The 72,089-nt window shown below is 45.8% G+C and overlaps 3 protein-coding genes across 3 annotated transcripts; 2 read left to right on the top strand and 1 right to left on the bottom strand.

Moving 5' to 3' along the window:
* The first annotated feature begins 14,601 nt into the window (after positions 1-14,601).
* Positions 14,602-39,629, top strand: LOC311135268 (uncharacterized protein). Its single transcript, XM_084169218.1, has 19 exons — positions 14,602-14,679; positions 17,135-17,306; positions 18,133-18,255; positions 18,389-18,561; positions 18,838-18,921; positions 19,217-19,350; positions 19,553-19,644; positions 19,775-19,950; positions 20,428-20,563; positions 20,641-20,765; positions 20,864-21,057; positions 21,213-21,338; positions 21,428-21,582; positions 21,815-23,582; positions 23,703-25,039; positions 25,265-25,326; positions 26,152-26,340; positions 33,698-33,826; positions 37,408-39,629. Exons 2-19 carry the CDS (start codon positions 17,219-17,221, stop codon positions 37,570-37,572), a joined length of 5,256 nt encoding a protein of 1,751 aa, XP_084025344.1. The 5' UTR covers positions 14,602-14,679; positions 17,135-17,218; the 3' UTR covers positions 37,573-39,629.
* Positions 39,630-45,437: 5,808 nt separating this feature from the next.
* LOC311134596 (interferon regulatory factor 7-like) lies at positions 45,438-51,316 on the bottom strand (the record flags this gene model as incomplete). Its single annotated transcript, XM_084168330.1, has 10 exons — positions 51,277-51,316; positions 50,759-50,915; positions 50,326-50,497; positions 50,076-50,179; positions 49,850-49,901; positions 49,543-49,698; positions 47,578-47,783; positions 46,206-46,407; positions 45,922-46,037; positions 45,438-45,608 (listed from the first exon to the last, which is right to left on the bottom strand). The coding sequence occupies exons 1-10, from the start codon at positions 51,312-51,314 to the stop codon at positions 45,438-45,440; spliced, it is 1,374 nt and encodes a 457-aa protein (XP_084024456.1). The 5' UTR covers positions 51,315-51,316.
* A 10,160-nt stretch (positions 51,317-61,476) lies between these two features.
* Positions 61,477-62,088, top strand: LOC311134454 (achaete-scute homolog 1b-like; the record flags this gene model as incomplete). Its single annotated transcript, XM_084168136.1, has 1 exon — positions 61,477-62,088. The coding sequence occupies one exon, from the start codon at positions 61,477-61,479 to the stop codon at positions 62,086-62,088; it is 612 nt and encodes a 203-aa protein (XP_084024262.1).
* Between the last annotated feature and the right edge of the window lie 10,001 nt (positions 62,089-72,089).

The following is a 72,089-nucleotide window of genomic DNA, read 5'->3' as shown; positions in this document are numbered from 1 at the left end:
CAACTCATCGATCCTTGTTACGGATGGGCTATTACAGCAGACAACTACACAGGGTTTGACTCCTATAAGCTAAAATCAAGAAGAAGGGGCTCCAGTGGGCACGCGATCACCAACACTGGACAATTGAGGAGTGGAAAAACATCACTTGGAACATGACAGCGAGTTCAGTTTAGTTGAGTGGCCTGCAGACCTCAACTGAATAGAGCATCTTTGGGCTGAGATGAAACGGGCTGTTTGCAGCATGAATGTACCGCCGACCAATCTGTAGCAACTGCGTGATGCCATTGCGTCAGCATGGACCAACATCCCTGTGGAACGTTTCCGACACCTTGTAGAATTCCCAGAATAATTCAGGCTGTTCTGGAAGCAAAGGGGGGTCCGACCCAGTACTACACTGAACAAAAATATAAATGTAATGTGAAGTGTTCGTCTCATGTTTCATGAGCTAAAATAAAAGATCCCAAAAATGTTCTATATGCAGAAAAAGCTTATTTCTCAAAAATGTTGTGCACAAATTTGTTTACATCCCATTTCTCCTTTGCCAAGATAATCCATCCACCTGACAGGTGTGGCATATCAAGAAGCTGATTAAACAACATGATCATTACACAGGTGCCCCTTGTGCTGGGGACAATAAAAAACACTCTAAAATGTGCAGTTTTGTCACACAACACAATGTCACAGATGTCTCAAGTTTTGAGGGAGCTTGCAATTGGCAAAGAATTGAATGTTAATTTCTCTACCATAAGCCACCTCCAACGTCGTTTTAGAGAATTTGGCAGTACATCCAACTGGCCTCACAACCGCAGACCACGTGTATGGCGTCGTGTGGGGGAGCGGTTTGCTGATGTCAACGTTGTGAACAGAGTGCCCCGTGGTGGTGGGGTTATGGTATGGGCAGGCATTAGCTACGGACAACGAACACAATTGCATTTTATTGATGGCAATTTGAATGCACAGAAATACCGTGACGAGATCCTGAGGCCCATTGTGAGGCCCATTTTTTTAAAGGTATCTGTGACCAACAGATGCATATCTGTTTTCCCAGTCATGTGAAATCCATAGATTAGGGCCTAATTTATTTATTTCAATTGACTGATTTCCTCATATGAACTGTAACTTCTTTGAAATTGTTGCATTTATATTTGTGTTCAGTATAGATGGGTGTACCTAATAAACTGTATAAGTGCATAAAAAAAAGTGAAAATTGACATTTAATTGAATACCTGTATTCCCACCTAAATCCATGAACTCCATTATTTGTCCGTGCCAGTAAAATGTTTTATGTGCTATAATTCAGTCAATATCTGATGAATTATAAAAATTCAAAGTTTGGAGTGTTTTCATCCATTGTCCAACTTGCATTTATTAGAATTGTTTTAAAAACATTTTAACAATTTGGATAACCGTTGCTAGTTTAATGAATTATACATTTTATAAAGGCTGCTATATGGAGCTGTTTTGAATGGTTACGGCAACACTTTCAATACACTGTGAGTGACAGAAAGCACATTAAATACATTATACACATGATGTGGCTCATACAATGTTACCAAAATGTCACCCTTCGTGCGGGAGGGAAGTAGAGAACACATGGAGGGTGATATAATACAGTACACATACAGTACATGTGACCTAGCACCAGGTGCTATGGAGTCTACTATGCTATGCTGACGTGTCCACTCACAAGATGGCTGAACATGCACATTTAATGCACACTAATTCTCTACTCAAGTGCTTCTTCATGCCATATACGCAACACTTCCCAGGCTCCAGTCCAGGCCTCTGCTCTTATCTCAAGCCACAGTGACTTGCCATGGTATTTGAACATAGAAAATAAAATGGGAACTTGTTCACAAAACAAACATGACAGAGTGCAGAACTAGGAACAATGACAGTACAATCTAGTTTTTTATTCATTTAGCAGACACTCTTATCCAGAGCGACTTAACAGGAGCAATTAGGGTTAAGTGCCTTGCTCAAGGGCACATCAACAGATTTCCACCTAGTCAGCTTGGAGATTCGAAGCAGCAACCTTTTGGTTACTGGCCCAACACTCTTAACCGCTAGGCTACCTACCGCCCTGATAGTGTATTTAACAGAGTAGATAGTGATGAAAAGTCAAATGTCTATATTCACAGTTTGCCTTTCTGTAATGCTTGTTAGTCATCTCACTACTACAGTAAGTGATATCATAAACAGTGAGCTGACCCCGACTCTGGACTCTATTCACATTACACAGTCCTCCTCTCTGAACCCATGTCAGATGACCCAGTCTCACCCTTCTCCCTCTCTCTGTGTATACCTGTGAGAATAAACATGGTGGCTGTCTGACGGAGTGTCCCATGAACTACCACTATGCTGAAACAAACTCTGCTTAGCTGCTCCACAGCTCTGTAAATATTTGTCCTTGCAACCACATAAAAAGATTCCTCTCCCCTTTACATACTGTCTCTGCACCTCTATATTTATAAAACATTTCCACCCTTCAATAGTTGTATAATGACTTTGCCTAAGTCAGCATTTCTCTACATTCCTGTTTTAACTCTTACCGCTGTGGGATGGGGGAGTAGCTGAGGTACATATGTTTGTCAGAGCTACTTGAAAGGACTAGACGGTTCTGATATTAAGATTAATTATGTGGAATTTGATTATGGTGATAAGATCAGGACACGTCTGCCTTGGCTGGAGATAGATAAGCCCCGGAATCCCTGCAGTTCCCATAGTCTGGAGAGAGCGAGGGAGACAGAGAGAGGGAGGGCTAGAGAAGTGGGGGAAAGAAAGTAGCGAGAGGGGGGGACAGTTCTCGGACCTGGTATGACATGGGAAGCTCTCTCACACACACACTGAGCTGTTGCAGGGTCACACTGATATGAGCATGCAGCAGAAGTGGAACACTAAATGCTAATGTTGTGTGATCAGTCTCATGGTAAGTTAAGAGAGAGATGTGGAAAACTACAATTTCTGAAACACAGACGGAGTAAAATATATGTTTTCCTATCAGGGATTATCACACTGGAAGGCCTTCCAGTTTAGGAGCAGTTTAATCACATCCAGTTAGTCTCTAATCTTTTGAAATGTCCCATTTGTGGCCTGTAACCACTCACAGACAAAACAGTCACACAGGCACTACCTCTCTTTCACACACACACACGCACACACACAACCTCACCCACTCAAAATCTAACCTTAAGGACAGCAATCTCACAAACAGGAGAAAACTAACAGATTCTGATGGGTTGGCAGGGCATCTACCCGTTTAGGGCATTATGTTTGCTCACAAATACCATACCACTCAAAATGGATCCTCTCTCACCGAATCTGTTTAGGCTGGTTCAGCAAGAGGTAAGGCTAACTTTTTCCTTTTGGATATGGAAACTTGATAAAATGACCTTAACCAGACAGAACAATATGTATATAAAATGTAACTAGACAGGATGTGGGTTGGAAGTCATGGCATTGAATAGCACCATGTTCTTATCACTAGAAAGTGAGGGAGCCCTGTCCAAAAACAACCCTAACCCCTAACCATTTGTGTAGGTAAGAAAGGATTGGATAGGTATAAGCAATATGGTGGCAGCTCCACTTTTGCCATATGCTTATACCTATCCAATAATTTCAGATGTACAGTACACGTGCCTGAATCTAAGAGGAAGGGGGCTAGAGGCTGTTTGTGGCCTGAATGCTGAATGCTCTGGATATAGCCCTGCTGCCTGCCTGTTGATGGGATAGTGCCGTGAGCATCTGCACGTTCACATCATGCTGACTAAGCCACAGAGTCTGACATACACCACTTACTTATCTATCTACTGGGTGTCACTCTGAGGAGTCATCCATGAGGCAATAAACTAAACACTGAAACCACACAATGGAAAGAAATATACTTGATGCCACATGATTTCAATAAAAAGTTTACTTCTTTTTTCTTAGGGACACTTTGTCAAGTCACATTGTCATTGGTTTGGAACAGAGTATATATACATTGATACAAGTTATGGACTATATCTGTGCTAATTAACGAAATACACACAAAAGTAAACTAAGGCAATGCCAGAGAAACACTCAACACCAGCAGCCTAGAGTCCCAGTAGATGGCATGCCAGGTCTATAGGATGGCAGCTCCACAGTAGGCCTAATGTAAAGGCCTCTGACTGTATAGCCTAGAGATAGTGTACTACATACAGTAGTACTCAGAAAGGCCACAGGGAGGGCAGTAATGCTGAAGCAAAAAATAATTCCCACATAACAGGCGTCAGATAGCACAAGATGTTGCCTTTGGAAAGTATGTCTGGACAGGGCCTTTCCCGCGGCGGCAGGAGTAGAGAAATCTCCCCAAAACCAGGTTAGCCGCTGTCACACGCACAGTGGAATTGGGATAGGCGCAATGTACGTTAGTCAGTGGCTAACCTGATTTCAGATTTATAAAATAAATCCTACCAAATTATAACACGCGGCGCTGAGGGAAAAACCAACATTTTATGTATTATACACTAACAACACAATAATAGCATAACAATAATAATCATCATCATCATTTTATTTGATATCAACATGGCATGCAACTATAGGCTTAACTTCATTGTGGCAATAGGAATTATTTTACAGAGCAAGTTGCCTAAATAGTGTGCATCCAAATACTGAAAATAACTTTTGGATTCGAAACTATGTGCAATCTCAGTTGGCTTGGCAGGCTCGTCCTTGACATATTCATCTGAATTCTCGATACATTTCGGTTGTCAAATATTTTGCATGGTTCTCATTTAATCTTATCAATCAAAATTACAATATGATCAACACCGGTGAAGTAATTCTACAATATAGGCCTAACACATCATCAAATTCAACGCTGCATCGAGCTATTTCAAAAACATTTGGAAAATATTCTCACGAAATGAATACAAAATGACACCAGATAAAGAGATACAGAAGTCTACTCACCAATCTCCCAAGTTTTCCTTTTGAACAGATCATTTGTAAGAGAAAACAACTCCAATAGCGCTGACGAGTGCCACACCTTCATGCATTCAAACACTGTAACTGTATTCTCAAAAATATGTACAATATTTCATTAAAGTTAGGTGCATTTAAAGAATAGCAGCGTAGGCTACACTAACGCAGAAGTTCAGTCCACTTGCGCTACCCCATCCCTGCCCATTCCCATGCATCTGCAACCTGACCTGCATATGCAAATCATACAGATATTGGCGTCTTGTAAAGCCTGTGGACACCATTCCTAATGTACAGCCCGCCCAATAAAGACAACCATCGAATTACAGCGTCCAATTGGTGTACTTAACACCACCAATGGGTTTGGTGGATTTCCTTGAGTTATAGTCGGGGTGCGGCGCGTTCATTTCTGCACGTCTCAGGCTATATTAGGAATGAACCATTTTCGTGTCATCAATTTCCTGCCATCGGCAATATTCATCAGAAAGGCGTTTATGACAATATTCCCCCAGTCTAAATCGGGCGAACTGTAATGAAACATTGGCCATTGGAGTCAAGGGACGTGCATTTAACCCGTTTTGAGAAAAAGCGCTCTACCCGTACTACTGAAAGTGGTTGAACTCTGTTCGCTTGTGTACACTGTTGCCATGAGGCGAGTGTGGTTGTGCACGTACCAAGAATGCTGCTTCATTACAGTAGTGGAGTCAGAGCGAGAGAGCGCGAATGGCACAGACTGTATGATCTGGACTAATGGGGTAGTGCAATCATACAGTATTCAAGGCGCATTACCGATCATCTTTAATTATTTAGATGTACTGCAAGATGCAAAGTGCAATGTTGGTTACAATTGCCTGACACGCAAGACCATTATTTTATACACGTTTAACAAATGTTAAACAAATACAAAAACATTTAGCTGAGAAATAATCTATAATTAAACTGCCTTCGAGTGCGAACGTTTTCCTATTCCTGTTGACAATTCTTCATAATCTCTCCAAATTTTTAGCTTGCATATTCCCACATTTCCTCTAACTACTGAAAGGTGATATGTTCAGGTTCAACAATATTACCAAGGAACCTTTTTCAACCGGAACAGAGCGATCAACAGTTTAGCAAAGCAATATAATTGTCTCTGGTCAGAAAATGCCAGACTATACCATTTATTTGATTGGATACAATCGGATACAGTGGGGACAAATTTACCAAGAAAGCAGAAAGTTCTTACGCTATATTATGTAACAGGCCCACCCAGGTACTGTATGTCATTTCGATATCAACCAGCAGAGAGCAAGAAAGCCACATAGTATGTAGGCCTATGCCTGTTATCAGTAGAATGATCAGGGCAGGATTACGAATGGGCACGCAGGGCAAGTGCATATGCACCATTTTCTCTCAGCTTCATGGCAAAATGTGTAGAATAGCAGAAAATGTGCTATAAAACAGCACATTTTCTCTCTGTCCCATGGCCAAATGTGTAGAATTGCAGGAAATTAGCTCACAGCCTCATGACAAAATAGCATTATAAAACTGCACATGTTTCTCTCTGTCCCATGGCAAAATGTGTAGAATTACAGGAAATTAACTTTACAACTGCAAAATTTGCTCTCATCCTCATGACAAAATGTGTGAAATAGCATTATAAAACTGCAAATGTTTCTCTCTGCCCCATGGCAAAATGTGTTGAAATGCAGGAAGATCGCAATTTACAGGAGGGAGGGGTGGTCCAAAAAAGGGGAGGGTTGTCAAACATTTTTTTTTGCTTTGGGGAGGGTTGTGTGTTTTTTTATTGGGCACAGGGGAGGGCAGTGCGTTTTTCCCCCTGGTTTACATTCGCTAGTTGCATGTTTTACTATATAATTTCTTCCATCCTATAGACCTGTGCATGCAATGCCCTGATGCATTTAGTGCTCAAATCTCTGACAGCTGAACCTTGAGGTGGACAATCCATTTTTTTTTAAATGGCTATAAAGTTTTGCATATGCTACACATCGAAACCCAATGAATAATGTTTTTGTAATTTGTTATAGGCTGTTTTTAAGGACAAGTAAATGTGTCTCATTTGGCTAATATCCCTCCTTTATTGATGGTGCTGGTTGCACCAAGTCGGATCTGAAGGCATACATTTCTCAAATGTCTGGTAAATTAAAATCTTCATAGTCTGGCGGCAAATTTTCCTAAAGAAACTCTGAAATGTGCATATTGTTTTTATGCAGATTTTTATCATATTCACATTAAAATCTGTCGCTAATTGAATTAAAACCTAGCTATAGCCACCCTAAAGACTCTGGCAAGTGTGCTACTCCAGTGACACTTTGATTATGCCTGCACATCATGGTTCACCAGCAGCCCCAAACATCTAAAGAATAAGCTACAGACCAGTCAAACAAGCTTGTAAGATTTGTACTTCAACTCCACCCTCATACTCATCTGCAGGTAGAGATTTTTTTTGTCTGTACAGTGCATTCGGAAAGTATTCAGACTCCTTGACTTTTTCACAATTGTGTTACGTGACAGCCTTATTCTAAAATAGATCATGACAAAGCAAAAACAGGTTTTTAGAAATTTTTGCACATTTATTAAAAATACAAAACTGAAATAGCACATTTACATAAGAATTCAGACCCTTTACTCAGTACTCTGTTGAAGCACCTTTGTCAGCGATTACAGCCTCAAGTCTTCTTGGGTATGACGCTACAAGCTTGGCACACGTGTTTGGGGAGTTTCTCCCATTCTTCTCTGCATATCCTCTCAAGCTCTGTCAGGTTGGATGGGGATCGTCGCTGCACAGCTATTTTCAGGTCCCTCTAGGGATGTTCGATCGGGTTCATGTCCGGGCTCTGGCTGGGCCACTCAAGTACATTCAGAGACTTGTCCCGAAGCCACTCCTGCATTGTCTTGGCTGTGTGCTTAGGGTCATTGTCCTGTTGGAAGGTGAACCTTCGCCCCAGTCTGAGGTCTAGAGTGCTCTGGAGCAGGTTTTCTTCAAGGATCTCTCTGTACTTTGCTCCGTTCATCTTTCCCTCGATCCTGACTAGTCTCCATGTCCCTGCCGCTCAAAAACATCCCCACAGCATGATGCTGCCACCACCATGCTTCACCGTAGGGATGGTGCCAGGTTTCCTCTAGACGTGATGCTTGGCATTCAGGCCAAAGACTTCAACCTTGGTTTCATCAGACCAGAAAATATTTTTTCTCATGGTCTGGAGTCCTTTAGGTGCCTTTTGGTAAACTCCAAGCAGGCTGTCATGTGCCTTTTACTGAGGAGTGGCTTCCATCTGGCCACTCTACCATAAAGGCCTGATTGGTGGAGTGCTGCAGAGATGGTTGTCCTTCTGGAAGGTTCCTCCATCTCCACAGAGGAACTCTGGAGGTCTGTCAGAGTGACCATCGGGTTCTTGGTCACCTCCCTGACCAAGGCCCTTGTCCCACGATTGCCAGCTCTAGGAAGAGTCTTGGTGGTTCGAAACGTATCACGACTCAGGATATGACCCAGATGCAGACACAGGAGGCGGATAGTTTGATTCTCAGAATATTTATTAAAACAAAGGGACAGGCAAAGGGCAGGTTGAGGGCAGGCAGAGGTTCGTAATCCAAGGCAGAGTCAATCAGGGACAGAACGGCTGGTGGGCTCAGGGTCAGGACAGGCAGAAAGGTCAAAACCGGGAAGACTAGAAAACAAAACTTGAGAACTCGAGAAACGGGAAACACGCTGGTAAGACCTGACAAAAGAAGACGAACTGGCAACAGACAAACAGAAGACGCAGGTATAAATACACAGGGGATGATGGGGAAAAATAGGAGACACCTGGTGGGGGGTGGAGACAAGCACAAGACAGGTTAAACAGATCAGGGTGTGACAAAACTTCTTCCATTTAAGAATGATGGAGGCCACTGTGTTCTTGGTGAACTTCAATGCTGCAGAAATTTTTTGGTACCCTTCCCCAGATCTGTGCTTCGACACAATCGTGTCTCGGAGCTTTACGGACAATTCCTTTGACCTCATGGCTTGATTTTTGCTCTGACATGCACTGTCAACTGTGGGACCTTATATAGACAGGTGTGTGCCTTTCTAAATAATGTCCAAGTAATTGAATTTACCACAGGTGGACTCAAATCAAGTTGTAGAAACATCTCAAGGATGATCAATGGAAACAGGATGCACCTGAGCTCAATTTCGAGTCTCATAGCAAAGGGTCTGAATACTTATGTAAATGTTATATTTCAGTTGTTGTTTTTTAAAATAAAAAAATCATTTTTTTTGTGTTGCATTATGGGGTATTGTGTGTAGATTGTTCCCTCAACCCTTGCTCTCTTTAAGTAACACTTATGCATTGCATGCACGTGACTAATAGGGCCTGACCTATAGCATATCATATCAATAAATTGATTACAACAAATACCAACACCGTAACACGTGACAGCATAATGGATGCGGAGGACACGAAAAATAAACCTGAAATGTTGGAATGTTTACTGGTTGCTCAGGAGGGAAAGGGGAAGTCCAATGTGTGGAAGACATTTGACTTAGGCTAGTTGTAGAAGCTTACAATATTTTAAAAAATCAGACCATTTAGAACAATGTAAACAACACTAAATAAATAATAAGTGTACCAGAGAGTCTGTTCTAACTAAAAATATTTTTAAAGCCTTTATTACTGCAAAGACTTAAAAGCCCAGTGCCAGAATAAGTTTCCCAGGCATTTGATTTCAATGGGCAGGACCGTTTATTTTTTTATTTTTTCAGGGAGGTGCCAACAGCCTTCTTTATTGAGATGTAAAACTAGAATTTCTACAATGGGTGAGGTTGGAATTTTGAGCCCCACGTGTTTAGCAAAAAATATATATACACTACCAGTCAAACATTTTAGAACACCTAGTCATTCAAGGGTTTTTCTATATTTTTACTATTTTCTACACTATAGAATAATAGTGAAGACATCAAAACTATGAAATAACACATATGGAATAATGTAGTAACCAAAAAAAGTGTTAAACAAATCAAAATATATTTTATATTTGAGATTCTTCAAATAGCCACCCTTTGCCTTGATGACAGCTTTGCACACTCTTGGCATTCTCTCAACCGGCTTCACCTGGAATGCTTTTCCAACAGTCTTGAAGGAGTTCCCACATATGCTGAGCACTTGTTGGCTGCTTTTCCTTCACTCTGCGGTTCAACTCATCCCAAACCATCTCAATTTGGTTGAGGTAGGGTGATTGTGGAGGCCAGGTAATCTGATGCAGCACTCCATCTATCACGACTACCTCCGAAGCTGCCTCCTCTCCTGGTTCGGGCAGGCTTCGGCGTTCATCGTCACCGGCCTTCTTGCCACTGCCGCTCCTCATCTCATCCTTCCATTTGTTTTGTCTTGTTTATTACACACACCTGGTTCATATCCCCTCATCAGTACAAGTATAAGTGTTCCTTCTGCCCCCTTGTCTTTGTGTGTGATTGTTTATTGTGAGGAGAGTGAAGCTCGGTTGAGCTCCTTGTATTTTGTATTGCTGGGTTATTTTCCCCGTGTGCCTTGTTGGTTCCAGTGCGCCTGTTTTGTGCACTGGACTGTTTTGACGCATTACCGCGTAACTCTGTATTCCGGAATAAATTATGTTATTTAGTGATTTACCCTCTTACGCCTGACTCCTTCAAATCACCCATCACAGAATCACACACCCGACATGGAGTCAGCAGGAGAGGAGCATATGCCTGGAGTCGTGGCACGGTTCTGGGAGCATTCGACGATGCTAGCCAGCTTGGGAGAAGCGATGGATCGGGTTCTCCAGGTCGTCGAACGCCTGGAGAGGAGAGGCCCCGATCTGTCGGGACCAGCTGGGCGACTGGATCCAGCCACCCACACCCCAGCACCCAGAGGGATCCATATATCCCGACCACGGGATTTCGACGGGACAGCTGCTCTCTGCCAGGGATTCCTCCTCCAACTGAAGCTATACTATTCAAGCATCAGCCCGGCCCTATCGGATCGGGAGAAGGTGTCCGCCCTCGTCTCCTGCCTCTCGGGGAATGCCCTGGAGTGGGCCAACGCGGTCTGGAATGAAGGAGGAGACGCGTTGGACAACTATGGGGAGTTCGCTCGCCTCTTTCGGGCTGTCTTTGATCACCCGCCCGAGGGTAGAGAGGCGGGCGAGTGGCTGGTCCACCTGAGGCAGGGGACGAGGACCGCGCAGGACTTCGCCCTGGAGTTCCGGACTCTAGCAGCTGGGTCCGGGTGGAACGAGCAGGCCCTCATTGACCACTTCCGATTCTATCTACGGGAGGACGTTCAAAGGGAGCTAGCCTGCCGGGACACCATGTTGTCCTTCACTCAACTGGTGGACATGGCCATCCGGTTGGACAACCTGCTGGCGGCCAGAGGACGTCCTGGAGGGGGCCTGCCCGTTCCAACTCCCCCCATCCCGGATCACGAGCTGATGGAGCTGGGTGGAGCGGCGATCCGGGAGAGCGGAGGACGACAGCGCCAGTGTAACTCTGGTGGCACGAGAGGACCTTTCACTGCACGATGTCGTAAGCGTTCTTTTGGGTCTGGAGGCGGCAGGCAGGGCACTCTCGCGTCACCCCAGGTATCGAACACCTACACTCGTTCAGAGCCCTCTGCTGCGCACTGTACCCTACCCATCCACTTTCCTGATTACATTGTAGTTCCCCAGTGTAAGGCGCTGGTCGATTCAGGCGCAGCTGGGAACTTTATGGACAGATAATTTTCACATAGTCTAGGCATTACATTGGTTCCCCTATCCATTTCACTCCCCATCAGAGCACTTGACAGTCGACCATTAGGGTCCGGGTTCGTTAGGGAGGTTACAGCACCAGTCACTATGGTTACACACAAGACTCAACAAAAGGAGGGTGGTTCGTCGGGGTGGATGGAAGTCATTTCTGGAATAGTGGAAGAATTCAACATTGCTCCACTGAAGAAGATTCATGGAGTGGTCAATGCACTTAGAATGAGTCGCATGGTAAATGGTAGGAAGAAGAAGTTTCTCTGTTCTTGACTTTTTTTAATGAGTTTCTCCCTATCCGAGTGCAGCTGGGATATGTGAACTACCCAGTTAGAGTGTTTATTCACAGACCTTTGCAATGTACCCACTGTGAAATGTTTGGACGTATCAAGTGTATGCAAACGGGAGAAGCCGAGATGTGGGATATTTGGGAAAGATCATTATGAAGGAGATTGTTTGGCAGAAGAGAATGGACAAGGAGCAACATTTTGTAGGTCTAACTGTGGTGTAGATCATGAAGCAAAATCCGTTGAATGCCCCAGGAGGGTGAAAGAGACCGAGGTTGCCAAAATCAGGGCAGTTGAGAGAGTCTCCTATGCGGAGGGTGTTAAAAGGGTAGAAAGATTGAGTATCTCTGAAGTTCCCATGCTGGTGGATAGGCCTACACCACAACCTGCGGAGAGTTCCTGTCGCAGGAGGTTGGTGGGCACCTTAATTGGGTAGAACGGGCTCGTGGTAACGGCTGGAGCGGAATTAGTGGAATGGTGTCAAATACATCAAATTACATTTGTATTTATTAGGGATCCCCATTAGCTGCTGCCAAGGCAGCAGCTACTCTTCCTGGGGTCCAAACACATTAAGGCACTTACATTACATATAAAACAAAATATAAAACAGTACATCATAACATTATTACACCACTACATTTTACATTTTAGTCATTTAGCAGACGCTCTTATCCAGAGCGACTTACAGTTAGTGAGTGCATACATATCTACAATACAAAATGTATAATACCACCATACAACAATATTACAATGTATGTGTGTGTAGAGTGCGTGTGCTAGCGCTTGTGTGTGTATGCATGTGTCTGTACCTTTGTGTGTGTCTCTTCACAGTCCCTGCTGTTCCATAAGGTGTATTTTTACCTGTTTTTTTTTAAATCTGATTCTACTGCTTGCATCAGTTACCTGATGTGGAATAGAGTTCCATGTAGTCATTGCTCTATGTAGAACTGTGCACCTCCCATAGTCTGTTCTGGACTTGGGGATTGTGAAGAGACCTCTGGTGGCATGTCTTGTGGGGTATGCATGGCTGTCCGAGCTCTGTGCTAGTAGTTTAAACAGACAGCTCGGAACATTCGGCTTGTCAATACTTCTTACAAAAACAAGTAGTGATTAAATCAATTTCTCTTCCACTTTGAGCCATGAGAGATTGACATGCATATCATTAATGTTAGCTCCCGGTGTACTTTTAAGGGCCAGCCGTGCTGCCCTGTTCTGAGCCAATTGTAATTTCCCTAAGTCCCTCTTTGTGCCACCTGACCACACTACTGAACAGTAGTCCAGGTGCAAAACTAGGGTCTGTAGGACCTGCCTAGTTGATAGTGTTGTTAAGAAGGCAGAGCAGCGCTTTATTATGGACAGATTCTCCCCATCTTAGCTACTGTTGTATCAATATGTTTTGACCATGACAGTTTACAATCCAGGGTTACTCCAAGCAGTTTCCACATTATTCATTACAAGATGTAGTTGAGGTTTATGGTTTAGTGAATGATTTGTCACAAATTCAATGCTTTTAGTTTTTGAAATAACTTATTTCTTGCCACCCATTCTGAGACTAACTGCAGCTCTTTGTTAAGTGTGTCAGTAATTTCAGTCGCTGTAGTAGCTGACATGTATGGTGTTGAGTCATCCGCATACATAGACACACTGGCTTTACTCAAAGTAAAAAGTAAGGGGCCTAAACAACTGCCCAGGGGAATTTCTGATTCTACCTGGATTATGTTGGAGAGACTTCCATTAAAGAACCGTCTGTGTTCTGTTAGACAGGTGACTCTTTATCCACAATATAGCAGGGGGTGTAAAGCCATAACAGATACTTTTTTTCCAGCAGCAGACTATGATTGATAATGTCAAAAGCAGTACTGAAGTCTAACAAAATAGCCAATCATCAGTCATTTGTGTAAGTGCTGTGCTTGTTGAATGTCCTTCCCTATAAGTATGCTGAAAGTCTATTGTCAATTTGTTTACTGTAAAATAGCATTGTATCTGGTCAAACACATTTTTTCCAAAAGTTTATTAAGGGTTGGTAACAGGCTGATTGGTCGGCTATTTGAGCCAGTAAAGGGGGCTTTACTATTCTTGGGTAGCATAATTACTTTTTTCCCTCCAGGCCTGAGGGCACACACTTTCTAGTAGGCTTAAATTGAAGATATGGCAATATCGTCCGCTATTATCGTCAGTAAATTTCCATCCAGGTTGTCAGACCCCGGTGGCTTCTCATTGTTGATTTGTTAATTTTTTCACCTGTTCCACACTCACTTTACGGAATTTCCATGTGTTTGATGCCATTCCATTTGCTCCGTTCCGACCATTATTATGAGCCATTCGCCCCTCAGCAGCCTCCTGTGGTTCCTATCACCAGCAGTTCTGCCTCGTGCGGCAAGCCCCAGAGCCTGTGTAGGGAGTTATGGAGTTTTTGAATGACTGAAGGAGTGGGATGTTTTTTATAACGTTATTTTTTTTGGTGTGTAATACGTGTGGATTCATGTTTTTTTTCCCCTTCTCTGTAATGGAATTGACCTTTTTTCGTATTTTTTCCCACCCCCGTTCAGTTGGCGGCGGCAATTCAACAATAGTTGTGGTACGTCATAAAATCACAGAGAAGAAGAAGAAGAGAATCGTACTTTCCGCCATTCTAGCCTGCGGTGTCACTCAACAAAAATCGTGGACTGAGAAATTTCTCCAAACATGCCATTCACAACCGCGTAGGGTAGGTGTAAACACTCTGGCTTTGCACGTTCGAAGGATACATTAACGTACTCCTGAATAATGCTAACTTTTAAACTGACAACATTATATGAATGTCACATGCACCGAACATAAGGAGCGTGCAAGTGAAGTTATATTTAGACTCAAGCTAATGCTAGCAGTAGCAGGCTAGCAGCAAGCAGACTATTCTTCATAACAATGCATTTACTGGTAGCTAGCTAGCTAAGAATATTCCAAAACTTGCACGTTTTCTTTGCAATAAGGTAGGTAATGAAAGCTTATTTACAACGGTTTACTTACCTAACTCTTTTAGCGAGCATGCCTTCACAGCGCAACACCAAAACCGCTCAATGTTTTTTGTTGTTGAGGAAACAGAAGGCAGTGAAGCAGCAGCAGTTGTTAGCTACCTAACAGTAGTTACTTAATAACTAGTTAAGCTGAACAGCTACTACTAGCTAGATACATTTGTCCTTCATTTGTCCGTCTGGATTGTGCTTGTAATTTATGCCTGGGAAACTATTTAGGCTTAGTTAGCTACAGTAGGTAACGTTTGCAGACTTGAACCTTTGTTTTAACTAGTTAACGTAGCTACGTCTCACAATGGACTAAATTAGCTAACAAGCTGTCCACTTGACTTGTGACATGCTAGCAAGTTTTCACATACAGTGAGGGAAAAAAAAGTATTTGATCCCCTGCTGATTTTGTACATTTGTCCACTGATAAAGAAATTATCAGTCTATAATAGGTTTATTTGAACAGTGAGAGACAGAATAACAACAACAAAATCCAGAAAAACGCATGTCAAAAATGTTACATTGATTTGCATTTTAATGAGGGAAATAAGTATTTGACCCCCTCTCAATCAGAAAGATTTCTGGCTCCCAGGTGTCTTTTATACAGGTAACGAGCTGAGATTAGGAGCACACTCTTAAAGGGAGTGCTCCTAATCTCAGCTTGTTACCTGTATAAAAGACACCTGTCCACAGAAGCAATCAATCAGATTCCAAACTCTCCACCATGGCCAAGACCAAAGAGCTCTCCAAGGATGTCAGGGACAAGATTGTAGACCTACACAAGGCTGGAATGGGCTACAAGACCATCGCCAAGCAGCTTGGTGAGAAGGTGACAACAGTTGGTGCGATTATTCGCAAATGGAAGAAACACAAAATAACTGTCAATCTCCCTCGGCCAGGGGCTCCATGCAAGATCTCACCTCGTGGAGTTGCAATGATCATGAGAACGGTGATGAATCAGCCCAGAACTACACAGGAGGATCTTGTCAATGATCTCAAGGCAGCTGGGACCATAGTCACCAAGAAAACAATTGGTAACACACTACGCTGTGAAGGACTGAAATCCTGCAGCGCCCGCAAGGTCCCCCTGCTCAAGAAAGCACATATACATGCCCGTCTGAAGTTTGCCAATGAACATCTGAATGATTCAGAGGAGAACTGGGTGAAAGTGTTGTGGTCAGATGAGGCCAAAAATCGAGCTGTTTGGCATCAACTCAACTCGCCGTGTTTGGAGGAGGAGGAATGCTGCCTATGACCCCAAGAACACCATCCCCACCGTCAAACATGGAGGTGGAAACATTATGCTTCTGGGGTGTTTTTCTGCTAAGGGGACAGGACAACTTCACCGCATCAAAGGGACGATGGACGGTGCCATCTACTGTCATCTTGGGTGAAAACCTCCTTCCCTCAGCCAGGACATTGAAAATGGGTCGTGGATGGGTATTCCAGCATGACAATGACCCAAAACACACGGCCAAGGCAACAAAGGAGTGGCTCAAGAAGAAGCACATTAAGGTCCTGGAATGGCCTAGCCAGTCTCCAGACCTTAATCCCATAGAAAATCTGTGGAGGGAGCTGAAGGTTCGAGTTGCCAAACGTCACGCTCAAAACCTTAATGACTTGGAGAAGATCTGCAAAGAGGAGTGGGACAAAATCCCTCCTGAGATGTGTGCAAATATGGTGGCCAACTACAAGAAACGTCTGACCTCTGTGATTGCCAACAAGGGTTTTGCCACCAAGTACTAAGTCATGTTTTGCAGAGGGGTCAAATACTTATTTCCCTCATTAAAATGCAAATCAATTTATAACATTTTTGACGTGCATTTTTCTGGATTTTTTTGTTATTCTGTCTCTCACTGTTCAAATAAACCTACCATTAAAATGATAGACTGATCATGTCTTTGTCATTGGGCAAACGTACAAAATCAGCAGGGGATCAAATATTTTTTTCCCCTCACTGTTCATAGCTCCCTCACATACCGCTATCTCATGCAGTAGCTAAATCGGTATTAACAGTGTGAAAATAAATAGTTACTTAATCTGGTGTTTTTAGAAAATGCTTTCTTGTTGCAGGTGTCAATACTGACTACATAGGAAAGCTTTGTTTGTGCATGGACCAGGTGAATAGTTGTGGCACTCATTTTAATTTCATGTCTTTTCCAGCTACTGACAATTCATGTCTCATTTGAAGCATAGCCTTTGAGATTTAGCTAGATATTGGTGCTGGGAGCTCTCTGATGTTCAACCATGGATGAAGAAGACAGCCAGGATGAGCTGATCAACCAGAATGCCTCCCACGGAAAAGAAAAAAGGCCTGCGGTGTGGGCAATCTCAGGTATGGAATCATATTCCTACATGAATACCCTAAGGAGTGAATCTTAGGAGGCTTTCACACCGAATTGGTTTGTAGCGGTTTTTCCGAACTCTGGTGCGTTTACCACCTTAGTTCGGTTGGACTGGTGTGAACACACTATCCGCACTTGGGAGCGCAGTAAACCACGAAACGTGGTTCGCTCAAAAATGGTTGTCTCGGTCAGATTGAATTCGTACTGTGGTGCGGTTCGCTGCAGGTTAGAACGCAGTCCGGACCAAACACAGGAAAATAACCGGAGTCGCGCAGTATTATTGGTTATTTGACTGCGAGCATTTGATGAAATGCATGCATCATCATAACTTTATCTTTTAAACATTCAGTGAGTATAGCAGCATCAGATGCAGATTAGGGGAGACTGGGGCTATACTGGGGATACAGGCTACTGTATAGCCCTTTCACGTCGCAGTTAGAGCGGCTATTGCGCTGTTTCCTCCCGCATGTTGTTTTGAGACCAAAGCTAAAGTAATATGAAGATTGTGACACAAGTGATGCTTCATGATAATCAAAGATAAATGCTCACGTTAAATCTTTCTCCAATAAACAAATTACTTGCATGGACACGTGGTTTTGTTTAGGAATTTTAGTTTTTTTGACATTTGACAATGTGGAACGAACCGGACCAAAACCAATTAAATAAACAATGTAACAAATAATCAAATTCTGATTCGAACTATAGCTCAAAACTATGTGTGAAAACTTCCTTAGTGATTGGCTCAAGCACCCCTCACTACTGGTATTGGAAATAATTGGATTACTTACTCATCTACTTTTCTTTGTCAACTTACAGATGAAGACAGTGATGAAGATGGGGAGGAAACTGAGGAGGGAACTTCTGACAGTGGTGAGGAGGAGGAAGACCACCTTGATGGAGAGGAAGACGAGGAGGAGGAAGAAGAGGATGACAGTGATGGTGAGAGACTATGGAGATGTAGTATTTTGTATTCATGGGAAAGAATCTGAAATGGTCCATGGTACACTTTTAGTAGCCAAGGTATAGACCTACCACTTGAGTTTCATAACTTCTGATCATACAACATTCTCAGATGGAGAAGAGGGCGCGGTGGGGGGAGCGTCTGCTGACTTGGCAGGTCTGAGCTCAGACGAGGACACAGAGAAATGCCCCATTTGCCTCAACTCCTTCCACAGCCAGCCCGTGGCCACGCCAGAGAGCTGCGAACACTACTTCTGCCTCGACTGCATCCTTGAGTGGTCCAAGGTGGGTGGGTGACATCAGAGGGGACAAGAAGAGAGGTCAAGGGGTCAAAGCTTTTTATTCACTTCAGTGTTAGTACAGACACAAAATTATGATATTTTCGGAAGAACTAGAAGACAGTCACCCGTCAAATTCATTAGCGTCACTGGAACCATGGTCCAAAGACACCGCAGCTTTCACTTTCAGTCCTATAAACTGAGGTTTTGTTAAGACGGACAGTAATGATATGTTAGTGTGTCCAAATGTTGTGCATCCAATCGTGTTTTGTTCTTCCCTCAGAATGCAAACTCCTGTCCTGTGGACAGAATAGTCTTCAATAACATCTACCTGAGAAAATGTTATGGCGGGAAAGTGCAGAAAATGGTGAGTTAAAAAATGTCTGACTTCCTCTTGGTGAATGTATTTTATTTGGTCTTGATTTAATGTTGTGCATGATGTTTCTGAATGTATTGTTGGGGGGGGTCTCTGAGAGGTAGAGAAGTAGCTACTACGTATGGCGTGTGTATTCCTCATGAAGGGTGTTTGAGTTATTTTGTGGCAAAGACCATTATGGTTTAAGCATTGTATATCCAAATATGGATCATGCATGGGAGCTGCAAACAGTCAGCAGACAATCACTTTCTTCTCATTGCTCTATGTGCATGATGGTTGAGTGCAGATCACAGTGCAGAAACCAGTGAAGGAGGGCCAGGAGGAGGTGATAGACCTGGAGCTGGAACAGACCAGCTGTGAGGTGTGTGGAGGGAGCGACCGTGAAGACCGCCTGCTGCTCTGTGACGGCTGTGATGCTGGGTGAGACAAGTGACACATGCCACCTATCTTTCTGGGATTGTTCCTGATTAATCATAAAATCCAGATTTTATGACATCAGGAATACATTTATCTTTATCTGATCATTCCAATGAACCCTTTTGGTTTTCCCTGGTTTTTATTTTCTGATCATATCCATGTTAATACCTCATTCCTACCCCTCCATTTCTGTGCTCCATGGAAGGTACCACATGGAGTGCCTGACCCCCCCGCTGGATGCTGTCCCTGTGGAGGAATGGTTCTGCCCAGAGTGTCAAGCCAACAACCGCCATTCAAGTAATCATACTCAGTACTGACTCATTACATCTTCATCTGAGGAATACTTTGACGATCCTCTTTGTAATAAGCAGTACAGGTAAGTCCTTTTACCAAGATCCCAGAGTTCATCAATGTTCCTGCTTCTCAGGGGGTTCAGTGGAAGTGCAGAGCGACACGGAGAGTCTGAGCAGCACCCGTCCCACAACCAGCCGCTCCCACCTCCCCACGGCGGGCCCCACCCGGGCCATCGCCCGCACCCAGCAGAGCGAGAGGGTTCGCGCCAGTGTCAACCGCCATCGCATCACCCAGGCACGCATTGCACAGGTTTGGCGTGAGGCGTGTTGCTTCCTACTGGCTTCTCTGTTCTCCCTCACTACCCTCCGCTCCTCGCCACTAGTGTCAACAGCCCTTACTCTGTATCACTGACTGAGTAGTATTGATATGAATGCTGTAATCAAAGATTATTTAGTGAGCAGCATGATAATGTACTTATGAAAAATGATGTTACCCATGTTTTCTCTCCTGGGTTGAAACGTGTATGATGAGTATGTCTATGTAGTATGGTATTACATAACATTTGGTTAATGATGACAATATGTTATTTTGTCTTGTTTGAATGCGCTCCTTGCACCAAGTAACATTTGACCTGCAGGTCTAGAATAGCGAGCCAGAGAGTGGTGGTTCTTTAGAGTGATGCTGCAGGCTGCCTCATCAGACGGCTGTGAAGGTCATGTCAAGTAAAGCATGTCCAAATAGACAGCAGAGAATCAGTAGAGTGATGCAGTGTTCCTCTGGTCTCAGATCTCCCCCAGCTTTCTGATGCCACAGTCCACCTGGCTGGATGAGACTATCAACGCAGTGGTGGCTGGACTCAACACAGCTGTGTACATACGGAACCTCACACCCCGCGTTCCATCCAGCCGACGACGCAGGACAGGTGACAACACACACACACACACACACACACAGCCTACTTGGATTTTTTAAAGAGATGCATTTGCTTTGTGCCCACAGTAAAGCGTAGGAAAGGCAAGAGTAAGAGGTCATCGTCTGCCACGGGTGGTAAGGGCAAAGCTGCAGGCACCGGGGTGAAGAGGAGGAAACGGAGAGTGAGGAGGACCAAGTCCAGAAGGAAACTGGTGAGAATTCAAATTTAACAAGTATAACATGAAAGTATAGTACCTATAACAAAATGACAGAATCAGTGCTCATTTTCAATCTGTGTGTGTGGTCCTAGGTGGTGAAAAAGGAACCTACGTCTCGTGGTCGTATAGCCCGTAGCCTGGGGATAGGGAAGCCCAAACGGGGCTCGTCCCTTCCCTCTGTGTACCGGCCTACAGAAACCACTCTGGGCAGTATGAGGGCTGACATAGGAGCTGCTTCGCTCTCTGTCTATGGAGACCCCTACGATCTGGACCCCTTCACTAGCAGGTCTGTCTCAGGCACAACTATAAGATAACATAGTACTTTATTTATCCAGAGAGTGGAAATCTCCAGTTAATGCTGACAACACTGAACATATAGACAACAATAATGGACCTCAATACGGTTCTGAATGTTGATTGGCTGTTTAAATCCCACCCCAGGGATGATGAGGAGGAGCAAGCCTTGGCCACGACATCACTGCTGGAGGCAAAGAGGCGTGGCTTATCTCGCTCCGCCCTCCTCTCGCACCAGCCTGTGGCTCGACCAATCACTGCTGGCCTCTCCAGGTACCCCTTCTCATCTCCTTCCACATGTTATCTAGCTCACATCCTTCAATATGGTACATGTCTGACCTGTGGTTGCCATGGTGTTGTAGGCGGGGGCCGAGCCTGCCCCAGTTGGAGGAGGTGGCGGAGGTGGCCCCAGTGCCTGACCTGCTGGGCAGCATCCTGTCAGGACAGAGCATGCTGCTGATGGACAGTTCATACGTAGTCATTAACAGAGACGGATCCCTCAAGGATAACAAACCATGTGAGCTGGCTGCTAGGGTTTCTTCCTTTCTTTAGTTCAAGCTCTTGTCATTTGTTTTTCTTTCTTTCTCTTAGTATTTTTCTTGTACCGTATCTAATACCTGACTATTTAAGAACTAGTGAACGTTTTTTTGCTTGTCAACCATTGATTTTGAAGTCTGTTGGATTCTGTGTGTTACACAGCAAACTTTTTTTAGTTATGTTGAGTAAATTGTCTTGTGTTTGTGTTGTAGTGGGTTTGTCGTCTTCCATGCCCGGCAGCAGTAGGAGCAGCAACTCTGGTGAATCAGTAGCCCAGCTCCAATCAGGGATGTCCCCTAACACAGCAGCCAGCTCCCTTTCTCTTCCCATTAACGGAGACCTGGTAGCAGGACCTTGCCTGTCCCCTCTAACCCCCTCATCCCCCCGCCCGGCCACTTATCCACCTCCCATCCTGAGTCACCCACACCTCCACTTCCCTGCCCCCTGTAGACCCAGCCCTTGTCCTGGACACAGCCACTCGGAGGCCACTGGTGTACGACCCCCCCATGGGACCCAGAGGGCAGCCACCAACACTCCTACCCCAGACTCTCACTCCAGAGGGAGGGAGACGGTGCCACCACAGCCCCAGGCTAAGAAGGCTTCTCCTAAACCAGTATGGGAAGCACCAGTATCGGTGCTTCCCAGGATACCAAAGATAAAACAGAGCGGTGGCCTAACGAATGGCAGCGCCAGCAGAGGGGGTAGTAGTAGTAGTAGTAGTAGTAGCAGCAGTGCTAATGGTAGTGGTAGTAATGGATTCCCTGATGCCTGTGTGAACAGCTTGGGTGGGAACAGGGGCAGGCAGCAAAGTGTGGACCAGCAGCAGGGCAGGACAGAGGGACAGAGACCAGACAGAGCAGGCCCTTCCTCAGCCTTCTCCAGCTCCTTCTCCTCTTCCTCCACCTCTTCTGATTCTCCATCTAACCCTGCCCGCACCTCTTCATCAACATCATCCACGGTGTGCTTCCGGATCAATGCCAGCGGCAATGCGTGGCACGCCCGACAGCTTAGCAACGCCTCTGCAATTGTTGCCTCTGCAATTGTTGCTGCCGGCAACTGTCTAGAACCGGCGTCCGCGGAGGAAGAGGAGGCGAAGAGGAAAAGAGCGGAGCGCAGGAACAAACAGAATCCCCTGACGTCCTCACACACACCGGTCAAAGAGGAGAAGGAAGAGGGGGATATATACGACCCCTTCCACCCAACCGGCTCAGACAGCGAAGCAGAGAGCCATGCTGGGGGGAAACCAACCATGGTGCACAAGGAAGGTGCCAGCCACCAGGTGAAAGCTGAGGCACTGGAGAGTAGGGTGTCACTGGAGAGGGATGAGGGCTCAGGAGAAGGTCTGGAGGTGAAGAGCGAGCTAGAGAACTCTGACACAGCGAAGCCTGGTCACAGCCCTCACAACGCACCCAGGTCTGGGATGAGTGGCACCAGCACACCTCTGTCCCAGAGCCAGGTCCATCTGAAGAGGGAGAGGAACGAGCCAGGGGATGAGAAAGGGCAGCACAGCCAGACTGGCAACAGTAGAGAGCCCCAGAACCAGAAGACTACTCCTTCCTCATCCAGCTCAGCCTCAATCCACCACAGCAACAGGATGGTGAAGACTGAGATAAAGTCAGAGCTCCAGGACAGCCTCCCCAGGTCCCCACCCAGGTCTGAATCACACTCCAGGCCCTCAGGCCAGGGGAGGAAAACATCCAAAGGCAGGGGGTCTTCCACGGAGCAGCGGTCTGCCTCAATCAGCCCGGAGGCAGGCAGGAGGAGGGGAGACAAGGCCCCGGACCAGGCAGGAAGGAGGAGACGTTATGAGGTGGGTAGGAGAGGAGACAAGGGGGGAGAGAGGAGTTCTAGGCGTTCGGTTTCGAGGGAGAGGAGAAGGACTCGTTCCCCGTCAGACAGCTCTACCTCTGATTTCTCGGAGAGGTCTCGCAGGAAGAAGAGACGGTCACGCTCTCCGTCCAAAGACAGGAGGCGCTCCAGGTAGTAATGTCATTGTGTGATAATGTAAATTTTGTGTGCTGTGATTTTGTGGTGTTTTAATAATAATATAATATGTATTCTAGTATATTTCCTATTATAATAACTATTATTTTGATTAAGGTCAGGGTCAGGCTCCAGCAGCAGAGAGCGGTCCAAGAGGAAAAAGCAGAAGCGAGGGAGCAGGGAGAGGAACGAGGGCAGAGGGAGTGAAAGAGAGAAGGGCCGCCCGTCAAAGGACAAGAAGCGTGATTGCTCACAGTCTCGCTCACGGTCCCGTTCCAGGTCCAGGGAGAGGAGGAAAGACCACTCACGATCACAACCATCATCCTCCGGATCAAAGGACAGGATTCAGGTGCGGTCGAAAGACAGGAAGAGGCCGAAGTCCAGGTCGAGGTCCAGAGAGAGGAGGAAAGAAGAGGGGTCGTCACAGGGCACACAGAGTTCACCAGGGTCTTCCTCAACCACCTCCTCCAAAAAGCTAGAAGAACAGAAAGGGAAGAAAAAGGAGAAAGTGCTCCCCCGTGTCCCTCTGAAAGAGGAGAGAGAGGCTAAAGAAGAGAGAAAAGAGCGAGAGATCAAACAAGAGATGCTGTCCTCAGGACTCAAACCTCTCTCTGTCCTCTCTGTCTCAGAGGTGAAAAATGAGAGTGACAGCAATGACATTAGAACAGAGAGACACGCCTCTCTCTCAGCAAAACTACTCAAGGAGTCTAAGCTGCTCAAAGAGATAAAAAAAGATAAACCTGCCTTTGATATGTTGGAAGAATCACTGGATAGTAAACCAATCAAGAAAGACAAACCTCTGTCAACGTTCAGCACAGTCAAGGACTTGCAAGAGCACAAGGAGATGGAAAAAGAACAACCTTCCGCCCTCATAATGGAGGCGTGCGCCGTCTCCACATCAGACATAGCAGATCAAAAAGATCAAGCGTTAAAGGAAACCATCAAGACTGAGCCCATCTGGCCTGAGCTGCCTCAACAACTGACCTCCAACATCCCTGTTCCTCCCACCCAAACTGGCCAATCCAGCCCCAGCTTCTCAACACTCAGCACCAACCCTGTCCCTGCTCCTCCTCAGGGATGGGGCCCCCTGCAGGTGGCCCCATCCCTGTTTCCTCCTGTACCAAAGGCCCTCACCCGGACTCCTCCACCTGTCCAACCCGTACCAGTGAACTCAGAGAAGCACGAGGTAGAGGAGCCTTCAGACTATGACGATGATGACATGGACGTGGACATGATGCTGGACAGCCTGGACTATGTGAAGACGGAGCCAGGTGGAGAGAGTGGGGAGGCTGGGGTCAAACAGGAGAAGGAAGGAGAGGGGGGGGAGGAGGAGGGGAAGACTGAGGGAGAACCAGTGCCAGTCACAGCAGGTGCCAAGGCCAAACCCTCTGTGAAGAGGGTCACCTGGAACCTGCAGGAGCCAGAGGGGCCACAGCCAGAGAAGACTGGCAGTAGTGAGTATTATTGTACATTTTTATACAACTTAAGCATACCATAACCTGGATTGGCCCAATCAGAGCCATTACGTGTTGAATTACATAAATCAACCATTTCTAGTTGACTCTTTGACTCTGGTGCAGAAATGACCTCTAATTCACATAACACAGAGAGGGTCATAGCTCTTGAGTTAAGACAAGAACAGCTAGTTAAGATGTGTGTTGGTTTTGCCTTCGTCTCAGAGCTGGCCCTCTACAAACTGAAGCTGAAACAGGAGGGAGCTCGCAGACCTACCTCCAATCAGGTACGGCTCATTAGGTTGGCCTTACCTAGATAGCTGTTTTTTGTTCTGTGTGGTGTGAGGTCAGTGCTTAGCTTCAGGCCTCTACCGTTGTATGCTGCCTTTCTTCCCTGCTAATGTGTAGTTATGATCAATCAGTAAACTGGCAGTTCACCATGAAATGGCACCTAGTCACGGCATCATACTGGCGGCCGGTCATGTCAAAATCAAGTAGATGTTCTGTTGATCTTTACAGATATCTGTGATTTAGTGCTCCTAAACCTTCAACACAAACTATTCCTATAATGAACTTGCACCTCTCCTAAAAGGCCACAAGGTGGCGAAGTATGTCCATTTTGACTCGGAGAGCAGTTGTGGTGTGTCCGTGTAAAGCCAGTGCAGCTCACTGAAACTTTAATCTGATAGAGGAGGGTTTTATGGTGAAATGAAAGTAGAAACCTTGAAAGGGAAATCAAATCTAAACTGGGGCAAAGGTACACATCACAAAGGCTATTATGTGCTGGTAATACCATAACACAATAACAACATATTTTCTGCTGCATGATGAGGCAATAGATGGTTGAGATTTATTCCCTAGTTTATTGTTGTGGTTAGGTCATATTTCTGTTGTGAATATGAACATGACATTAAATGAAATTAAAATTAAAATGTTATTATTGTACTGTAATTTAGCAGCACATCAAATTGTGTTGCTTAATTTTATTTATCAACAGAAATGCACAGTTTACGTTAACATTATACTTGCACACACATCTCAAATTGGGATTTGTCCAATAATCAAAAGGCTTACATGTGAAGATGGCCTCATCTAAATCTTCCCACCTATAGGAGGCTCCCTTGGGGGCTACGTCACTCACTGACCCCAAGGTCCAGAGCACCAAGAGGGGCAGTGTGTCCATAACGCTCCCCAGTGCCCCCTCCAGCTCCAGCAGCCTAACCACAGTAGGGCTGTCCAAACCTGGGCAGGGGGAACCCAACGAAGACCTGGGAGAGGATGATGCTTCTAGGAACGATAAGGTGAGTCAGAGGATGAAGGAAGGACAACGGTCTTCAAATGGATTGATGCACACTTGGGTGATATCAGTAGCAGCTGTCTAGGCCCCTTACTTTTTTCAATCTTTACTAAAGCCAGTGTGTCTATGTACAGTGCCTTGCAAAAGTATTCATCCCCCTTGGCGTTTTTCCTATTTTGTTGCATTACAACCTGTAATTTAAATTGATTTTAATTTGGTTTTCATGTAATGGACATACACAAAATAGTCCAAATTGGTGAAGTGAAACCAAAAAATTCTAAAAAATTTATAACGGAAAAGTGGTGCGTGCATATGTATTCACCCCCTTTGCTATGAAGCCCCTTAATAAGATCTGGTACAACCAATTACCTTCAGAAGTCACATAATTAGATTGCACACAGGTGGACATTATTTAAGTGTCACCTGATCTCAGTGTATATACACCTGTTCTGAAAGGCCCCAGAGTCTGCAACACCACTAAGCAAGGGGCACCACCAAGCAAGCGGCACCATGAAGACCAAGGAGGTCTCCAAACAGGTCAGGGACAAAGTTGTGGAGAAGTACAGATCAGGGTTGAGTTATAAAAAAATATCAGAAACTTTGAACATCCCACAGAGCACCATTAAATCCATTATTTAAAAAAATGGAAAGAATATTGCAACACAACAAACCGGCCAAGAGAGGGCCGCCCACCAAAACTCACGGACCAGGCAAGGAGGGCATTAATCAGAGGCAACAAAGAGACCAAAGATAACCCTGAAGGAGCTGCAAAGCTCCACAGCGGAGATTGGAGTATCTGTACATAGGACCACTGTAAGCCGCACACTCCACAGAGCTGGGCTTTACGGAAGAGTGGCCAGAGAAAGTATTTGCTTAGTGGTTAAGAGCGTAGTGCCAGTAACCGAAAGGTCGCTGGTTCTAATCTCAGAGCCGACTAGGTGAAAAATCTGTTGGTGCCCTTGAGCAAGGCACTTAACCCTAATTGCTCCTGTAAATCGCTCTGGATAAGAGCGTCTGCTAAATGACTAAAAAAATTTAAAACATAAGGAAACACGTTTTTGTGTTTGCCAAAAGGCATGTGGGAGACTCCCCAAACATATGGAAGAAGGTACTCTGGTCAGATGAGACTCAAATTGAGCTTTTTGGCCATCAAGGAAAACGCTATGTCTGGCGCAAACCCAACACCTCTCATCACCTCTCATCACCCCGAGAACACCATCCCCACAGTGAAGCATGGTGGTGGCAGCATCATGCTGTTGGGATGTTTTTCATCTGCAGGGACTGGGAAACTGGTCAGAATTGAAGGAATGATGGATGGCGCTAAATACAGGGAAATTCTTGAGGGAAACCTTTTTCAGTCTTCCAGAGATTTGAGACTGGGACGGAGTTTCACCTTCCAGCAGGACAATGACATTTACATTTACGTCATTTAGCAGACGCTCTTATCCAGAGCGACTTACAAATTGGTGCATTCACCTTATAGCCAGTGGGATAACCACTTTACGATATGTTTTTTTTTCTTATTTTCTTTGGGGTGGGGTAAGGGGGGGTAGAAGTATTATTTTATCCTATCCCAGGTATTCCTTAAAGAGGTGGGGTTTCAAGTGTCTCCGGAAGGTGGTGAGTGACTCCGCTGTCCTGGCGTCGTGAGGGAGTTTGTTCCACCATTGGGGTGCCAGAGCAGCGAACAGTTTTGACTGGGCTGAGCGGGAACTGTGCTTCCGCAGAGGTAGGGGGGCCAGCAGGCCAGAGGTGGATGAACGCAATGCCCTTGTTTGGGTGTAGGGACTGATCAGAGCCTGAAGGTACGTAGGTGCCGTTCCCCTCACTCCGTAGGCAAGCACCATGGTCTTGTAGCAGATGCAAGCTTCAACTGGAAGCCAGTGGAGTGTGCGGAGGAGCGGGGTGATGTGAGAGAACTTGGGAAGGTTGAACACCAGACGGGCTGCGGCATTCTGGATGAGTTGTAGGGGTTTAATGGCACAGGCAGGAAGCCCAGCCAACAGCAAGTTGCAGTAATCCAGACGGGAGATGACAAGTGCCTGGATTAGGACCTGTGCCGCTTCCTGTGTAAGGCAGGGTCATACTCCGAATGTTGTAGAGCATGAACCTACAGGATCCGGTCACCGCCTTGATGTTAGCGGAGAACGACAGGGTGTTGTCCAGGGTCACGCCAAGGCTCTTTGCACTCTGGGAGGAGGACACAACGGAGTTGTCAACTGTGATGGCGAGATCATGCAACGGGCAGTCCTTCCCCGGGAGGAAGAGCAGCTCCGTCTTGCCGAGGTTCAGCTTGAGGTGGTGATCCGTCATCCACACTGATATGTCTGCCAGACATGCAGAGATGCGATTCGCCACCTAGTTGTCAGAAGGGGGAAAGGAGAAGATTAGTTGTGTGTCGTCTGCGTAGCAATGATAGGAGAGGCCATGTGAGGATATGACAGAGCCAAGTGACTTGGTGTATAGCGAGAATAGGAGAGGGCCTAGAACTGAGCCCTGGGGGACACCAGTGGTGAGAGCACGTGGTGCGGAGACGGATTCTCGCCACGCCACTTGGTAGGAGCGACCTGTCAGGTAGGACGCAATCCAAGAGTGAGCCGCGCCGGAGATGCCCAACTCGGAGAGGGTGGAGAGGATGATCTGATGGTTCACAGTATCAAAGGCAGCAGACAGGTCTAGAATGACAAGAGCAGAGGAGAGAGAGTTAGCTTTAGCAGTGCAGAGAGCCTCCATGACACAGAAGAGCAGTCTCAGTTGAATGACCAGTCTTGAAACCTGACTGGTTTGGATCAAGAAGGTCATTCTGAGAGATGGCAAGAGAGTTGGCTAAAGACGGCACGCTCAAGAGTTTTGGAGAGAAAAGAAAGAAGGGATACTGGTCTGTAGTTGTTGACATCGGAAGGATCGAGTGTAGGTTTTTTGAGAAGGGGTGCAACTCTCGCTCACTTGAAGACGCAAGGGACATAGCCAGCGGTCAAGAATGAGTTGATGAGCGAGGTGAGGTAAGGGAGAAGGTCACCGGAGATGGTCTGGAGAAGAGAGGAGGGGATAGGGTCAAGCGGGCAGGTTGTTGGGCGGCCGGCCATCACAAGTCGCAAGATTTCATCTGGAGAGAGAGGGGAGAAATAAGTCAAAGCATAGGGTAGGGCAGTGTGAGCAGGACCAGCAGTGTCATTTGACTTAACAAACGAGGATCGGATGTCGTCAACCTTCTTTTCAAAATGGTTGACAAAGTCATCCACAGAGAGGGAGGGGAGGGGGGGGGGGGGGGGGGGTGAGGAGGATTCAGCAGGGAGGAGAAGGTGGCAAAGAGCTTCCTAGGGTTAGAGGCAGATGCTTGGAATTTAGAGTGGTAGAAAGTGGCTTTAGCAGCAGAAACAGAGGAAGAAAATGTAGAGAGGAGGGAGTAAATAGATGCCAGGTCCGCAGGGAGTCTAGTTTTCCTCCATTTCCGCTCGGCTGCCCGTAGCCCTGTTCTGTGAGCTCGCAATGAGTCGTCAAGCCACGGAGCAGGAGGGGAGGACCGAGCCGGCCGGGAGGATAGGGGACATAGAGAGTCAAAGGATGCAGAAAGGGAGGAGAGGAGGGTTGAGGAGGCAGAATCAGGAGATTGGAGGGAGAAGGATTGAGCAGAGGGAAGAGATGATAGGATGGAAGAGGAGAGAGTAGCGGGAGAGAGAGGGCGAAGGTTGCGACGGCGCATTACCATCTGAGTAGGGGCAGTGTGAGAAGTGTTGGAGGAGAGCGAGAGAGAAAAGGATACAAAGTAGTGGTCGGAGACATGGAGGGGAGTTGCAGTGAGATTAGTAGAAGAACAGCATCTAGTAAAGATGAGGTCAAGCGTATTGCCTGCCCTGTGAGTAGGGGGGGATGGTGAAAGGGTGAGGTCAAAAGAGGAGAGGAGTGGAAAGGAGGCAGAGAGAAATGAGTCAAAGGTAGACGTAGGGAGGTTAAAGTCACCCAGAACTGTGAGGGGTGAGCCATCCTCGGGAAAGGAACTTATCAAGGCGTCAAGCTCATTGATGAACTCTCCAAGGGAACCTGGAGGGCGATAAATGATAAGGATGTTAAGCTTGAATGGGCTAGTGACTGTGATAGCATGGAATTCAAATGAGGAGATAGACAGATGGGTCAGGGGAAAAAGAGCGAATGTCCACTTGGGAGAGATGAGGATTCCTGTGCCGCCACCCCGCTGACCAGATGCTCTCGGGGGTATGCGAGAACACATGGTCAGACGAGGAGAGAGCAGTAGGAGTAGCAGTGTTTTCAGTGGTAATCCATGTTTCCGTCAGCGCCAAGAAATCGAGGGACTGGAGGGTAGCATAGGCTGAGATGAACTCTGCCTTGTTGGCCGCAGAATGGCAGTTCCAGAGGCTGCCGGAGACCTGGAACTCCACGTGGGTCGTGCGTGCAGGGACCACCAGGTTAGAGAGGCAGCAGCCACGCGGTGTGAGGCGTTTGTATAGCCTGTGCGGAGAGGAGAGAACAGGGATAGACAGGCTACAGAAAATGGCTACAATAATGCAAAGGAGATTGGAATGAAATTAACTAAACATCTGGGAAAGCGAGAGAGCGGAGCCTCCCTCACTTACGTTTCACTGAAACACCCAAATATAACTCTCCCAACTTCCACCTCAGAAACTATAATTGTTGTAAACTACAGCAGTTCAATGTTTTCTAGGAATAGACTAACTTAGTTTATTCAGATAGCTAACTTGGTACAGTATTCTTCAGTGAAAACCGTCCAGGGCACCTAGTCCTATGACGCCACAGCCAACTAGCATGCCAGCCTCCAACAACACGGTTTAGCACCAATACTCGGCCACAACAAACCACCAGTGTGTCAACACGCCAAGCAGATCATTCGTGTCCGTGTCTAACGTTGTGGGTTAGTCCCGACAGCTTGAGTGAGTCCGTCGTCAACTTATTCAGCCAGTTAGTTAGCTAGAATAGTTAGCATACTAGCTAGCCATTGCTCTCTGTCAATGAACCAACCCCTCCTCCCACGGCACGAACACACCGAGAGAGCCAAGCTAACGTTAACTAGTCACCCATGTCCCGAATTCCCTTGAACGACTCTGGCTACCAGTATGTAAAAACAAAACACAAATGTAGGTTTTAACTTACCCCTAGCAGCTACTGTTAGCTAGCCAAGTGCAAAGCTAGCCACTGAATCGACTCGGCCAGTTCGCGTCTGTTCGCTAGGTCGTTCCAGCTATTGTTTAGTTAGCTATCCAGGTAGCAACAAGCTAGCTACATTTCGAGCACAGTAGCTACTTACTACCCAACGTTAACGCTTCAGACAATGAGGTTAGAAAAACAGCTGAATGGTAGGCATTATTGTATGTAATTATTGTAGGCAGCTAGCTGGCGTAATTACAGGTACTCTCAAGCGTGAAACAACTATCCACAGTTGCTAATAGTTACCAGTAGCTACCTGCTAGCTAGTCCAGGTAGTGGGTTAGCTAGCCTTGTGCTTCACCGGGCTCAGCCGAATACAATACTTACCTACAATAATTACATACAATAACCCACGATAACTACCTACAATACCTAACTACAGTCTAAATACATAGTTTAAGCTTTACTCGACACCATATAAGCCAAGCTTACCTCCTGCCAGAGAGAGACACAACCTCACCCGACGACGGCTATCCGCCAAAGTTGGCCCTAAGCATACTGCTAAAGCAACACTTTACGGGGAAACATTTACATGTCTTGGAATGGCCTAGTCAAAGCCCAGACCTCAATCCAAGTGAGAATCTGTGGTATGACTTAAAGATTGCTGTACACCAGCGGAACCCATCCAACTTGAAAGAGCTGGAGCAGTTTTGCTTTGAAGAATGGGCAAAAATCCCAGAGGCTAGATGTGCCAAGCTTATAGAGACATACCCCAAGAGACTTGCAGCTGTAATTGCTGCTAAAGGTGGCTCTACAAAGTATTGACTTTGGGGGGGGCGGAATAGTTATGCATGCTCAAGTTCTGTTTTTTTGTCTTATTTCTTGTTTGTTTCACCCCAAAAAATATTTTGCATCTTCAAAGTGGTAGGCATGTTGTGTAAATCAAATGATACAAACCCCCCAAAAAATCCATTTTAATTCCAGGTTGTAAGGCAACAAAATTGGAAAAATGCCAAGGTGGGTGAATACTTTTGCAAGGCACTGTATTGCGGATGACTCAACACTATTCACGTCAGCTACTACAGCGACTGAAATTATTGCAACACTTAACAAAGAGCTGCAGTTAGTCTCAGAATGGGTGGCAAGGAATAAGTTAGTCCTAAATATTTCTAAAACTAAAAGCATTGTATTTGGGACAATTCATTCACTAAACCTCAACTAAATCTTGTAATTAATAATGTGGAAATTGAGCAAGTTGAGGTGACTAAACTGCTTGGAGTAACCCTGGATTGTAAACTGTCATGGTCAAAACATATTGATACAACAGTAGCTAAGATTGAGAGAGGACTGTCTGTAATAAAGTGTTGTTCTGCCTTCTTAATAACACTATCAATAAGGCAGGTCCTACAGATCCTAGTTTTGTCGCACCTGGACTACTGTGCAATCGTGGTCAGGTGCCACAAAGAGGGACTTAGGAAAATTGCAATTGGCTCAGAACAGGGCAGCACAGCTGACCTTTAGATGTACACAGATAGCTAACATTAATAATATGCATGTCAATCTCTCCTGGCTCAAAGTGGAGGAGAGGTTGACTTCATCACTACTTGTATTTGTGAGAGGTATTGACATGTTGAATGCACCGAGCTGTCTGTTTGAACTACTGGCGCACAGCTCAGACACCCATGCATACCTCCACAAGATGCCACAAGAGGTCTCTTCACAGTCCCCAAGTCCAGAACAGACTATGGGAGGCACACAGTACTACATAGAGCCATGACTACATGGAACTCTATTCCACATCAAGTAACTCATGCAAGCAGTAGAATTAGATTTAAAAAAACTGATAAAGGTACACCTTATGGAACAGCAGGGACTGTGAAGCAACACAAACATAGGCACAGACACATGCATACAAACACACAATAACATATGCACTATACACACACATACACATGGATTCTGTGTTGTAGATATGTGGTAGTAGAGTAGGGGTCTGAGGGAACACAATGTGTTGTGAAATCTGTTGTAAATGTATTGTAATGTTTTTTTTTAAATTGTATAACTGCCTTAATTTTGCTGGACCCCAGGAAGAGTAGCTGCTGACGGGGATCCATAATAAATACAAATACTTGTTGCAAGCGAATGACCGGTCCCCTTCAGAGCCATGTAAATACATGGCTCTGGACCCCTTTATAATAGTGTGTGTGTGTGTGTTGACCAATCCTTGGTTCTGTCCACAGTACATAAAGAAACTCCACATGCAGGAGAGAGCCATAGAGGAGGTAAAGCTGGCTATCAAGCCATTCTACCAGAAGAGGGACATCACTAAGGACGAGTACAAGGATATCGTACGCAAGGCTGTCCAGAAGGTACACCTGATCATTCGCTCAAAATGACAAATTAAAATGAGTTTTTATGGAAACTGGATAACACGCACATATTAATGAAACCAAAGATGTTTATCATGGGAGTGAATCTTTGGATCAAGTGTCTTTCATTGGTTGATGTAAGGCAGGGGTGGGTAACTGGCGGCCATGCGGCCCGGCCCCCCTTTTGAAGGCCCTCGGACCAATTAGTGGTGCATCAGCAGTTTTTCTCTTATGTCACTTTTTTTTCTTTGGGGTGGGGTAAGGGGGGGTAGAAGGATTACTTTATCCTATCCCAGGTATTCCTTAAAGAGGTGGGGTTTCAAGTGTCTCCGGAAGGTGGTGAGTGACTCCGCTGTCCTGGCGTCGTGAGGGAGCTTGTTCCACCATTGGGGTGCCAGAGCAGCGAACAGTTTTGACTGGGCTGAGCGGGAACTGTGCTTCCGCAGAGGTGGATGAACGCAATGCCCTCGTTTGGGTGTAGGGACTGATCAGAGCCTGAAGGTACGGAGGTGCCGTTCCCCTCACAGCTCTGTAGGCAAGCACCATGGTCTTATAGCAGATACGAGCTTCAACTGGAAGCCAGTGGAGTGTGCGGAGGAGCGGGGTGACGTGAGAGAACTTGGGAAGGTTGAACACCAGACGGGCTGCGGCGTTCTGGATGAGTTGTAGGGGTTTAATGGCACAGGCAGGGAGCCCAGCCAACAGCGAGTTGCAGTAATCCAGACGGGAGATAACAAGTGCCTGGATTAGGACCTGTGCCGCTTCCTGTGTAAGGCAGGGTCGTACTCTGCAAATGTTGAAGAGCATGAACCTACAGGATCAGGTCACCGCCTTGATGTTAGCGGAGAACGACAGGGTGTAGTCCAGGGTCACGCCAAGGCTCTTTGCACTCTGGGAGGACGGCACAACGGAGTTGTCAACCGTGATGGCGAGATCTTGGAACGGGCAGTGCTTCCCCGGGAGGAAGAGCAGCTCCGTCTTGCCGAGGTTCAGCTTGAGGTGGTGATCCGTCATCCACACTGATATGTCTGCCAGACATGCAGAGATGCGATTCGCCACCTGGTTATCAGAAGGGGGAAAGGAGAAGATTAATTGTGTGTCGTCTGCGTAGCAATGATAGGAGAGGCCATGTGAGGATATGACAGAGCCAAGTGACTTGGTGTATAGCGAGAATAGGAGAGGGCCTAGAACTGAGCCCTGGGGGACACCAGTGGTGAGAGCACGTGGTGCGGAGACAGATTCTCGCCACGCCACCTGGTAGGAGCGACGTGTCAGGTAGGACACAATCCAAGAGTGAGCCGCGCCGGAGATGCCCAACTCGGAGAGGGTGGAGAGGAGGATCTGATGGTTCACAGTATCAAAGGCAGCAGATAGTTCTAGAAGGACGAGAGCAGAGGAGAGAGAGTTAGCTTTAGCAGTGCGGAGAGCCTCCGTGACACAGAGAAGAGCAGTCTCAGTTGAATGACCAGTCTTGAAACCTGACTGGTTTGGATCAAGAAGGTAATTCTGAGAGAGATAGCAAGAGAGTTGGCTAAAGACGGCACGCTCAAGAGTTTTGGAGAGAAAAGAAAGAAGGGATACTGGTCTGTAGTTGTTGACATCGGAGGGATCGACTGTAGGTTTTTTGAGAAGGGGTGCAACTCTCGCTCTCTTGAAGATGGAAGGGACATATCCAGCGGTCAAGGATGAGTTGATGAGAGAGGTGAGATAAGGGAGAAGGTCTCCGGAAATGGTCTGGAGAAGAGAGGAGGAGATGGGGTCAAGCGGGCAGGTTGTTGGGCGGGCGGCCGTCGCAAGATTTCATCTGGAGAGAGAGGGGAGAAATAAGTCAAAGCATAGGGTAGGGCAGTGTGAGCAGGACCAGCGGTGTCATTTGACTTAACAAACGAGGATCGGATGTCGTCAACCTTTTCAAAATGGTTGACAAAGTCATCCACAGAGAGAGAGGGAGGGGGGGGGGGGGGGAGGATTCAGCAGGGAGGAGAAGGTGGCAAAGAGCTTCCTTGGGTTAGAGGCAGATGCTTGGAATTTAGAGTAGTAGAAAGTGGCTTTAGCAGCAGAAACAGAGGAAGAAAATGTAGAGAGGAGGGAGTGAAAAGATGCCAGGTCCGCAGGGAGTCCCATTACCATCTGAGTAGGGGCAGAGTGAGTAGTGTTGGAGGAGAGCGAGAGAGAAAAGGATACAAAGTAGTGGTCGGAGACTTGGAGGGGAGTTGCAGTGAGATTAGTAGAAGAACAGCATCTAGTAAAGATGAGGTCAAGCGTATTGCCTGCCTTGTGAGTAGGGGGGGACGGTGAGAGGGTGAGGTCAAAAGAGGAGAGGAGTGGAAAGGAGGCAGAGAGAAATGAGTCAAAGGTAGACGTAGGGAGGTTAAAGTCACCCAGAACTGTGAGGGGTGAGCCATCCTCGGGAAAGGAACTTATCAAGGCATCAAGCTCATTGATGAACTCTCCAAGGGAACCTGGAGGGCGATAAATGATAAGGATGTTAAGCTTGAATGGGCTAGTGACTGTGACAGCATGGAATTCAAATGAGGAGATAGACAGATTGGTCAGGGGAAAAAGAGAGAATGTCCACTTGGGAGAGATGAGGATTCCTGTGCCACCACCCCGCTGACCAGATGCTCTCGGGGTATGCGAGAACACATGGTCAGACGAGGAGAGAGCAGTAGGAGAAGCAGTGTTTTCTGTGGTAATCCATGTTTCCGTCAGCGCCAAGAAGTCAAGGGACTGGAGGGTGGCATAGGCTGAGATGAACTCTTCCTTGTTGGCCGCAGAACGGCAGTTCCAGAGGCTGCCGGAGACCTGGAACTCCACGTGGGTCGTGCATGCAGGGACCACCAGGTTAGAGTGGCAGCAGCCACGCGGTGTGAGGTGTTTGTATAACCTGTGCGGAGAGGAGAGAACAGGGATAGACAGACACATAGTTGACAGGTTACAGAAAATGGCTACAGTAATGCAAAGGAGATTGGAATGAAATGAACTAAACATCTGGGAAAGCGAGAGAGCGGGGCCTGATAGTCAGTCAATTAGCCCATGTCAGCTAACTTTTTTTAGATTGCTAAGTTAGTTTAGCAGCCAGCTATCTAAACTTGTTATCATGATCAAATTACCAGCCGGGGGGACCCCATTGATTTTGTTAGTCAGTTTCACTCAGATATCATATTAAAAACTGCAAATGTTCCTCTCCGCCCCATGTCAAAATGTGTAGAATTGCAAAAAACTCTGAAACGTGTAAAATGTCTCTCTGCTGTCAAGACGGGGGCCACTAAAATGTTTTGCTTGCAATGAGGGGGGGGGAGGAGCCTATGGATGTGGGTACCGATGTGGAGCAACTGCGGCCCTTCATGAGTTCAGATTTTATGTGGCCCCCACTCCCATAAAAGTTGCCCATCCCTGATATAATGGCTTGCCCCAACTTGTGCAATATGAGAGTTTACATTCATCGACTGAGTCTTCCACTAATTCTTCCAGAAAGACAGCCATTGTGTTTCACTGTGGATTTAAATAAAGTAATTTGACTGTGCTTGTACATTGCTTCACTTAACATGCATGTGATTTGTTTTCCATTGCGTTTCCAGGTCTGCCATAGTAAGAGCGGGGAGATCAACCCTGTAAAAGTGGCCAACCTGGTCAAAGCCTACGTGGACAAATACAAACACGCGCGGAAATATAGGAAAGTAGAGGATGGAGGGAAGACGCAGGAGGCAGAAACTGATGGAACAAATGACCCAGAGACCCCATGAGGACCCCACATTCATCCACACACTGGATACTCAGCCATTTTCACACTCATTTGATCATTTCTGTTATAAAATTATGTCAAGTTGTTAGGGGACTCAAGGGCTTTGAGAAATACTGCCTCCAGATTGGCTGGTTTCTACATTGTTTTTAGGGACTATAAAGTTGTTACGTTCGGTCCATAGTAATTCACCGTCTCACAAAATAATGGAATAGCCTTTTCATTGAAATATGTGGAAATAACTTAGTGGACCCACTTTGATTACCACTGACTGACAAGCATCTGTTTTGAATTGGATTTGTTTCAAGATTCACACAAGGCCAGACTATGTCCATGCACTTTGTTCTCATGGTCTAGCTTGGTCTACTCTGAGAGGTTACTGCAGAGATTCTGTCTTAAACAGACAGCTCTGTCAGATAGCCTTTCAATCAAGAGAGGCTGAGGAATAATGTGAATCAGCTATTTCTACAGACAAAATGTCTGAGAAGAAGCAGTGCTGACTTTTTTTGTCTATTTGTGCAGGGTATTTATGTCCTAATTTTGTGGTGTCAAAGTCTAATGCCGTCGTTAACGTGTTAGAAGAAAATAATGCCACAATGCAGAAAAATACAGGAATGCAATTTTGTAGAGTAGAAAAGTTATTTCTGATTTTAGATTTGGTGTAAATACAGATTTTGAATTCAGTATGTATGCCCTTTCAGTTGAGTTAGCTGCCTACTGGGAATTCACAAATGTATACTGTGAATGGTTCTGGATGAAGTTTGATGTCTCTGTGCTATGGGATGTGGGTCTGATGGAGTGCTGGTTGGCCAAATGGTACAGTTAGGATCTTAATTTGACTAGTTTCTCACAGCAGGAAAATAGTCTTGCAGCAACAGGACATTTGAATTATTGTGTGGATTATAACTAAATAACATTTTTGTAGGGGTTGATAAATTTTTAGTTGGGGCAAATCAAGTCTGAAATTTTAAAGTGGGAATATCAAACTTTAGAAGCCTTTTTAAACCATGAATACGCTACATGTTTGCATTTCCTGCTGTGCCTTGAAATGTCCTGCAACAACAGGGTGATCAAGTTAAGATCCTACATCTGCGTGTGGCTACACATAGTGGCTGTCCTCCTTAGTGGTGCTCAGATTCAGTTAACGCTCCTCTGGTCTCTATTGGCAGAATACTCACTTGAGATAAGGGCACACAACTCAGACTTCCAAAAAAACATTGTTGTTGATAAAGTTTTTATTTGTGCATTTTCTCAAATTCAGACAAGGCCCAAAGTGTACTGGTTTTAATTCTACTTTTACATCAGCTATTGATTAAGACATAGGAAACCAGGTGAGGTGACTTCAATCATCAGCTTTAATTGATCAACTGACCAGTAATTTGCCAAGGATGAATGAAAACCAGCAGACACTGCAGCCCTGGGGGACAGGAGTTTAATATGTTCTGAAGCTGAGTGAATTCTGCACCTTCACCATTATTTTCTCTGTTATTTTATAGTTATTGCAGAATCAATTGGCTAGTCCTGTTCTATATTGGTAACATGGGCTATGTCATAAGACAAAGAAGACCATGCCTGTATTGCATCTTAATGTTTGCAGTTCACACATTCACACTTGATTATGAACTCAACTAGTTGTTCACATTTCCTCTGAAAGATTGTCTGAATCAAAAAGTAAATTTTCCAGTTTTAATAACATTAGCAAAAACCCTTATTCTTGACACTGGTTGGCCACAGTTTTGCCACAAACAAACGGATGTTGTTTTATTACTTACAAATATCAACGTAATCTTGTAGTGGGGAGCATGCACATGGTTAATTAGGTAACAGTCTGTAGTCAGGGCCAGGATGTTTTTGATGACCACATGACCTGACTTGAAAGAACTCTTAACCAAGGCCCAAGGTTTTTCCTAGTCAGGTGGCGTGGGTGACAGAAACATGCGCCGAACACAACAGGTGTAGACCTTACAGTGAAATGCTTACTTACAAGCCCTTAACCAAGAATGCAGTTTTAAGAAAAATAAGATAAATAAAAATTAAAGAGCAGTATACTGTATGCAATTCATGTCATCCTTATCACTGTTTTTCATTGGAGGAAGTGGTTGGCTTCCTTCCTGATAATGAATACTGCTGTCCACTGTACCTGAAAACTGTTGGCCTTCTCTACTTATTTTCAGAATCCTCTTAATCTCTTCTAAAAGTTTATATGTAGAAAAGGTATTGACAATATAACCCCATCTTTTCCTTTTTTGTAATTGACGTGTCCATACTGTGTGTGTTTAATAGAATGGGTGTGTGTGGACCTGCCTTGGACTAGGCTTGTCTTGTCCTGCACCTTCCAAATCAATCCCTGAATATTATCCCCTTGGCACTTCTGTAAACCTGAAAGGATTTGATAGGTATATCAGAGGGCAAGATGGAGCTATTACCAAATTGTGCATACTGTACCTATCTGATCCTTTAAGATGCACTTGAAATGTCCAGGGGTTGTTTGGAATTGAGCATGTACTGTACCTTGTTTTTGAGAGTGGGGATGGGAAAACAGGTGCTTGAGTTGTGAATGTATTTTGTTTGTTTTTCCCCTCTTTGTTTACTTGACACTTAGGACAAGTAAACAAAGAGTTGATTTGCCACATGCGCCGAATACAACAGTGAAATGCTTACTTACAAACCCTTAACCAACAAGTGCTTCAAAAAGGGAAAACACAAAATTATAACTAAGTGAAATAAAAGTAAGATTTGTCCCAATTTACTTTTTGCTCTGGTGTTCATGTTTTACTAACATGCAAAATTTAGGGGATAACTTTTGTGACCGAATGGGCAACATTTAGGAAAGGAACCCACAATCATAATACCATAATATTTAACAGGAGGATAATGACACATTTTTACAAGCAGTTCCTCTCAAACTGTGATGAAATGATGAGATAAGGGTATTTCACCAGGGTTGGGGTTATATTAATTCCAGTACAATTCCTGTCAACTGTTAAAGCAGCCATGGCATTTCTCCATAGGAATGCATTTCAATGCCTGAATTGGCTGGAATGAAGGTGGAAACCCCAACCCTGCCTGATTTCCACTATTCTGCTGTAGGTTTTTCTGAGCAATGGTTTGTTGCTCTATACTAACTGAGCCAGTGGAGAGGGTTTTCTCTCCTTCCCTGGCAGGTCTGTGTTATCCTTACTGTTGCCTTGACTCTAGCTCACTGGACCTGGGCCAGACTACTGGAGGTTCCACTGGGCCTGGGTTAGACTACTGGAGGCCCCACTGGGCCTGGGCCAGACTACTGGAGGTTCCACTGGGCCTGGGCCAGACTACTGGAGGTCCCACTGGGTCTGGGCCAGACTACTGGAGGTCCCACTGGGCCTGGGCCAGACTACTGGAGGTCCCACTGGGCCTGGGTTAGACTACTGGAGGTCCTACTGGGCCTGGGCCAGACTACTGGAGGTCCCACTGGGCCTGGGCCAGACTACTGGAGGTCCCACTGGGCCTGGGCCAGACTACTGGAGGTCCCACTGGGCCTGGGCCAGACTACTGGAGGCCCACTCGAATGTTTGTACATATTTTTCTGGGACAATGTAATTAATAATAAAAAATACTGATAACAATTATCTCTAAAGTGATTTCTTATTTTAATTCTCAAAAGTCCTATTATAAAATATCATTTTTTAAAGATAAGTGGCGCTCTGTAGCTCAGTTGGTAAAGCATGGCGTTTGCAATGCCAGGATAGTGAGTTAGATTCCCAGGACCCCCATACGTAAAACATGTATACATGCATGACTGTGAATTGCTTTGGATAAAAGTGTCTGCTAAATGGCATATACTGTTTTATAATTCCCAGGGTATTATTTTGGTGTCTCAAAGCTTTTATCTAAAGTAATTATAGAATATCTTTAAATGCTTGCTTCAGTGTTCATACAAGGTTACAACAAATTCAACCCTACCAAACAAGTGTCTTTGTCCAAACACCCTTCACTTACCCTAGAAAGTGTTACATAAGTTAAGCATTATCACTTTTACCAAGCTACTGTGCTATGACAAGACAGCATTACTTCATAAAAGTGCAGTGACTAAAACAGACCAGTGACTGACTAGTGACTACTACTAGCAGTGGAAATCTCTGCTTGCGAAGTGATGGCATTCCTAGATTAAACCAGTGTTCAATACAGTTGGTCCATTTTCAGCATATTCTCTAGCTAAGGGAACACACTTGACTTGCAGCATGTTTGCAACAGCACTGGTGAACATGATACCATCTTTGTTAGACAGAGTAACCTTTGACAATAACTTCTATGATAAGGCTGTTTTTATGATACACCAGTATCACTACACGCTAGCCTAGGAACATACAGAGTAGGAACTGCCAGATGCGTCATAATAGGCGCGCTGGGAGCCACATTTGAAATCGAATGCATTGAATACATGGAGCCGGGCAGCCTGGTCTCATAGACTAGACGTAACATAGTAAATGTAAATCCGGGACACTCTAAGTAGTATGATATGTTACGTTTGGTATGGTTAGATAAGGGGGGGGGGGGGTTGCTGAGGAGTATTTATGTCTGTAATAAAGCGCTTTTGTGGGGAAAAACTAATTCTGATTGGCTGGGCCTGGCTCCCCTGTGGGCTACACCCCTGCCCAGTCATGTGAAATCCATACATTAGGGCCTAATGAATTTATTTTATTTGACTGATTTCCTTATACGAACTGTAACTCAGTAAAATCTTTGAAATTGTTGCATGTTGAGATTATATTTTTGTTCAGAGTACATTCAATCACCCCTTTCATCATCATCATCATCATCATCATCGAATTCATTAAAAAAATTGTGGATATAGTGCTAAACGTGAAGAACTTGTGGATGTCTCGGTGAATTGAAATGATGTTGTTGCTCTGAAGAAGAAACAATGATACAATGTAGCCTAACAACATCGCTCGCAAACTGCACAGATGTGAGATTTGTTTCACTATAGAAGCACTGGTCCTCTTACATTTTAATTCCAGGTTTCATATCAAAATATTTAAGGGCAGATCGAATGGTCTGCTCTTCCCATAACAGTCACGCCAAGCAAAGGGTTGCTATGAGATTGAAATGGGAAAATAATATACCTGTGAATTACTATGAAATACTTTGCTCCACAATACCGTCTGATGTACATATTTTCTGTATTACATGAATGGTGACCACAGCCCTTCCGAAAATACATTTAAATTGTGTTTTAATGCGATTCTTTCCGTTTCGAATGTGGCTCCTAGTGTGGCTTTACTTCTGGGCTATTATGACGCATCTGGCAGTTCCTTCTCTGTATGTTCCTAGACGCTAGTTAGGGGGCATGATGACATACAGTACTAAAGTAAGAATTCAACAGTAAACATTCCATAACTAACTGGGTCATTTCCTGTTCTGTGTTGTAGAGATTGCACTGAGATAGAGGCAGTTGTCATGTCATGTAAATGTAAACTAATGTAAGGAAACGAGGGATAGACCAGGTTTACCTAATAAACAGTGTTTATTGGTCCTATTTTGCATACTATACAATTTACTGTTCAATGACAATAAAATAGTTGTTTGCTCAGTTTCAGTACAATAAAACAAGTTTTTCAAGACAAAATAATAATAGAGAACACAGACTGAAGGATTGAGTGACCTAGACAGGTTTAAAGTGTGACTCATAGGGACAGAAGTGGGGAATTATTCAGTAGAAGAGAACATACCACTAAATGAGACACTCAATACAGACAGGCTGAGACAGTGATTGGATTTTCACTTATAAAATACCTATCCCACAAACAGTTGTAAAACAGTAATAAAACAGTTACAATGTCATATTCTCTGTTAACCTAACAAGAGGATGGCCTCTCCTAGTGCATGACACATTGATAGAAATATGACACATAGATTCAGATCAGAATAATCTAACACTATCAACATTTGTCTGACTTTCAAAGATCTACACATTTGAATTGTACATATAATTACAGATCAGATAATTTACAATTAATTACATAATATACAGTACCAGTCAAAAGTTTGGACACCTACTCATTCAAGGGTTTTTCTTTATTTGTACTATTTTTTACATTGTAGAATAATCGTGAAGACATCAAAACTATGACAAAACACATATGGAATCATGTAGTAACCAAAAAAGTGTTAAACAAATCAAAATATATTTTATATTTGAGATTCTTCAACTAGCCACCCTTTGCCTTGATGACAGCTGTGCACACTCTTGGCATTCTCTCAGCCAGCTTCACTTGGAAGCTTGAAGGAGTTCCCACATATGCTGAGCACTTGTTGGCTGCTTTTCCTTCACTCTGTCGTCCGACTCATCCCAAACCATCTCAATTGGGTTGAGGTCGGGGGATTGTGGAGGCCAGGTCATCTGATGCAGCACTCCATCACTCTCCTTCTTGGTAAAATAGCCCTTACTCAGCCCGGAGGTGTGTTGGGTCATTGTCCTGTTGAAAAACAAATGATAGTCCCACTAAGCCCAAACCAGATGGGATGGCGTATCGCCGCAGAATGCTGTGGTAGCCATGCTGGTTAAGTGTGCCTTGAATTCTAAATAAATCACAGTGTCACCAGCGAAGCACCCCCACACCATAACACCTCCTCCTCCATGCTTTACGGCGGGAACTACACATGCGGAGATCATCCGTTCACCCATAACGCGTCTCACAAAGACACAGCGGTTGGAACCAAAAATCTCCAATTTGGACTCCAGACCAAAGGACACATTTCCACCGGTCTAATGTCCATTGCTCGTGTTTCTTGGCCCAAGCAGGTCTCTTCTTCTTATTGGTGTCCTTTAGTAGTGGTTTCTTTGCAGCAATTCGACCATGAAGGCCTGATTCACACAGTCCCCTCTGAACAGTTGATATTGAGATGTGTATGTTACTAGAACTGTGAAGCATTTATTTGGGCTGGTAACTCTAATGAACTTATCCTCTGCAGCAGAGGTAACTCTGGGTCTTCCATTCCTGTGGCGGTCCTCATGAGAGCCAGTTTCCTCATAGCGCTTGATGATTTTTGCGACTGCAGTTGAAGAAACTGTCAAAGTTCTTGAAATATTCCGTATTGACTGACCTTCATGTCTTAAAGTAATGATGGACTGTCGTTTTTCTTTGCTTATTTGAGCTGTTCTTGCCATAATATGGACTTGGCATTTTACCAAATAGGGCCATCTTCTGTATTCCCCCCTACCTTGTCACAACACAACTGATTGGCTCAAACGCATTAAGAAGGACATAAATTCCACAAATTAACTTTTTAGAAGGCACCTGTTAATTGAAATGCATTCCATGTGACTACCTCATGAAGCTGGTTTAGAGAATGCCAAGAGTGTGCAAGCTGTCATCAAGGCAAAGGGTTGCTTTTTGAAGAATCTCAAATATACAATATATTTTGATTTGTTTAACACTTTTTTCATAGTTTCGATGTCTTCACTATTATTCTACAATATAAAAAAAATGTAAAAATAAAGAAAAACCCTTGAATGAGTAGGTGTGTCCAAACCTTTGACTGGTAATGTATACTTTTTGTAAAAATGTCTTTCCTGAGGGAAGATTAAATGAGTGATATAGCTAATCAGTAGAGTAATGGACCAGTCAAATAAACAAGACCTAGCTGTGGTCTATTAGATACCAGTCCTAGTCTAGAAGTGGAGTAAAGTAACACAACCAGGGTTAGCGACACAAGGGTTAGGGACACAACCAAAGGACCGACTTGGGATAGGCCCAAAGTGCATGATTGGGACAGACCCAGAGGCCTATTTAGTACGAGTCCTAGATAGGCTAGGTGGTTGGGGATGTGGTATCAATCCTAGATCGGGGTTAAGTGGCTGGGTGGGGATGTGGTACGATTTGTGGTCTAGAAGTATTGCTCCATGGTGTGCTCTGGGCCGTCGAGCCAGGTGGCACTGATAAGCTCCATCAGGCTGTTGTGGTGGGAGATCTGCAGGCTGATGTTGTCGTTCTGGAGGGAAGACGCCCCCTCCCCCTGGGCCACCTCGTGGAAGTGACGACAGATCAAGGGAACCACCTGGGAAGCGAGGGGGAAACGGAGAGAAGGTGGGATGAGAGGAAAGTGGAGTGGTAGGGAGAGGAAAAGCATTAGAGACAGAAGAGATTATTTCAAAAAATTGCATATGCAGTAATTGCATTAGATTACACGCAATAAATATTAGTTCATAACCAATTTGTTCTACGTTACTCTAAGCTGGCTGTTCAAATCAAATCAAATGTTATTTGCCACATGCGCCGAATACAACAGGTGTAGACCTTACAGTGAAATACTTGCTTACAAGCCCTTAACCAACAATGATGGTTGAAGCTCATGAGAGAGATGGTTTTACCTTGACAATGATGAGTTTCTTCTCCAGGGGTTTTCCGTCTGGGAACTTCTCTCCAAAGCACATGTGGATGGTATAGTCAGGAGAGCCTCCTCTGTTCTCCTTAAATGCTATCAGCTCTAAAAGGGTTAATGGATGTCAAAACACTGACATTAGACAAATGGACAGAGGTTAGCATTATACTGATAGTGATTTGTGTCTATCTCTGAGAGGTGTGTGTGTGTGTCTGAGCTTATTCTTCATAGCTGTCTTCATGGTCTTTGTGTAATCCAGTGAGCCAAACTTACCACTCATGTACTTGTCGAAGCTCAACAGTTGTACCATTTCATTTTGGGGCATCTTCCTGGGTTCAGGGTGTGCCTCTCTGGGGTCACTAGTACTGGAGAACACATGGCATTTGTCCTGCCGGTAACCATAGATACCCGTATTTCGTATCTCCAGGAGAAGACCCCTTTGGACGCTCCCTAGGATGCGGTTGGTGTATTCAATCTGGTGGAAATGGAGGCAGAGGAACAAAGAGGTACAGAGAAGTTAGTCTGGGATTTAAAAAATTGTTGAAAAAAAAATGTTGCTAAGACTTGTTGATAGTGTTTCTTAATGCTATGTGCATTGCTAGTGAATGACCAGTCAGTTTCACTTGCATCCAACAAAGACACACATTCGAAAACCACAGGTATGTACACAGAACGCCATATAGCATCTCTGCATGTCTGGCAGACATATCAGTGTGGATGACGGATCACCACCTCAAGCTGAACCTCTGCAAGACGGAGCTGCTCTTCCTCCCGGGGAAGGACTGCCCGTTCCATGATCTCACCATCACGGTTGACAACTCCATTGTGTCCTCCTCCCAGAGTGCGAAGAGCCTTGGCGTGACCCTGGAAAACACCCTGTCGTTCTCCGCTAACATCAAGGCGGTGACCCGATCCTGTAGGTTCATGCTCTACAACATTCGGAGAGTACGACACTGCCTTACACAGGAAGCGGCACAGGTCCTAATCCAGGCACTTGTCATCTCCCGTCTGGATTACTGCAACTCGCTGTTGGCTGGGCTCCCTGCCTGTGCCATTAAACCCCTACAACTCATCCAGAATGCCGCAGCCCGTCTGGTGTTCAACCTTCCCAAGTTCTCTCACGTCACCCCGCTCCTCCGCACACTCCACTGGCTTCCAGTTGAAGCTCGCATCTGCTACAAGACCATGGTCCTTGCCTACGGAGCTGTGAGGGGAATGGCACCTCCGTACCTTCAGGCTCTGATCAGTCCCTACACCCAAACGAGGGCATTGCGTTCATCCACCTCTGGCCTGCTGGCCCCCCTACCTCTGCGGAAGCACAGTTCCCGCTCAGCCCAGTCAAAACTGTTTGCTGCTCTGGCACCCCAATGGTGGAACAAGCTCCCTCACGACGCCAGGACAGCGGAGTCACTCACCACCTTCCGGAGACACTTGAAACCCCACCTCTTTAAGGAATACCTGGGATAGGATAAAGTAATCCTTCTACCCCCCCTTACCCCACCCCCCAAAAAAAGAAAAAAGAAAAAATACATATTGTAAAGTGTTATCCCACTGGCTATAAGGTGAATGCACCAATTTGTAAGTCGCTCTGGATAAGAGCGTCTGCTAAATGACGTAAATGTAAATGTAGTAGCAGCACCCCTACCTGTTTGTGGTCTAGCAGGCCGTCAGTGCTTGGGAAGCAGAGGGTCTGGGCGTTGGGCTCAGGGGCATCACACTGGTAGTGGAGCTGAACCCTGGGGCCTGACACCTGGGTCTTCAGCATCTCTCTCCTCCTGTAGGAGATGGTGATCTCCAGGTCCAAGAGAGACGGCTGGGCAGCAGGCAGGTTGAGCAGGGCATCCTGGTTCACTGTGGGGAGATGGGAGAAGTCTTCAAATAGGTCACATTTTACTACATGACTGAAGTGCACTTTATTTTACAGTACAGAAATGATTAGAACTACATGGTAAAAAGGTATTTACACAATAACAACAAGTTGTATGTACAGTGGGGGAAAAAAGTATTTAGTCAGCCACCAATTGTGCAAGTTCTCCCACTTAAAAAGATGAGAGAGGCCTGTAATTTTCATCATAGGTACACGTCAACTATGACAGACAAATTGAGGAAAAAAATCCAGAAAATCACATTGTAGGATTTTTTATGAATTTATTTGCAAATTATGGTGGAAAATAAGTATTTGGTCACCTACAAACAAGCAAGATTTCTGGCTCTCACAGACCTGTAACTTCTTCTTTAAGAGGCTCCTCTGTCCTCCACTCACTACCTGTATTAATGGCACCTGTTTGAACTTGTTATCAGTATAAAAGACACCTGTCCACAACCTCAAACAGTCACACTCCAAACTCCACTATGGCCAAGACCAAAGAGCTGTCAAAGGACACCAGAAACAAAATTGTAGACCTGCACCAGGCTGGGAAGACTGAATCTGCAATAGGTAAGCAGCTTGGTTTGAAGAAATCAACTGTGGGAGCAATTATTAGGAAATGGAAGACATACAAGACCACTGATAATCTCCCTCGATCTGGGGCAAGATCTCACCCCGTGGGGTCAAAATGATCACAAGAACGGTGAGCAAAAATCCCAGAACCACACGGGGGGACCTAGTGAATGACCTGCAGAGAGCTGGGACCAAAGTAACAAAGCCTACCATCAGTAACACACTACGCCGCCAGGGACTCAAATCCTGCAGTGCAAGACGTGTCCCCCTGCTTAAGCCAGTACATGTCCAGGCCCGTCTGAAGTTTGCTAGAGTGCATTTGGATGATCCAGAAGAGGATTGGGAGAATGTCATATGGTCAGATGAAACCAAAATAGAACTTTTTGGTAAAAACTCAACTCGTCGTGTTTGGAGGACAAAGAATGCTGAGTTGCATCCAAAGAACACAATACCTACTGTGAAGCATGGGGGTGGAAACATCATGCTTTGGGGCTGTTTTTCTGCAAAGGGACCAGGACGAATGAATGGGGCCATGTATCGTGAGATTTTGAGTGAAAACCTCCTTCCATCAGCAAGGGCATTGAAGATGAAACGTGGCTGGGTCTTTCAGCACGACAATGATCCCAAACACACCGCCCGGGCAACGAAGGAGTGGCTTCGTAAGAAGCATTTCAAGGTCCTGGAGTGGCCTAGCCAGTCTCCAGATCTCAACCCCATAGAAAATCTTTGGAGGGAGTTGAAAGTCCGTGTTGCCCAGCGACAGCCCCAAAACATCACTGCTCTAGAGGAGATCTGCATGGAGGAATGGGCCAAAATACCAGCAACAGTGTGTGAAAACCTTGTGAAGACTTACAGAAAACGTTTGACCTGTGTCATTGCCAACAAAGGGTATATAACAAAGTATTGAGAAACTTTTGTTATTGACCAAATACTTATTTTCCACCATAATTTGCAAATAAATTCATTAAAAATCCTACAATGTGATTTTCTGGATTTTTTTCCCTCATTTTGTCTGTCATAGTTGACGTGTACCTATGATGAAAATTACAGGCCTCTCTCATCTTTTTAAGTGGGAGAACTTACACAATTGGTGGCTGACTAAATACTTTTTTCCCCACTGTATGTATTTTTCCTTTTTTATTGACTTGTGGATGTATGGACCTTGCATACTGTGGTAGTCTGGCTGCTGTACTGCTACTGGGACAGGTGGTGTTGAGTGGATCTGGGAGACTGGCTGAGGCTCTGTTAGAGGCTGGAAGGGGTAGCAGTCTTCTGGTACCACTGGGTGGTGTGTGTGTATATAGTTCTCTGCCCACTGCTGCTCCTCTGTGGAGAAGAAAAAAAGGGAGATTTGAGAAAATTGGTTTCTTATCTCATTAGAAAGCTTTCTCCAGAAAAAAAAAATGTTTTTGTGTGTGAGTATTAAACAAGCCATTGTAAGGGGTTGACTTTCTGCAGGTGGAGAGGTGTGCTGTACCAGTATGTTGGTTCAGGTCTAACGTGTCCACAAGCTTGAGTAGATCATCATGCTGTTTGGAGAAAAAATACATTCACAGATTTGAAATGGTTTGACATTAATTTGTCCTCAAAAAAGACTGAACAAGTCAGAATATAACAGAATAGATAGAATAGAATAGTGCTTTCTAGGAGGGCAGAATTGGACAACCAGCTCCTAGTTCAATATAGATTTAACATGACTGTACCTCCATTCCTGGGGGGGTGTAGCCTGTAGAAGTGAGAGAGCTGTAGATGTCAATGTCATAGTCCTCCACAGCAATTTCCTCTATGTGCGGGCTCTTATAGTTATCTGTAACAAGAATACCTAATCAAATTAAAGTTGGGGCAAGAGGAGACTTGCGTTGGCTACCTGAGCTAATGTCTAGGCTTTAGCTCAGTGGGCTAACACAGTCTTGTGACACTTTAGATACATTACACAAGCCATAGTGATCATACACTCATTGTTGATAATCAGGTAGACTTTATGGGGGTCGTCTGAGTCCTTGGAGTGGTCTTCCACCATCATGAAACGCTTGGTCAGGTTGTTCAGTACACTGCGAAAGTTAGCCTTCCACTTTGCCTTGTCATTGGGATGCGTGTTGATTTTACCACTGACCACTGCCCATGCCTGTAACCACCAAAGAATTTGGGAGTTTAATTTCTGCAATATCCTGTAGCTAGGAGGCAAAATAATGCCATGCCAACTGACCAAACCTGTCAACATAACAATGATGAAAGGCTAATTGAAGTGTCATAACAAGTTTATGATAGATTTGTATAACATTACAATATCATGACTCATGACGTGCAGTTTGCAATCAAACCACACCCTCTATTTCCTTGAATCTCTTCAAAACACAACCTTCCACAATGTAAGCCTATTCCTTACCCTGAATATTTTACTGTCGTCCTCGCAGCAGTCCTTCCTAGAGATGTGTTTCCACGGAACTCTGAACTTGTTGTTGTCCACAAAGCACAAACCGGCGTATTGCCCGGTCAACACCTGTTCTATCAGCCAGTCGGCAAACTGAGGTTTGGGCTTGCGGCTGGAACATACAGGGAGGAAGCAGATACATACTTCAGAAAAGAGAGGCAGTAGCTGCAACATTGTTGAGCGAATTGTCAATGGAAGAGCACTTCTTAATTTCACAGACAGAGAAAAAGGAGAGAGGGAGAGAGACTGTACCATTGCACTATACCCGCAACAATCAATTCAATCCGTAGGGTACCAATGTTTTTACAGTAGAAGCACACTACAATCACTAGTAAGCATAGCCGAGCTCATTGGAATATCCATTCCGAACTCCTTTTTACAGTAACTGTTATCAGTAACTACAACTAGCCTTCTAGTCTGCAGATTGCGAGAACATATCTGTTTACCTTACGTGCAAATATGAAAAATATTACCTTTGCATCTTTAATGCTGAGCCGCGTACTTCTGTCATACAATGGAAGTGTACTACTATGCAAGTGTTCTTCTAATTGTTTTCAGGTACATTGCTGGGCACAAGGGTTTTATAGGCGTCATGATGTCAGATAGAGGGAGTTCTCTTGGACAGAGAGGAGGAGGAGATTAATTTAATTAGGTATTTCAGACGGTACTTTAATATTAAAATGCATGTACAGTACCAGTCAAAAGTTAGGACACACCTACTCATTCAAGGGTTTATCTTTATTTGTACTATTTTCTACATTGTAGAATAATAGTGAAGACATCAAAACTATGAAATAACACATATGGAATCATGTAGTAACCCAAAAATTGTTAAACAAATCAAAATATATTTTAGATTTTAGATTCTTCAAAGTAGCCACCCTTTGCCTATGACAGCTTTGCACACTCTTGGCATGCTCTCAACCAGCTTCACCTGGAATGCTTTTCCAACAGTCTTGAAGGAGTTCCCACATATGCTGAGCACTTGTTGGCTGCTTTTCCTTCACTCTGCAGTCCAACTCATTCCAAACCATCTCAATTGGGTTGAGGTCGGGTGATTGCGGAGGCCAAGTCATCTGATGCAGTGCTCCATCACTCTCCTTCTTGGTCAAATAGCCCGTCATTGTCCTGTTGAAAAACAAATGATAGTCCCACAAAGCGCAAACCAGATGGGATGGCGTATCGCTGCCGAATGGTGTGGTAGCCATGCTGGTTAAGTGTGCCTTGAATTCTAAATAAATCTCTGACAGTGTCACCAGCAAAGCACCCCCACACCCCCACACCCTTCACGGTGGGAACCACACATGTGGAGATCATCCGTTCAACTACTCTGCGTCTCACAAAGACACAGCGGTTGGAACCAAAAATCTAAAATTTGGACACTTCAGACCAAAGGACAGATTTCCACCGGTCTAATGTCCATTGCTTGTGTTTCTTGGCACCAAGCAAGTCTCTTTTTCTTATTGGTGTCCTTTAGTAGTGGTTTCTTTGCAGCAATTCGACCATGACGGCCTGATTCACACAGTCTCCTCTGAACAGTTGATGTTGAGATGTGTCTGTTACCTGAACTCTGTGAAGCATTTATTTGGGTGCAATCTGAGGTGCAGTGAACTCTAATGAACTTATCCTCTGCAGCAGAGGTAACTCTGGGTCTTCCTTTCCTGTGGCGGTGCTCATGAGAGCCAGTTTCATCATAGCGCTTGATGGTTTTTGTGACTGCACTTGAAGAAACTTTCAAAGTTCTTGAAATGTTCTGGATTGACTGACCTTCATGTCTTAAAGTAATGATGGACTGTCGTTTCTCTTTGCTTATTTGAGCTGTTCTTGCCATAATATGGACTTGGTCTTTTACCAAATAGGGCTATTTTCTGTATACCCTCCCCCTGCCTTGTCACAACACAACTGATTGGCTCAAACACATTAAGAAGGAAAGAAATTCCACAAATTAACTTTTTAGAAGGCACACCTGTTAATTGAAATGCATTCCAGGTGACTGCCTCATGAAGGTAGTTGAGAGAATGCCAAGAGTGTGCAAAGCTGTCATCAAGACAAAGGGTGGCTACTTTGAAGAATCTGAAATATAACTTTTTTGGTTACTACATGATTCCATGTGTGTTATTTCATAGTTTTGATGTCTTCACTATTATTCTACAATGTAGAAAATAGTAAAAATAAAGAAAAACCCTGGAATGAGTAGGTGTGTCAAAACTTTTGACTGGTACTGTATGTGTAACCAACTTGGTTTGGTGTAATAATGGCGACAAACGCCAATCTGAAAGCGTAAGTTATTCTGCGAAATAATCTTGTCACCAACTGATGATGAAACAAACAAAGTAGGCCATTTTTCTCTCACACTGAAGTTGGCAATCAAACTGTGTCAGGGTCAAGATAACAGGATGTGTAGCAAATATTTATGAAGTCAAATATTTATGAAGTCAATCTGACTCTTTTGACAACAGGCTGAAAGCCTCACTGAAGCTGAAATTTCATCCACCTTGTTCTGGAGTTTTGTTTTAGGTATTTATACCTAGATATGAATTGATTTGGGACTGGGTTTGGGAAAACATGTAGGCTAATTATAATGTATCAAAATCATCAGTAAGACTACATTTACTCACTTCTGTACACCTGTAACATTCCATTTAAGTGGTTTCTTTAGAATTTCATGCAGATGTGTGTCTTATGTAAATGAATATCCATGAGTGGAAATTCCTCTACGGAAAACTAGCCAGACTGCTTTGTTGCTTTGTTAGCATTTTAACCCATGTCAACTGTAGTCACTATTCTGTTGGTCCTTTCATTGCTTTCATATTGCACAATGCATCCATAAACCAGGGAACTTCAGGGGATTACAGGCATGATCTACAAAACAAATGCCCTTTAAAATGCAACTAGAAAACTTTGAGTGATTGTATCAGGGATCTACAGTGCATTCGGAAAGTATTAAGACCCCTTCACTTTTTCCACATTTTGTTACGTTACAGCCTTATTCTAACATTTATTAAATTACTTTTTTCCCTCATCAATCTACACACAATACCCCATAATGACAAAGCAAAAACAGGTTTTTAGACATTTTTGCAAATTTATTTAAAATAAAAAACAAATATAAGTCAAGTATTCAGACCCTTTGCTATGAGACTCGAAATTATGCTCAGGTGTATCCGGTTTCCATTGATCATCATCACACCTGTCTATATAAGGTCCCACAGTTGACAGTGCATGTCAGAGCAAAAACCAAGCCATGAGGTCGAAGGAATTGTCCGTAGAGCTCCGAGACAGGATTGTGTCGAGGCATTGATCTGGGGAAGGGTACTAAAAAAGTTCTGCAGCATTGAAGGTCCCCAAGAACACAGTGGCCTCCATCATTCTTCAATGGAAGAAGTTTAGAACCACCAAGACACTTCCTAGTGCTGGCCGCCCGGCCAAACTGAGCAATCGGGGGAGAAGGGCATTGGTCAGGGAGGTGACCAAGAACCCGATGGTCACTCTGACAGAGCTCCAGAGTTCCTCTGGGGAGATGGGAGAACTTTCCAGAAGGACAACCATCTCAGTAAAAGGCACATGATAGCCCGCTTAGAGTTTGCCAAAAGGCACCTAAAGGACTCTCAGACCATGAGAAACAAGATCCTCTGGTCTGATGAAACCAAGATTGAACTATTTGGCCTGAATGCCAAGTGTCACGTCTGGAGGAAACCAGGCATCGCTCATCACCTGGCCAATACCATCCCTACGGTGAAGCATGTTGGTGTCAGCATCATGCTGTGGGGATGTTTTTCAGCGGCAGGGACTGGGAGACTAGTCAGGATCAAGGGAAAGATGAACGGAGCAAAGTACAGAGAGCGCTCAGGACCTCAGACTGGGGCGAAGGTTCACATTCCAACAGAATCACGACCCTAAGCACACAGCCAAGACAACGCAGGAGTGGCTTCGGGACAAGTCTCTGAATGTCCTTGAGTGGCCCAGCCAGAGCCCGGACTTGAACCTGATCGAACATCTCTGGAGAGACCTGAAAATAACTGGACGCTCCCCATCCAACCTGACAGAGCTTGAGAGGATCTGCAGAGAAGAATGGCTGTAGCGTAACAAAATGTGGAAAATGTTAAGGGGTCAGAATACTTTTCTAATGCACTGTATAGGCTTATGTTGTAGTGACTTTATATCATATAATTTATCTGATATATCAAAGTTGATACAATGCAGTTATATTTAGGTATAAGTAGTATGTGCATGAAAATAACAAGAAATTCCACTGCAGCCCTTTGAGTTTGATTCAAACATTCAAACATGACCTAATATAAGGCACCCTCCTCCTTCAGCCATGTGGCCACTTGACTGGATAGTAGTAGTTGATTGGGTTGCAGTCTGAGAGCAAGTCTCCATCCAGGGTTACTATTACCCATAACAGCTGCTGAGAGTGACGTGTTATTGGTTGAGAGGATCCAGGGTGGCTCACCACAGATGAAACTTCACTGTAAATACAAGATTAGGTTTTGTTCCTACTAATAACACCACATCTCTGGATAGACTGATGCTATCTATATGTGTCCCATAGGGTGGCGCACAATTGACCCAGCGTCGTCCGGGTTTGGCCGGTGTAGGCCGTCATTGTAAATAAGAATTTGTTCTTAACGGACTTGCCTAGTTAAATAAAGGCTAAAAATAAAAAATAAATTATCTGGGAAGACTGATGCTATCTACATATGCCCATTCAACATTCTCACCAGGCATCTGCAGATCATCTATTGCATCTGTCCAATGCTGTAACTAAACAGTGCCTTTGATTCAAGTTACCATGCAGGCAGTCAGAAATACATAATACTTGTATTTTTGATAGTCATTAATCTATCCAAGAGTTGCTAAATGTTTTCACCTTCAGTTTGCTCCACTGTTCACCTTGGTTTGAAAGTAAGCTATAGACAACAGTTATTTTCCTGTGCATTTTCTGTACATTGTAATAGAAGCAGGTCAAGCTGAACATCACTGTCCTAATGTGAGGTATAAGAAATGGGACTGAGAGTTTCAAAGTGAAAAAGCTGCAGGTGGGTTGTTATATCATGTGCTTATGGTGAGTCATCGTAAAAATAAGTCAGACAGCGAGGAGAGTGAGAGGGAGTGGGGATGCCCTCTTCTTGACGAGAGAACCTCTAATATTGTCTCTCAGCTGTGCTTAGATTAACACTTCCTCTTTCCAGCCCTTCTCTTTCAATACAATCACACTGACATGCAGCATGGGAGAACACCAGGATATACAGTGCATTCTGAAAATAGTCAGACCCCTTGACTTTTGTTACGTTACAGCCTTATTCTAAAATTGATTAAATTGTTTTTCCCCCCTCATCAATCTACACACAATACCCCATAATGACAAAGCAAAAACAGGTTTTTAGAAATGTTTGCAAATGTATAAAAATATAAAACTGAAATATCACCTTTTACATAAGTATTCAGACTCTTTACTCAGTACTTTGTTGAAGCACCTTTGGCAGCGATTACAGCCTTGACTCTTCCTGGATATGACACTACAACTTGGCACACATGTATTTGGGGAGTTTCTCCCATTCTTCTCTGCAGATCCTCTCAAGCTCTGTCAGGTTGGATGGCGAGCTTCGCTGCACAGCTATTTTCAGGTCTCCCCAGAGATGTTCGATCGGGTTCAAGTCCAGGCTCTGGCTGGGCCACTCAAGGACATTCAGAGACTTGTCCCGAAGCCACTCCTGCGTTGTCTTGGCTGTGTGCTTAGGTTCGTTGTCCTGTTGGAATGTGAACCTTCGCCCCAGTCCTGAGCGCTCTGGAGCAGGTTTTCATCAAGGATCTCTCTGTACATTGCTCTGTTCATCTTTCCCTCGATCCTGATTAGTCTCCCAGTCCCTGCCGCTGAAAAACAACCCCACAGCTTGATGCTGCCGCCGCCATGCTTCACCACAGGGATGGTGCCAGGTTTCCTTCAGATGTGACGCTTGGCATTCAGGCCAAAGAGTTCCATTTTGGTTTCATCAGACCAGAGAATCTTGTTTCTCATGGTCTGAGAGTCCTTTAGGTGCCTTTTGGCAAACTCCAAGCGGACAGTCATGTGCCTTTTACTGAGGAGTAGCTTCAGTCTGGCCACTCTACCATAGAAGCCTGATTGGTGGAGTGCTGCAGAGATGGTTGTCCTTCTGGAAGGTTCTCCCATCTCCACAGAGAAACTCTGGAGCTCTGTGAGAGTGACCATCGGGTTCTTGGTCACCTCCCTGACTTAGGCCCTTCTCCCCGATTGCTCAGTTTGGCCGGGCGGCCAGCTCTAGGAAGAGTCTTGGTGGTTCCAATCTTCTTCCATTTAAGAATGATGGAGGCCACTGTGTTCTTGGGGACCTTCAATGCTGCAGAACTTTTTTAGTACCCTTCCCCAGATCTGTGCCTCGACACAATCCTGTCTCGTAGCTCTGCAGACAATTCCTTCGACCTCATGGCTTTGTTTTTGCTCTGACATGCACTGTCAACTGTGGGACCTTATATAGACAGCTGTGTGCCTTTCCAAATCATGTTCAATCAATTGAATTTACCACAGGTGGACTCCAATCAAATTGTAGAAACATCTCAGGGATGATCAATGGAAACAGGATGCACCTGAGCTCAACTTCGAGTCTCATAGCATAGGGTCTGAATACTTATGTAAATAAGGTATTTCTGTTTTTTATTTTTAATAAAATAAGCAAAACATTCTAAAAACCTGTTTTCTCTTCGTCATTATGGGGTATTGTGTGTAGATTGATAAGGAAAAATATTTAATCCATTTTAGAATAAGGCTGTAACGTAACAAAATGTAGAAACAGGGAAGGGGTCTGAATACTTTCCGAATGCACTGTATAAACATATTTCCTCCTTATTCTAGATTCATCTGACCTCCCACCCACAGGTCATGAGTAGGAAGCATTGGTACCACACAGGGGTGAAAAACCGAAAGTCATATCACTGTCTATTACTATTTTAGTCTCTATCAATACAAGCACTGCAGAAGTCTAGTACTCTCTCATCTCAGGCGAGCCTCTGTTTTGCATAGTCTGACCTATTCTAATTCCACCATCACCTTAAAGCTATTTTCACTGCCTCAGTGAGCCTAACCAAGGCATCACATTCTGGTTTACCTGTGGTAGATGGACTAAATTCAGTCTTAAACCTATACAGTATGCTCCACCATGTCAGTCTCAGGAATGGGGAAGCAATACTCACTCTAGCTGAACACTTCCCTTTTCCTGCTCATTGGAAGTGTGTCTCTTTGTAGAAGCAGGCCCCTGTGGCTCTGTGGTCATGTGTAGGCCCCTTGGATTGACACTGGGGAAGGATGTAGCTCACTCATCCAGACGGTATAGTGCGGTTTTCACATCCCTATTCACACACACACTCACACACGCCCACATACGCATGAACACACACACACAGATGTCAAGGGGTTATAATGAAGGGGACTGTAAGGTTTGGTGTGAGGTGTGACCCAGGTGCGGTGCAGGATAGACAGTAGGCAGCAGGCAGAGATGGTGAAACAAGAATCTTTACTGGTGGTCGCAAAACCAGGATACAAAATAATGGACTTGTCGCAAAAAAATAAAGGAGGAGCAAATTGATCTCCAAAAACTGGCTGACAGCAAACATACGAAATACTAACTATGACTGAAAAAAAAAATGAAACAGGGAGAACACTTCTCAAGTACCTGCACATACGTCTTGCGATCAGACACTGATTAGTACTGTTTGGCATTGAGAACTAGCAGAGAAAACAGAGCAAGGGAACACAGGGAAGTGAGGGCATAAATACACAGGTGAACAGGTAGACACAGGTGACACCAATAATCGAATGATTAGTCCAGACTGTGAGTGAGGAGGTGCCTAAGGTTGTCGGAGGATGACACCTAGTGGGTCGCTCCGGAACTGCGAACCCTCCTGTAACAGGGGACCTGTTGCTGTGTTGCACAGGTCTTTGGTGGAGAAAGGAGAAGTGTGGATAGAGGTTTACTCAAGTGTGTGTTAGAGTCAAAGGATTATTTCAGAAATGTTTAGGAAAATCTCTTAGTTGAAATTGTCCTCTTGCTTTAGCTTGTGATTAGCATTTGTCATACCAGGAAGTCAGTCTATTGCCACAAAGAAATGCATGACAAATGCATGAATACCGGTAAGACAGTTTGGGCACTGGATTGGGGCCACTCTTTCAGTTTACCAGTTCCAGTATATCTAAATTATTCAGCATTTTGCAGCACTGAGTGGAGTATTGTTGAGCAGACAATTAAGAGAGAAAGTTCTGATTAGAGATCCCCCAATGCTCCTGTATTATCCAGAACGCTGCAGCCCGTCTGGTGTTCGACCTTCCCAAGTTCTCTCATGTCACCCCACTCCTCCGCACACTCCACTGGCTTCCAGTCGAGGCTTGCATCTACTACAAGACCATGGTGCTTGCCTACGGAGCTGTGAGGGGAACGGCACCTCCTTACCTTCAGGCTCTGATCAGACCCTACACCCAAACGAGGGCACTGCGTTCATCCACCTCTGACCTACCTCTACGGAAGCACAGTTCCCGCTCAGCCCAGTCAAAGCTATTTGCTGCTCTGACACCCCAATGGTGGAACAAGCTCCCCCACGACGCCAGGACAGCGGAGTCACTGACCACCTTCCGGAGACACTTGAAACCCTACCTCTTTAAGGAATACCTGGAATAGTATCAAAGTAATCATTCTACCAGGTACAGGTTTGACCAGTTCTGACCTGCCAATCATAATAGACCAACACAACTAACTGTAGGTTATAGTTTCTGATATTGTTTCGATATAGGCCTACTGCACTATGGAAACAAATATGAAGCACAGCTGATGTAAACACCCCATCCCTATTCCCTGTCATCACCTAATAAATCGATCCCATAGTAGCCTATTGGGTTCTTGTGGGTGCATTATTTTAACTCAGAGACAATATAATAATCAAAAGCATAATAGGCAAGTGGCCTATACAAATACGGTTCCTTTGAGAAACCATAGCCCCAATCTTGAACTTTATCCACTGCTGCTCTCTACTGACTGAAAGTCTAGGGAAATATAATAGGATTGTACTGCGTGGTTGTTTATTTTCATCGCCAGAGGTCACTACGTGTTCATTTTTATTCATTCGCGAAAGCGACTTGACAAGATATTCGAGATGTCTCGTTGAAAGTACTATGAGTTAACAACACATGACACAGAGAACCGGAGAAACTATAGATTTCAATTTGAGACTATTTGTTGAAAAAATCTCAGTGCATAAACTTTTTTTGTAAGAGCAGGAAATGTTGCGAGTTATCAGCGCGCTAAAGTACAAAATGTTGCATTCCATGAACATATGAAAGCATGAGAAATAATCCACTTGAATCCAATTCTGCATATTGTCCTATTTACACTTTCTGTGGAGGATTAGGCTTGTGCAGCCATTTGACCATAAATAACACAAGGACTGTTACTGCAACGTGCTGTCCAATCGAATGTGGTGCTGAAAAAGACAATCCATCAACCACGTTGAAACTCGCCTATAACGAGAACACAAAGTTCAGTGTGGTACCTGAAGTTGTATATGTATTAATACTTCCAATGTGCGTAATAACTGAATCATTGAATAGGCTTATTTAGGCTATAACATATTATCCTAAACACTAAAATCCATGTTTGCGAACACACTTTTTACGTATGACATTTGGGGCTTGCATTTGAGTTTTGGAATGGCACAGAATCCAACAGAACATCAGCTGCCAATATAGCCAGGCAGTAGATGCTTGGATCTCTATGCAGACAATATGCACCTGTAGAGCACTAGTTTTAGGGGGTCATTACGCACGGCAGCGATATGCCCTTTGCAGACATACCCACACGTCATAAACATTATGTTTACAATAAATTAATCGTGTTTCTATGCTAGTTCTATAATGGCCAATTATTCTATACAGAGACACGCTTGCCATTTATTTTCCTCTCTAAGGCTGTAACCTGGATACCGGAGAGAGCGTCCTTGGTATTTGGGATTTTAAAGAGTGAGAGGAGAAGGGTGGAGTGGGGGAAGACTGATAATTTGAAGACTTGCCAGGGGTATATTGTCAAATTCAAAAGGCATTTCAAAGAACCAAACCATTCCCTTTTCTTCATTCTCTCCTATTTAATTTTTATTTATTTATCTCTATTTCTTTATTTTCTCCGGGTTGCAGGCCGTTTGAATCCACCAATGGGCTTTCAAGTTGGCGACATTGGAATGTAAATGAGCCCAGCGCGTGCTCCTGGCGCAGTGAAAGCTCTGGATTGTTTATTGAGCTCCCGGAGCCACGCGCCTGGCTTGCGGAGTCGGCTAGCAGATGAATCACACAGCGGCGGGCGGGGCCTCGCGGGGAAGCGTGCGTCTCCAAAGGGTGGGGTGTGTGGGGCGCGTGTTGAAAAAGAGGAGTGCTGCCAAAGTTTGGGTCAGATCGGCTCTTGAAGTAAGCAAGCGCAGTCAAGAAAGACTTGGACACCAAATAGCCACAGCGCGCTCCAGCTATAGTCACACGGCTCCCACGCGAAGGACACGAGAGCAGTGCACTGCCAACCTCTGTCTATTTTTGTAATCTCTTCTTCCACTGAGTGTCTGTCTGTGAGGCTGCGCTGTTGCAACCCACATCTGTCAGTAGCCCTGTCTCACCACCGACCAACATGGAGACTACCACCATCACCACCACGCAAATGGCGCAGAACGCATACACATTTGGACTGATGGAGAGGCGCACCACCATTACCCTGCACGCCCCAGCCCAGGAGTGCGCTCTCCCTAACGACACAACTGCAGCCGGCTACCAAAGCAAGACCACGGTGCTGAAAAGACAGCGCTCCAGCTCCCCGGAGCTCCTGCGCTGCAAGCGGCGGCTCAGCTTTAACGGACTCGGCTACTCCATCCCCCAGCAACTGCCCGTGGCCGTGGCCCGGCGGAACGAGCGCGAGAGGAACCGGGTCAAACAAGTCAACATGGGGTTCCAGACCCTGCGTCAGCACGTGCCCAACGGGGCAGCCAACAAGAAGATGAGCAAAGTGGAGACGCTGCGGTCCGCCGTGGAATATATCCGAGCCCTGCAGCAGCTACTAGACGAGCATGATGCCGTGTCTGCCGCCTTCCAGTGCGGGGTGCCTTCCCCTACCATCTCCAACAGCTACTCGGCGGAGCCGGAGTCACCCCACTCCACCTGTTCCTCCGATGAGGGGAGCTATGAGCCCCTGAGCTCCGAGGAGCAGGAGCTGCTGGACTTTACCACCTGGTTCGACAGATACTGAGACACACGCAGGTAGCCTAATTGTCGTTACCATCCAACAGCACCCATGTATAGACAGGGGCTTATTCAATCAAAAGAGACTCAAAGTTGAAAAGAATGACAAGTTATTCGATTCACTCTGCAGGCGAGACACCCGTGAACACACTCTTGGCACCGACTTTCTCTCTCTCTCCGCTCGCCAGGCAGCGTTTGCAGGTACAAAGCAATGAGAGAGGAAAGTAACTCAGAGTTACCGTTGCTATGCTACAATAGAGAAGGGAGTCGAACGGCGCTTGGGTTCCCCTTGGAACAACAGGGTAGAGAGACTGTTCGCGCACGCATGGACAAAGCGTCGAAGGACGAATGACTTCACTTGGGTGATGCGTGGAATTATGTCTTTATCGATGAGTTTGAATACGGGCAATTAGTGAATGAAACAGCAGCTGTGGGGACTGCACAGTAGCCCAGCAGAAGTGCACGGTTGTGGCTCCCAAGGACTTTGCTGTCGATAGCAGTTTCACATGAGAGCAAGACTCCTTATTTTAACTGCCTGCATCTGCTGGGAAGATTTTATCGAAGATTAAGCGCAATCTAAAATGAACTTTGGTGCACATTGTCTGAAATTGAAATTCTTAGTTGTTCAATAGCCTATAAATACTTATTTTTGTTAATTGAGATAAACAAAACAAAAGTTCTGCAATAATGAACACTGCCACTTTGCTGACCGTGAGAGCGCATGAGATAGCCATGACCGGACCACTGGATAGTTAAATTGGCAAGTATGTCTGTGTCAAGCCATTGGTCAGCAATAGACCTCTACAGCTTCCCGTGAAAGGTTGAAGGGGTTTACGTGGGATGGAGACCTTTATCAATGTATGCACTTGCTCTCCGTTTTTCGTAGACTCCTATGACTCCGACTTTAACAGATATATTTTGTGTAAACATTTTTTTATGAATAAAGATAACTCTATTTATATAAAATTGTGTGGTGTTGTTGCATTATTGTGTGGACACAGTTAAATCAGCTTTCTCAAATAGTAGGTAGCTTAGGCATGACAGGCATGCTCACAAATAATAGGCTATTTTATTGGATTATTATGTAGACACACCTGACTCATAGGCTATTTCAAATCAAATCAAATTTGACTTCTTCTGTGGTTCTATTCAAAGGCCTAGTCTGACATTTTACCGAGTTGTTCTGGCACACAAGGGAGAACTGCACAGCTGTGTGAGCGCTCAATAACCATTTAAAGACGTGCACCTTGCCTTGCGCTTTGTCTGCATAGAGAACCGGGAAATTAATATTACGTTTCATGCACTGCATTGTTTCTTTTTCATGCTCTCTCTCTTCGCCCAACCCAGAGGGCCTGGAGCGGATTGGGTGGGAGGGAGGGAGAGTGTATAGCCTACTATACACTTTCCTCAAAGGGGTAGGCCTATAATCACTTTGAAATATGGCTCAGGGAAAGTCAGGAAGACAATGCAGCGGGTCAACCATTCTTATTGGCCGATTGCGATCAATCTAAATAAAACCTGGGGTTGTAGACTACTTGTATATCCGACTGTGTTTTTCAGGGCGCACACAACCCAATCAAAACCGCAATCTCCTGCTAAATGGGGAGCACAACACCCCATTGCGCCTCATTATCCTTACACTCTTAGAAAAAAAGGGTTATTTGGGGTTCTATATAGAACCTTTTGGTTCTTTGGACGAAATGTTCTATACACAGTAGGCTATATAGCCTACCCAGTGAAGGCAAATAACCTTGAGGGTTCTATCCCTAGGCTACCCCAGAGTGTAGCTTAATGGGGATTTTAGAAATCAACAGCTAACAAAAGCTAACCCAGTCACATCAAACTCTGAAATAACAGCTAACATTCCCTTTTAATTTGTTATAGCTTCTTTCCATTGACATTTATATCCATTGTAAAAACGGCCAGCTCATCTCCTTTCCAATACCCCAACTTTCTTTTAGTTTTGTTATTGAAAAAGCGTCACGCCAATCATCTTAATTGTATTCGCCAATCAGCAGCCTTTCCCCCCAGGACCTACGGTAATACCCGACCAGACAGGGCCTCAGGCAGTCTGTAGTTTACATTCTGATGACAACTGGGTTTTTCTCTCCTGCTTATTCTACCTCCTTAGAAAAAAAGATTTTCTTTCTGATGTTTTATTGTGCGTGCAGCTAAATGTAAGTGCCAAAATCCTGATGTCTTGTTGGTTGGAGCTAAATACTGTCTGTAAATATTGTAGCGACCCGCACAGACAGCTGTGTGTTATGTGTTAGGCTAGTAGATGGTTGTGTTGTACCTACCAGTACCCAGTGTTCGCGGGGTCCGACATGTCAATCAACCTGCTATCTGCCAATCACGGGAATGCCTGGAATGTTCTGATGCCGGGCATCCTGGCGGTTGGCGGAGTGGCGTGGAGGGGGGTTGGGCAGGGGGATGGAGCATTGGAAGTTAAGACCAGGTTTAGCCTTTGTTCTCTCTCTTTACATCTGGGCTTCACAAGAGAAGGTCACGATTGGCTTGTGGGTTATCTTTCATTTATTTGGCGTGGGCTACGGCCAAACAGTAGCCTGTGTAAAGTTGGTTTAATAAACCGTCCATTCGTAAACTCAATCCTCTGTCTGGACAGTTGTTCTTTTATGATCTAGTCAGGTCATTACATTGGTGTCAGAAGTAAAAACGTTGATAAAAGTTAGCCAGCTAGCTAGCTGACTTCTGTGGCTAGCTACCGTAGGTGAGAACGGGGGTTGAAGATGCTTCGAGGGAATCCGAAAGTGAAGGTGGAGGTAGGGGACGATTATGGCCAAGGAGGTGCGTGTGCATGGACGTCGGGGGTTCTGGCTGAGGAGATCGCCAGGGCATCGGAGCCCAGAGGCCGCTTGAGGGAGGACGTTAGAGTGATGGCGGCTGAAGCGGGCATGAGTGCTTCGTCGACTGTGTTTCGCGCGGATTCTGGTGGGCGGACCGAAGGGGTGACGTCGACGCGGCGGGACGAGGAATCTGGGGCTCAGGATGTAAACAAACATGGCGGCGCCCAGTTCCCGGCTGCGTCCGTATCCGTTAAGACCCCGAAGTATTCCGGTAAGGCGGATTGGGAAGCTTTTCATGCTCAGTTTGAACTGTTAGCTCATTTTAGGGGGTGGTCGGGTGAAGATAGGGCACTGCAGTTGGCTTTATGCCTCACGGATGAAGCTCTGGCCTGTTTGATATTGATTAGCCCCGAGGACAGACGTGATTATGGTGCTTTAGTGGGAGCACTGAGGAGGCGCTATGGACAGTGTGTACAGCCCGGGCTACTGCGCTCCGAACTGAGTAATAGACGCAGGCAGCCTGGAGAGCCTCTACGGGTGCTAGCTAATGACATTGAGAGCCTCTCTCGGCGGGCATATGCTCACATGCCCCCCTCCGTGCAGAGCGAGCTAGCACGGGACCAGTTCATACAGGCGCTCTCTCCTACGGAGCTGCGCATACAGACCCAGCTGGCTCATCCTGAGTCATTGCAGGTAGCCTTGGAGATGGCTTTGGAGAGGGAGCTGGTGTGGGCTGGGGCTTCAGCTGGGGCTTTGGTGGGGGTGCAGGGAGACAGACCCTCTGTGCGAGCTGGGGGGCAGAGCAGCCCGGAGCCGGAAAAGCCTGCATGGGTGGCTGAAATGACAGAACTCATTCGTGCTGTGTCGCTACAGGCGGCACGAAACACACGCCCTGGTCCCAGGGTCTGCTGGGGTTGTGGCCAGCCAGGCCATCTGCGCCGAGATTGCCCCATGTCCCCCAGAGCTCAGGGAAACGGCTCGGGGTCCGCATAGACCGGGTAGTGCGGACCCCTGGCTTTCTATCCCAACCACCATCTTCTTCAGGAGGAGCCCACCGGCACAGACGGGGAAGCAAGGCTCCACTTCCCCCAGAAGCAGACGAGGGCAAGCGGATGGAGCCTGTTGTTGTGGTGGGCCGGACCTGTGTTGGGGACTTTTGTCATGTCCCTGTCACTGTGGAGGGGGTGCCCTGCTCCGCCCTGGTGGACACTGGGTCCACAGTAACCCTGGTGAGGCCAGATATTGTGCCAGGCTGGACTCAGTGTGAGCCTACAACTGTGCAGCTCCGCACAGTCACAGGTGAGCTGGCACCCATGAAAGGGAAGGGAATAATGACTCTGACAGTAGGGGGCAGGACTGTGCGTCATCCTGTGTGGGTGGCGGCTGTGCAGGACCCTTGTATCCTGGGGTTGGACTTTCTTAGGAGCACAGGCTGCCAGTTAGACCTAAATAGGGGCACACTGAGCTTCCAGGGAGGGCCGGAGGTGACCATGGCCCCTAATGTCACATTCACTCAACCCAACAAACCCTTTACTCCAACAGTTAAAGCAGCAGAGACTCATGGCTGCCCCCCCTCCCCCACATCTGGGTGTGACTTTTCCCCAGCTCCCCTGTCACCTACGGCGTTGTGTTACATTCCCCCAGCTACCTCCACGACACAGCCCTCTGTGAGCCTGGGCCGCGCCCCCCCAGCCCAGCTACCCCAGATGGGAGGGGAGAGAACACTGTCTGCAGTGAGGGAGATATGGGGGAGGAACTGTGTTGGTCTTGACCCCGAGCAGCAGGAACGGTTGAGGCAGTTGCTGTTTGAATTCAGAGACAGCTTTGCGCTGAGTGAGGAAGAGGTGGGTCAGACTCATCTGGTGCAGCATGAGATCGACACAGGTGATGCTCGACCTATCAAGATGCGTCCCCGCCGTATCCCGCTGGCACGCCAGGAGGCGGCAGACAAGGCTGTGTTGGAGATGCAGCGGGCAGACTTCATTGAGCCCTCAGACAGCCCCTGGGCGGCGCCAGTCGTCATGGTTCCGAAGAAGGGGGGCAAGCTGAGGTTCTGTGCGGACTACAGGCGGCTGAATGAGGTAACCAGGAAGGACTCATACCCCATACCACGTATCGATGAGTCGCTGGACCTGGTTAGGGGGTCCTCCTGGTTCTCCTCACTAGACCTCCGCAGTGGCTACTGGCAGGTGCCCCTCTCCCCAGAGGCCAGAGCCAAAACTGCGTTCTCCACTAACAGAGGACACTGGCAGTTCAAGGTCCTGTGCTTTGGCCTGTGCAACGCTCCAGCTACTTTTGAGCGTTTGATGGACAGGGTGCTGGATGGCATCCCCCGACAGCAGTGTCTGGTATACCTCGATGACATCCTGGCCCATGGCAGCTCCTTCCAGTCAGCCCTGGGGGCGCTACGGTGTGTGCTGGAGAGGGTGGCTGCCGCAGGTCTGAAGCTCCACCCCGAGAAGTGCCACTTCATGAGGAGAGAGGTGTCCTTCTTGGGCCACCGAGTGGGGAAGGAGGGGATCAGCACCATGGAGGACAAGGTAGCGGCTGTCAGAGACTGGCCCACCCCCACCGACCAGCGTCAGCTGAAGAGCTTCCTGGGCCTGGCCTCGTACTACAGGAGGTTTGTACGGGGCTTCTCAAGCGTTGCTGCTCCACTGAACCGCCTGCTGCCGAAGGACAAGGCTTTCACTTGGACAGTGGAGTGTGAGGAGGCGTTCAACACCCTCAAACGTGCACTGATCGAGGCCCCCGTGCTCGCCCCCCCTGACCTCACATTGCCCTTTATCCTGGACACAGACGCGAGCAATGTGGGCATGGGTGGGGTGCTGGCCCAGGTGGGGCCAGAGGGGGAGAGAGCGGTGGCGTACTTCAGCAAAACATTTGACAAACATGAGCGCCGCTACTGTGTCACCCGGCGGGAGCTCTTGGCTGTTGTGGCTTCCGTCAAACACTTCAAGTACTACCTGGGTGGTCTGCCCTTTACTGTAAGGACTGACCACTCTGCTCTCCAGTGGCTCATGTATTTCAGAGAGCCAGAGGGGCAGGTGGCACGCTGGTTGGAGGAGCTTCAGCCGTATGACTTCACGGTGGTGCACAGGGCAGGGGCACGCCACTCCAACGCCGACGCCATGTCCCGTCGGCCCTGTACTGCAGACGGCTGCCGCCACTGTGAACGGAGAGAGGGACGGGAGAGAGAGCTGTGTGCAGAGGAGGGGGTCTGTGCCACAGTGTGTCGGGCGAGCGGGCCTGTCTGCTGTGAGCTGCAGACTGTCGACGTGGCTGAATGGGGACAGCAGCAGGGACGGGACACAGACCTACAGCCAGTGCTACAGTGGGTAGAGGCGCAGGTGAGGCCACCATGGGAAGAGGTGACAGCGCTCTCACTCGCGACCAAAGGGTTGTGGTCAAAGTTTGAGCGACTGCGGCTGGCTGATGGCGTGTTACAGCGGGCATGGAAGGAGTCAGCTACGGGGGAGGAGAGGTGGCAGGTGGTGGTCCCAAAAGCATTGAGGGAGGCTGTGCTCCAGAGTACTCATGGGGGGGTGGGGACTGGACACTTTGGGGTCACAAAAACACTGCGCCGCCTCCGTCAGGGCTTTTACTGGGGGCAGCACAAGAGGGATGTGGAAGACTTTTGCCGCCGCTGTGACAACTGCACAGCGAGAAAGGGCCCCCCAGGCCGCTCTCATGCTCAGCTCCAACAGTTCCCAGTGGGGGCTCCCATGGAGAGGGTGGGAGTGGATTTAGTTGGGCCGTTCCCCACCACAGACAGTGGAAACCGCTGGGTGCTCACGGCCATGGACTATTTCACAAAATGGCCCGAGGCCTATGCTCTGCCTGACCAGGAGGCAGAGACCATCGTCGACGCCCTGACAGCGGGGATGTTCAGCAGGTTTGGAGCTGCAGAGTCCATCCACAGCGACCAAGGCAGAAACTTTGAGTCCCGTGTGTTCGCCACCATGTGTGAGAGGCTGGGTATGCACAAGACCCGCACTACTCCTCTCCATCCTCAAAGTGATGGCCTTGTGGAGCGCTTCAACAAAACGCTTGGACAGCAGCTGGCCATCGTCTCTTCCAAACACCAGCGTGACTGGGACAAGGACCTGCCTATGGTCCTCATGGCATGCCGCTCCGCTGTCCAAGACTCCACCTCCTGCACGCCTGCCCTCCTCATGCTGGGGAGAGAGATCCGTACCCCTGCGGAGATGGCGTTTGGTCGGCCCCTGGATAGCCCTCATGTTTCCCCGGGGCCGGAGTATGCCCGGAGACTCCAGGACCGCCTGGAGACAGCCCACACCTTCGCCAGAGAGCAGCTGCTGAATGCAGGTGTGAGGCAGAAGAGGAACTATGACGTTCACACCCGGGGAAGGCACTTTGTGGCTGGGGAGCTGGTCTGGGTCTACAGCCCGCTAAGGAAAAAGGGCAGATGCCCCAAGTTGGACAGTCACTGGGTGGGACCCTGCAGTGTCCTGGAGAGGGTAGGGGAGGTTGTTTACCGGGTGCAGCTTCCTCCCAGGGGGAGAAAGGTGACACTGCACCGGGACAGGTTAGCCCCATATAGAGGGGCCTCTTCTCCCCAAACCCCAGGAACCCCCACAATTCCCCTCTCTGGCAATGACATTCTCCAGGCACCCATCCCCAGGTGCCGCAGACAAGGCTCCAGACAGCCCACTCCCCCTGTGTCACCGCGTGGTTCCCCAGAGCCACGGACTGTATTACCCGTTCCCGCTTCCTTGTCCCCCATGTCCTTGCCTTCATCCCCTGGTTCCCAGAGGGGCACTCTGCGGCCATCACAGCCACGCAGGCAAAGGAGACCTCCGGGTCGCTTCAGAGACTTTGTTTGTTCCCTCGGGGACGAGGGACTTTGTGGTGGGGGGGGCTGTGTAGCGACCCGCACAGACAGCTGTGTGTTATGTGTTAGGCTAGTAGATGGTTGTGTTGTACCTACCAGTACCCAGTGTTCGCGGGGTCCGACATGTCAATCAACCTGCTATCTGCCAATCACGGGAATGCCTGGAATGTTCTGATGCCGGGCATCCTGGCGGTTGGCGGAGTGGCGTGGAGGGGGGTTGGGCAGGGGGATGGAGCATTGGAAGTTAAGACCAGGTTTAGCCTTTGTTCTCTCTCTTTACGTCTGGGCTTCACAAGAGAAGGTCACGATTGGCTTGTGGGTTATCTTTCATTTATTTGGCGTGGGCTACGGCCAAACAGTAGCCTGTGTAAAGTTGGTTTAATAAACCGTCCATTCGTAAACTCAATCCTCTGTCTGGACAGTTGTTCTTTTATGATCTAGTCAGGTCATTACAATATGTACCGTTTGTTAAACTTGCTAGCTAGCTCGCGTACTCCCGCTAGCATTAGCATTGCCATCCGGAATGCATTACTATTTAGCATGCTTATTAACGATTAGCATTTGTTAGCATTTGTCTGTGGTGCTAGGCTATTTTCGGTTATAGATCGCTCATGCTTATTATGTTTTATAATGTGTAGATTTTTCTACATTGCTCTATTGCTTCTTTGTGTAGCTATCATTTGTTTTGGTCCACATAGCCTGTTTAGTTTGTTGACATGCAAATAGGCATATTTCTCCCATACTGTTCTTTACAGGACCACAATTAGTTTCAGAGAGAGTGGTGTTGTGTGTGTGTGTGTGTGTGTGTGTGTGTGTGTGTGTGTGTGTGTGTGGATCTTCATTAAACCCTTGAACTGGAACTACTGCTTCCTCGTGTTCTGAATAGACACCCTGTGGTGGTTGCTACCGGCCTAAAATCCAGCACCTACGTTTTTTTTTTAAATCCCTTTTTATTGGTCCTTCAATTCATAAACAACCCATATTTTTCATCCATATTAGGCTAATTATGATGATGATGATGCTGCTGCATGATTTCGCCTGGTCCGAAAAATGGCTATCTGACATTAGTCAGGTTAGCTTTCTATGTTAAGGGAAGATCAATTCCTATTTTGCAACATTGTTTTTGAGGTCTGAGTGACAAACAGCAAGGTGTATTCAAGCCTGTGCTGTTGCAAGCTGAACCCTACCTAAAAGCAAGAGTATAATGTGTTTAATAAAACACATAAGGTGTTTAATAAAAGCACTGTTAGAAAAAAAAGGGGTTCTATATAGAATCTTTTGGTCAATTCAAAATGTAACTGCCATTTCGATTAAACAACCAACTGCCAATTCATTTCAGCATGATGATTCAAGAGAGGATGGTGGTTGAACCAACTTGCAAGTAGGCTACTGATGAGCACTTTATCTTTCAATGTATTATAAGCAAAGTTGATTATTTAATTCAAATATATGAAGCCAAAGTCATATGATAAACAATAGGCTAGATAAATAAAGTTGAAACATTATTAGAATTTGAACATGTTTGTACACTAGCTAGTTAACTTAGCTAGCTAAACAGAAAAAGCTAGGCTACTTTAATTCGCCACTTTATAAGCTAGCCAGCCAACTATTTCAAATAAACATTGTTTTATTATGGGATATGCCAAATAGAGCTACAGACCCAGCCTGACATAGGCAGTTAGCTAATTGTTTATTTTATTTCAGTGTGCATCAATTGAAGGGACTAGCATATGTTTCATGAAGCCATTAGAAGACTGTTGCTGACTGAGAGAGCAGGGATGTTTACATTATTTATAATAAATTATGTAGGCCTATAATAAGTATTGGTGAATCAATAGCCTAGTTAATGGTTACATTACTTTTAACACACTATGTTTTGCTCAGTCTGGCAGTAACCCAGAACTATCAGAGGCAGAGGATCTCTCTTTCGGCTGCTGCTGACAACAACTGCATGTAACTTGTTCTTCTACATCATAATAATTATGTCTGCATAGCATTTTCTCTTCATTTTGGCAGATTAATTCAGAAGATTAACTCATTCAGGAACCAGTCAAGCAGGTAGCCCAGCGGCTAAGGAGTTGGACCTTTGGCAGGAGTTGGACCTTTGGCCGAAAGGTGGCCGGTTTCGAATCCTGGGTCGGGTGCTGAAAAAAACAAACAGGCGGAATTGAACTGACAACTGGAGGGCTGCTGGGTTTACATCCTCAAAACATTCCCCTACCGTTGGGCCCTTGAGCATGGCCTTAACCCCACAACATGCTCGCCATGCAGGGGTGCTGCTTGAACCTGTGCTCGTCTCAACTGTATGTGTGAGGTCTGCTGTTAAGGGGGGATGAGAACACAGCA

This window comes from Coregonus lavaretus (genome assembly GCF_964263955.1).
Source record: "Coregonus lavaretus genome assembly, chromosome: 9".
NCBI classification, from domain to species: Eukaryota; Metazoa; Chordata; class Actinopteri; order Salmoniformes; family Salmonidae; genus Coregonus; species Coregonus lavaretus.
Note: the sequence above shows the minus strand (reverse complement) of the source record. Positions and strands in the feature narration are given on the sequence as shown.

Excerpts from the sequence above, each read along its gene's own strand:
- LOC311135268 (XM_084169218.1), top strand. The coding sequence starts at position 17,219 with ATGGATGAAGAAGACAGCCAGGATGAGCTGATCAACCAGAATGCCTCC. Across the intron at positions 18,256-18,388 it reads AGAAGAGGATGACAGTGATG|ATGGAGAAGAGGGCGCGGTG; the intron begins GTGAGAGACTAT and ends CAACATTCTCAG. Across the intron at positions 18,922-19,216 it reads GCGGGAAAGTGCAGAAAATG|ATCACAGTGCAGAAACCAGT; the intron begins GTGAGTTAAAAA and ends GGTTGAGTGCAG.